At 50.8% G+C, this 60,948-nt stretch overlaps 1 protein-coding gene across 1 annotated transcript; it reads left to right on the top strand.

Moving 5' to 3' along the window:
- The first annotated feature begins 3,173 nt into the window (after window positions 1–3,173).
- On the top strand, window positions 3,174–45,860 carry MAPKAPK2 (MAPK activated protein kinase 2). The gene is given in 11 exon segments (XM_070396046.1): window positions 3,174–3,332; window positions 3,334–3,523; window positions 40,781–40,920; window positions 41,058–41,122; window positions 41,334–41,413; window positions 41,860–41,986; window positions 42,582–42,657; window positions 43,046–43,170; window positions 43,284–43,369; window positions 43,487–43,567; window positions 44,303–45,860. Coding segments are annotated over 11 exon segments (1,191 nt in total). The 5' UTR covers window positions 3,174–3,255; the 3' UTR covers window positions 44,447–45,860.
- The last annotated feature ends 15,088 nt before the right edge of the window (window positions 45,861–60,948 follow it).

The following is a 60,948-nucleotide window of genomic DNA, read 5'->3' as shown; positions in this document are numbered from 1 at the left end:
GGACTTTGGACTTCTGTGTCCTGAGGGAAAATATTTCATTTAATCCTTCCGGTAGCTCTGCGAGGTAGGCAGGACAAATGTTATTATCACTATTTTGCAGATGACAAAGAGGGAACTGAGAGGGCAAGGGGTTTTCGTAAGGTTTCATAGCTAATTAGTCCTGGACTGGAACTTAAGACTCTGCATCTCCTGCCTAGTGCTTCTTTCTTTCGTCCATCTCACTCCCCAGTTATTCATCCATTACACAGTTATTCCGTGTCTGTCACATGTCAGTAACATTGCGCTTATGTATTTGTGTTTATACATGTGTGTGTTTCCTGGGCCTGACGTGCAGTTTATGTCATCTCCATACAAGCCCTTAGAGTCCCTGTATGCCCCAGGCCTGACCAGCCCATGTAACTCCAGGAGAAATCCCCAGCTGGGGTTTCAGCTATCTTGTTATTCCTGTCACTGGGCTTCAGCCGCTGCGAGGTAGGCAGGCAGCTTTGGTATCAGGGACAGATCCCCAGGCAGTGGGCTCAGAACGGAAGAGCAAGCCAGCAATGCCTCCGTAATGATAATGACTGTTTCATGATACTTTATAGTTTATGAAGGGTTCTTATAAACACCATCTCGTTTCATTCTCACTCATCCCTAAAATAGATTTTATTATCTCTCTCTCTCTCTCTCTCTCTCTCTCTCTCTCTCTGCAAAGAGAGGAAAAATGACTCGCTCACGGTTACTCAATTTGAGGACAGACTTGAATTCAGGTCATTTGTCTCTAAATTCTGTTCTCTTTCCATGGTGCCCGGCCGCCTCTGTAAAAGCAAAAAGAGCTTATTGTCTTTCTAGCCCCGTGAAGAGGAGCAGGTGACAGCTCAGTGGCCAGCAGCAGGAAGCCCCCAGTGACCCTCTACAGGGGGAAAAAGACCAATTCAGAGCCCCGAGCGGCCTCCTATCAGCTGAGAAAGACAAAGGAGCAGTTGGAGGTTTCCACCCTCCCCCATCCCTGTGTCCTCCCTTATCTCAGTCCCTGGGCATCTCCCAAGTGTCCTTGGGGAGGTGACAGCAATACACAGAACCAGGCAAAGGTGTCTTCCAATCTCTATGGCCTCTGGCAGTCTCTGTGTCTTTGAAGAGTCGGGGGTTTGGGGAACTGTCTAACCGCATCCATCCTCTTGCACAGGAGGAAGCTCCGGTTCCTGCTGCCTCGACCTGGTCTCCCAGACCTGTGTCTGTGCCCCTCTCCCGATGCTGTCCACTTCTCCCTGTCTGTCTTCTTCCACGCAGATTAACAGCGTCCCCCCCCCCCCCCCCCCCGCCACCAGGCTGAGCGTGGCACCTTGTCCTCTGTCAATGTGTGCACCACATGAACTCTGCCTGAAAAGAGCAAATATCTGTGTCAGGGGAGCTGTTTCTCTCCTTGGCCCATGGAGGGAGTCCTGTTCAGTCCACCCTTCACTACTTACTGCCTTGCCTCAGCCCCGAAGGGCTCCTATTTTCTGGATGTCCCCTTTTCTCTTTCTTCCTAAGCAGGGTCACCCTGGACAAGGGGGCTCGATAGTGTTGGGGGTGGGGACGATGTTAAAGGCCAAGTGTGGTCCTAGGTCATGCCCTGTTCTCTAATTTGGCCTTATCAGTAATTAATATCAGGTTTGGTCGCCACCTGTCTGGTTCCTTTGTCTTATTTCTCAACTGTTATACCGGTCAGAGGAGGGACTAGGTCAGTAGGGTTGTATTTAATGAGCATCTGCAAACCCCACCAGAAATGTGAACAGAGGCCTTCTGGCCGCTTATATTTATGGCCTCCCCAGTCCCTTCCCACACACTATAGGTCCAGCTAGATCCTCAGTTCTCTTCCCCAGAGATACAGGGCTAACCTGGACAGAAACGCCCCTTCTTCAAAAACACCTTCTTCTCCTCAGGGCTGTAGGTTCAGGGTCTAACTTTTTCACATTGGACATTAGAACCTATTCAATACAGCTTCCCATTTGTTACCCTGTCTTCTAATTCTCTCTGCAACCCTATGACAAGGTGTTGCTATATTGCTCAGTTTCACGCAGTCCTGGTAAAGCTCCCTGGATTCAGGCGGTCTGCTTCTCAATTCATCCTCTTCCCACCCTGTCATATATATATTTTTTAATTGATTTCAGAGAGGAAGGGAGAGAGAGAGAGAGAACATTAATGATGAGAACATTAATGATGATTGGCTGCCTCCTGCACGCCCCCTACAGGGTGGTGGTGGTGGTGGGGATCAAGCCGTCAACCAGAGCATGTGCCCTTGGCCGAAATCGAACCTGGGACCCTTCAGTCCGCAGGCCGACGCTCTATCCACTGAGCCAAACCGGCTAGGGCTAAAGCAAATTGCCATGAAACAAATGTTCAAAGGAATAATTACTAAATTGTTCAAAGTTACTTAAATATTTACGGATAAACAATACATGCGTGAGGAAAGAAATGCAAGCAATCAGAGGACATAGCAAAACAAGTACAAAGTTCAGAGTTAAGATTTGCTGCACACCTATTCCTACGAGGAATGGCCTCCAGCTCCAGCCCACCCCTGAGGTCGCATCCAGCCCTTATTTCCTAGTCATCCTTCTCCTTCAAAATACACCCCCGTCTCCCAATTGGCTGCTGCCAAGAGCCAGACAATGGGAGAAAAGTGGGTTTTCTATCTGGACTGTGTAGCTACTTTCGTACGCCTCCCCCTTCCCTTTGCGTGGCCCAGATTAATGAAGAACTAGGATTTCTCGGTCTCCCACTCCCAGGCTCCGGTCCCCCAGCTCCCAGCTCCCAGCTCCCAGCCCCGCCCTCCCCGCTTCGTAGGCCTCCTGTCCTTCCCTTTAAGGCCAGCCCCTCCCCTTCCCCCACGCCCACCAGCCCCGCCCCTCCGCCCCCAGCCCCGCCCCTCCGACCCTCCCCTTTAAGGACCGGCCCCGGACGTAGACAAGCCTGTGACGCGGCCGCGGGCCCCCGGGCAGGGTAGTTTGTCGCGCGGCCGCTTCCCCCCGGCTGGGCCCCCGCCGTCCCGCGTTCCACCGAGCGCCAGGCCCCCGGGGGGAGGGTGGGAGCAGGGCCGGTGGGCGCCAGCGGAGCACGGCGGGACCCACGGAGCCCCGCGACCCGCCGAGCCTGGAGCCGGGCCCGGCCGGGGAAGCCGGCTCCAGCCCGGAGCAAACTTCGTCGCCGGGCGGGGGGTGGCGGGGACCCCGTCCGGAGCCGGAGGAGGGGGCGGCCGGGGGCCCTCCAGCCCCGGCGCCCGCGTCTCCCGGCACCATGCTGTCCAACTCGCAGGGCCAGACCCCGCCGGTGCTGTTCCCCAACCCGCCGCCGCCGCCGCCGCCGCAGCCCCCCCGCCCCGTCCCAGCCGCCGCCGCAGCCCCCGCAGCAGTTCCCCCAGTTCCACGTCAAGTCGAGCCTGCAGATCAAGAAGAACGCCATCATCGACGACTACAAGGTCACCACGCAGGTCCTGGGGCTGGGCATCAACGGGAAAGTTTTGCAGATCTTCAACAAGAGGACGCAGGAGAAATTCGCCCTGAAAGTAGGTTCGGGGGCCGCGGGAGGGGCGGGCGGGCGCGGGGGAGCTCCCCGGGACCCGCCCCGGGGCCGGGAGCGGCCGCGGCGCACGATCGCTCAGCGTTGACCGCGCCGACCCTGTCCCGGGCCGGCGTCCGGGCCTCGCGCGGGGCGGCGGGTCGGGGCGCCGAGGGCGCCGAGCGCGCGGCCGGGGCGCGGGCAGCGGGAAGGTCAGGTCTGATGAGCCGACCGCGCTGTCGGCCCCGCGTTTCCGGTCACTCGGGTTGCGAGCGGCAGGGGGACTCGAGGGGACTCCCGGGGACTCTGCCATTTTGGGGTTGGAGCGGGATCCAGCCGGGGCCGAACGGTTGGCGTCGGGACCACTTCTGCTAAATTCTCACCGCGCCTCGAGGAAGTGATTTCCCGGGGTTGCGGTTCCCCATCCTCTCCTCCCTCCTTCCTTTCTTTCCGCGGGCACAAAAGACCCATTACTCATTGAGCCGGTTGGTCGGTTGGTTTGGAGAAGTCGGAGCTCGGAGGTTTGTTTAGCCTCGCTCCTTATTTGGGAGCCGGAATGTGTGATTTCATTTCCCTGGGCCTCGCGAGCGCGGCCGGGCCTCCTGGGCGCGCGCCGGCCGGGAGGTCGTGCGAGGCTGGGGATTCCGCGGGGCCACCTCCCGCCCCCCTGGCCCGCCCACCCCCGCCCCCCGCGGAAGGAGGGTTTGTTTTGATCGGAGAGCAGGCGCCCTCCTACCCTACCTTCCGCGCCTGGGAGGCTCCAGATGGGAGGCCAGCAGGCTCGGCGCGGCGTCGGCTGTTTCCATAGCGTCATTGATCTTTGCAAACCGGGTTTGGAAACCACGCTTGGCCCCGTACCGATTCCGCACATCGGATCGGAGTCCTGGACATGGGCCATTGGTGGGCAGTGGGAGGGAGCGTTATCCTTGAACTGGGGAAACCCAACCTCTTTTTTTTCTTTTTTGAGGGGGTGTGGTAGGAGGAAAATGGGGATTTCAGAGAGAATACCAACTTCAGAAGTTAACCAGAATGGACTTGGAGGTCTGGGGAGATGGATGAGTCCCCAGTGTCGTCCCAGTGCAGTGGGAACCAGTGTTCAGAGTCATTTAAAAGGTCTGCTCAGAGGGTTTTCATATCAAACCGCATCTCTAAGGTGACACATCACCCCGACTTCCCCTGGGGGGTGTTAATGATTGGAGGAGAAAATTACTTCCTGTGTTATATTTATCTTTTCCTCCTCACCCCCCCCCCCCCCACACTGCTAGCTGCATTTCAGCTATTAATACAAAACTCAGATATGTGTGTGTTAAGGATGGGACTGTTGGAATATATAATTAGATGTAATAGAACCCTGGTATGTACCTCACGATTGGAGAGGGCAAGAATGTCCAATTTCCAGATTTTAGGCCTCTAAAAATTATTTGTTCTTGCTCCTTTCATCCTCCTTTTTGGGGGAGAGCTTTCAACAAGCTCAACACTGTCAAGATTTCTTTGGTTTCTACTTTAAGGTGGTGGTGTGGGCTTCTGATCGTTGTTTAGACTTGGACGGTGTGAGAAGGAATCTATCAGCACCATGGACACTTGAATACTTTTTGTGCCTTAGACCACTCTTTCCATTCTCATAACTGGGGCTGGGAGGGGAGGGGTTGTTTGACCATGGCTCTGACCTTGGGGAGTTGAATTGAGTGAATACTGTTTGACCACATTTAACCTGTACGATTGAGGAAGTGACAGACGGTTCTTTCCAGCAAAGTTTTGTCTCCTCTGAGATGTCATCTGCCTTCCCCCCATCAGCAGTTTGGGGACATTGGCTGCTCATTTTCTTGGAAAGTTGGAATATTGTATGGAGACTTTAGAACAAAAGCTCTCAATTTCTGCTCCTTTTTCTGTTTAATGGGCACACACAACCACCCTCTAAAATGCTTTTGGGTGGCAATTAAGATTTCTGTTGTAATTAATAGGAGAGGGATTTGGACATTGACCCTCTTCGAATAGCTCTGAAAGAAAGGGAAAATCCCGCAGTGTTTTAAATAACACTCGTCGTTTATCCTTCTCGGGTTAGGAAGGGGTGAAGATTGAAGTCAGAGTCTGTTTTGACAGGTAGTCTGCTCCCAGATCTTACAAGTTGAATCAACTGTTAAATTGTAGATTTCCCACACATCTTTGTGAAAAGCTTAATAACAGAGGAAGAAAGCAGGGATGAGGCATTCGGAGACTGACAGCAGTGTCAACAGCACTTCCATATCCAAATATTGGCCAACACATAATTACAGCTGTGGGGGAATTTGGTTCAAAGCATCCTGTGCCAGACATACACCAAAGAGATTTCTAGATCTTGACTCTTGATTAACTCAACCTTAGGTGCTGAGTAGTGAAGTGATTTTCAAAAGCAGGAGTGTTTTGATTATATAGCAAGGGAGGAAGATGGGGGTGGGGCAGGGGCAGGAGGGGTTGCCCCATGGGGATGGTGCCTACAGAAAAAGAGAAAGGCCTGTACCCTGCACAGCGTGTCACACCGTTCCTGGGGACTTGGGGCAGAGAGCAGGGCCTCTGATGAGGGTTCTGACGCCTGAGAATTGATGGGAGGGAGGTGGTGGCTGTCCAGATGCCCTACTCCCTGTCTGTGGTCTGTGACCTCTTAGCCTGATTAAGTGAACTCACTGCTTAAAATGTAAGTCTCAACTTGCCCGCCCTGCTGCTTCTCTCTCCACCCGAGAGATCTAACATGTAAAGGCTTTTGGTGGGTGCTATGACCTCACCTCACCATCTCTCCTGGCTGCTTCTGCTTAGTTCAGAGTCAGAGGGAATTAGAGGTCATCTCATCTGATCCCCTCATTTTGCAGATGAGAAGAGTAAGGCCCAGAGCGAAGATGTGCTTGAGGTAAGGTAGCCATGCACCTGGCAGAGTCAGGGTTAGAACCCAGGACACCTGACTCTGGGTCTCAGGCCTCTTCACACTTTGTAACTGGAGCGCCCTCAGCAGGCCTGTACCTGGGACTGGCTGCTGCCCCATGAGGAGCTACACTGTCACCCAGGACCTCCTGGACTGGGCGAGGGGGTGCTGGGTGGGTATTTCTCAGCAGTCATCCCTGAAGTTGGAGTTTATAAACCAACTCAGCAGCTCCATGAGTTTTGAATCTATGGTGACAAGCACTTTCACCACTCCCTTCCTTTTTTAGGGAGTGTTCGATAAAAATCTTATTTATTATTATTTTTTTTGTACAAGAATATGGGAACCCTATGAACTGTTTCTTTGATAGGGACACCTGGTCTCAAGCCACCTGAGTAGTAATTGGTCGTATTCCCTGTGCAGTTCCTCAGCTGCTTCCTGCTTCACTGTGTCATGGTGACTCTTGGTTATTAGCTGAACAAATTTAATTAAAGCTGGCATTGTTTTCCCTCTCTGCTGTGGCTCAGATTAGGTGAAACATGTTATTGCTTAAAAAAAATATAGGATGCTGTCGTAACTTATCTGTTTACCTTTCCATTGCACGGGTTACAGAGGTTCTCAACCTGTGGGTCGCGACCCCTTTGGCGGTCGAAGGACCCTTTCACAGGGGTCGCCTAAGACCATCCTGCATATCAGATATTTACATTACGATTCATACCAGTAGCAACATTACAGTGATGAAGTAGCAACGAAAATAATTTTATGGTTGGGTCACAACATGAGGAACTGTATTTAAAGGGCCAGAAGGTTGAGAACCACTGGGTTAGAGAAAATGTTGCTTGGTGTGTCTTCTCCTTTCCTTTCTCCAGCGTCCTTTTGCCCCGGATCGCGTAGTGCAGCATCGTGGCTGCCTTTGGTGTTCTGGAGGGGAGCTGATTGAACCTGTCATGGCTGGTCTGGATACTGTCAGAGGGAAGGCCAGAGCTCCCACATCCCCACCGTACAGGGAGCATCTTACCCAGCACACCTCATGCATGCCTGTTGGGGAGCAAGATGGGAGTGTGGCTGGGTGACTGGGCAGAGTCCAGACTGGGGTTTGCAGGATAGGATCAGAAGGTGAGGCAAGTTTCATTGACCAGATCAGCCTCTTACATTCATGATGGTTACAGGTAGTTCATAGTTCACTGAGCATCCTCCTATATGTTGTATGGAGGACACAGATATATAAAGTGGCCTTAAAATTGGGGCGGGGGGGGGGGGGGGGTGGTCGAGAAACCGATTTGGAGAAGGTGAAACTAACAAACGAAGTCTAGGGTGTTACTGTCCAATGTGGTAACCAATCGCCACGCATGGCTATTAAAATTAGAATTAATTAAACTCAATAAAATTAAACAAATCAGTTGCTAGCCACCTTTCCAGTGTTCAGGAGCTACATGTGGCCAGTGGCTACTGAATTGAACAGTTCGGAAGAACATTTTTATCCCTGCAGAAAGTCCCACTGCACTTTGCTGGTCTAGGCGTTAAATCGTGTTCTTGGGAATAGAGGAGCTTTGACACGGGCATCTGTGAGGATCGGGAATCTGTGAGGACCGGAAGAGCTGAGAACAGCTCATTACTGGGTCCCTGGGGAAGGAGCAGACCTCAGGAGGTGATGGTGATGTTGGCTCTGGGTAGTGGAGTTGAGGGGAGAGCAGGAGGTCCAGATGGTAGGGAGCAAGTAGGGCTGGTGTCTCATAATTGAACCTAAGCCATCTTGCTATTAAAAGCAGGTTTTAAAGTGTTTGAGGGTCATGAAGTAAGTGAGCAGGATGTTATAAAGAAAGATTAGGAATTGGAGAGGTTGGGGCTTGGGGCTTTTTTTGAGGGCAGGTTTCAGAGACCCTGTCCCTCTCCTGGGGCTCTGGCCCCTGTAGACTGCAGCAGGGCGCTTGGCATCCGCTGAGCAGGATCAAAGCCGGTTGACTCATGGTCCTTTTTCACTTGTGAATTCTGGGCTTTGATGGAGCTTGAACATAATCTTCAGCTGAGGTCTGGGATCAGGGGCTTACGGAAGGAGGGGGGGTGGAGCAAAGCCCCAGGCCTCGGGACCAGGTGTTGGTGGGTGTCTGGGAAATGTAGGGGCTCCCCTCAGGAGGGTGGAGGGATTGGTATCCGTGATGACCATGTTTTGACTGCTTGGGATCGGAGGAGTTGGGCCATCATCAGGTGATGGTTTCACTTAAGAAGCAGGTGCAGGGGATTCAGGGTGAGGCCTGGAGGAGCCAAGCTTCAGGACTGCAAAGGCAGACTTAATCCCTGGCCCAATCCTGGGTTGGGGGAGGGGCCAAAGCTCTGCTTATTATGAAGTCTGTGCCAGGAGGAATGTCAGCCACAGAGGGGAGGACAGCACGGGCATCTGATTCTGAGCCCTTGCACGATTCCCAGGTGCCCCCCCTCGTGCTCTGACCCAGGATTCTCCCCGTGGCTTCATGTCTGTGGCAGAGCCTTCCTTTCCTGCTCCCTCTCCTCTTCACGCCCTTCCAAGGGCCAAGTGGGCTCTCTTTCCCCTCCTCCCTGGACTGTCTTCACAGATGCCCCAGAGTGGGTGGGCGGGCAGGGCAGAGCAGAATTGTTCTTTGTGTTTGAAGGGGCTGCGGCTGCTCTTGGTAATGACTTAAGGCCCAGTGCTGAAGGGACCCATACCTCGAAGCACCTTAGAGCTGACTCCCCTGTCATCTTTCTTGACTTGTTCCATCTCACGGAGGAAGAGGCTGGGCCAGTCCACAAGGATTGAGTGGTTTGTCCAAGGTCTTACCTGGTGTCAGCGTAAGAGCCAGGTCTTGGGACCTGCTTCCCCTGAGACCTCCGCTTGACCTGCTAAAGGCAGTGTTGCTGGGGTTGTAGACCTGACAGTGCAAAACCGAGCTCCACTGACAGTCACTGGGATCTTTCAACGCAGGTCACCTTATAAATGGGGACACTGGTAAAGAGAAGGGACCACAGCTGTGGCAGCTTGATGCACACCAAATCAGATCTAGTTTTTAGGGGAATACTGATATTTTGTATTTTAAGATATGTATGGATGGAAATACCTAGAGATGAGCCCATTGTGATGGGTTATGTGCTAGCTTAGAAAGGAGGGGGAAAGACCTCGTCTTTGTGTCCTGCTAGCTAGTTATGTGACCTTGAGCAGGTCAGTTAAACTTTCCAGGCCTCAGTGCACATATCAGCGTGTCAGGCAGGCTGTCAGTGGCTCCTTGAGCACTTGGCATTGTGGGACAGTGGACGGCTGCCCTGGAAGAAGAGGCTGAGGGCGGGCAGGGTAGCTTGCTGACATGCCGGACCATCAGCAGTATGTGGGCCAGCATGGATGCCTTTTTGATAGGACAGCCTGTGTCCAGTTAGTTACCCTCACTGAGCAGCTGTTCATACCTGGCAGTGTGAACACTCAGATGTGTTTCAGTTAGAGAGGATGGCTGTGTAACTCCATGGGGTGTGAATCTACTTCCTTGACATCAGAAGAATTGTTGTGCTCTGGTGGAGATGGGGAATTTTTTTCTTCCTGTCTGAAACCCTTTTCCCATTTGAAACATGGCTCTGTGATGGGTGGTGCAGGGGCACCTGCTGAGGGAGGGAGGGAGGCTGTAATCTAGCACAGTGTCCTGTCAGGCTTTGCCTCCGGGTGGCTGTGTCCATCCATATGTGTGTCTCCTTCTATTTCACTCAGAGATACAGCAGGGACTAGGCCTGTTCTGAGGTGAGAGTTGGAGACTGATTCCCAGAGCTGATGGGAAGTTAGGATTTACATTCAGATGCCAGTCCTTCCCGAAGGACTGGGTAAGAGGGACGTCAGGGGTCTGAAGAAGCAAGAGAAGACGGGTGCCTGATGAGTTGTGTTCAAGGCTAAGCAGTAGTTTCAGGCCTGGAGCTCTGGACTGTCGGGTCCTGTGTGCGGGGCCGTCAGATTTGGTGGGAGGAAGAAGAGACACAGTGGAAAGGTGATGAGATTGTGCTCAGCCGGGCAGTACAGAGTTCTGACCCAGAAAACACTTTTGTGTGCCACTGTGCCATCCAGCAGGTAGGAGAGGCTGGGACATGGCCTCAAGGTCAGTCCCTGTCTGTAACTGATCTTCCCTCCCAGACCAGCCAGGCTGTGTGTTTGTTCTACTAGGACAGTGGTTCTCAACCCTCCTAATGCCGTGACCCTTTAATACAGTTCCTCATGTTGTGGTGACCCCCAACCATAAAATTATTTTCGTTGCTACTTCATAACTGTAATTTTGCTACTGTTATGAATCGTAATGTAAATATCTGAATATGCAGGATGTATTTTCATTGTTACAAACTGAACTATATAATTAAAGCATAGTGATTAATCACAAAAACAATATGTAATTATATATGTGTTTTCCGATGGTCTTAGGCGACCCCTGTGAAAGGGTCATTCGACCCCCAAAGGGGTCGTGACCCACAGGTTGAGAACCGCTGCACTAGGAAGCCAAGCTTCCAAAAGAGCTAGAAGAAAGGGTATCTTACTTTTAAGGGGCGTTTCCAGGCATCTCTGGTGCCCTCCAGGACTTGTCTGGAGTGCAGAGTGGTGACCAAAGGCTCAGCTTCATGGCCACCCTTGGAAGCTTTATTTGTCCCAGAAAAGATGAAGGGAACCAAGGGAACCGCTCTGGCCAGGCCTTCTCTCTGTTTAGCTTTTCTCTACAAAGATGCTTCTTTTGAACCTGAAGCAGAGGTGAACTCTTTCTAGTCTCAGATGGGGGAGGGGAGGTCTCCTGCTGGCAATACACCTGCCAGCTCTTCCAGCTTTGTGTTCCTGGCGGCTCCTGCACCCCTCCACTTCCTCAGGCAGGTGACTGAGTTGGTCACTTGGCTGCCATTATGATTATCCATATTGTTCCAAGGCAACCGGGACTCCTGGCCCAGGATACAGCCCCTCTGTCCCAGCAGCTAAAAATAAACCTGCCACTGCTGCAGTCTACCCTCATGCCTGGCCCTGGTGTCTGTCCCAGGTCTTCCTGCCACGCTGAACTTCCCTCTTGTCACTCTCGTCCTCCCCATTTGCCGCTTGGCTCCCAGCCTGAGCTGGGTAGGTAGTTTGGGAGCAGACCAGGGTCTGAGTGCTGGGAGTGAGCCGTGGCTGGTGCTTGTCCAGGTAGCGAGCTGTATGCATGTGCACAGGGCTCTGGGGAGCCGCCTTGCTTGCTCCCCACTAGGGGAAGGGTGAGACACGGAGGCGGGTGGACGAGTTCATCAGAGTTCATCAGACTTTCCGCTGTTTGCCTATAGCTCTGGCTCCCTCCAAGCTCCACCTGCAAACAGCTCCCTGCCAGCAGGTGTGTGGGGATGAGGCGGAGAGGCCTGTCTGTGGCTGTCCCCGGCCCTCACCGCTGCCCTGGGCTGAGCCTGCTACCTGCCCTAGGACTCCTGACCGTTGCTAAGCGATACTCTCCACCTCTGTAGCGCTGGGGCTTCCAGTTACCACATTCACAAGTGTGACCTCATCTCTTTAGCTTCCAAGAATAGAGGCCCTGGCTGGGCCTCCTTCCTGCGTCAGGCCATGGCCTCCTGGCTCTCCCAGCTCAGCCACCTGCAGGGGTTCCAGAGAGCATGGGTCTCATCTTCCTCCTGACGGTGGGGATGGGGATTGGTGATCTGTTCCATTGAGGTCCATCAAGGTGACCTCTTCCCTTGCCGCCCATGGGTCCTGGGGGCCTAGAGCAGGAGGTGAGGAAAGGGGCTCAGGTGGCTGGGACACCTGTTCAACTGATGGATGGATACTGGGCAGAATGTTTGCCTTGGGAATTCTCTTCTTTCTGATTTTTCTAATCCTTGGACAGGTGTTGGTGCTAACCATAGCACAGGAGGGGGAGGGTTCTGTGTCTGTTCTGAGATGAGGGTTTATTTGGGAGAAGGGTGAGTGGGGAGAGTGACAGAAGCCAAGGTAGGACTTTTGCCTTCAGCTAGAGTTACATGCCCAGACCGTGTCTCCATGTCTGCCTCCTCCTGTCTGTCCGCCTTTCCTCCGCAGGGAGAGATCTGTTTGCCAAGGCCCATTGGCCTCTGCAGAGGAGGAGTTGGGTGTAAATTGCTAAGAGTTTATTTTTAACTCTGACAGACAGAGCCCCTGTCCTTGGGTAGCCGTGCTGTTCCTCTCCTCTCTCCTCCCTACCCCAGGCCTGGGCCTCCTTCCCTGGTGGCTGTAATCCTTAGAGGAAGGCTGGTAGGTTCTGAAGGCCGGCCTCCAGGAGCCTGGGAGGGAATCCCCTCTAAGCGAAGAATCTGCAGAGCAGAGCTCTAGGGCTGTGGGGCTGGGCAGGGAGAGGGTAGCCCTGTGCCTTTGAGGCCACGTGTGGAACTTAGAGCATTCCAGGAATGCAGGTGACAGGGGAAGAGACTGTGTGTCTTAGAGCTGGGAGCTCTGTGCTCTGTTGTGCTGGTGAGGGCAGCAAGGGGTCATCTTGTACCTTCCGCCCTCTCTCCTTACAGCACCTCTCTCCTTACAGCACCTAGATCAGAAGGCCACAGGGACTAACTGAGCATGTGTAGTAACCTGCTTTGTAAAGGCTTAGGTTTATACTCTTCCCTCTGGCTGCCAGGCTCACAAGCATCGCATTCTTTTCACAGAGCCTGTGGGATTCTCAGGGACTTCATGCTCTGCGTGTCCCTACCCCAGGCTGTGCTCTTAGGAAAGAAGAAGAGGGGCATGGGTGCCCCTTGCATGTGTCCCCTGATTTCATGCAGTTGTTTTGGTTACCTTGCCTTAGTTGCTTTCAAAAGAGCACAAAACTGGGTTTGAAATGTAATTGGAGAAAGACGGAATAGAGAACAGTGGGGTGGGGGTGGGGATAGGCAGTAGAAACATGGCTGACTCTGAGACCCTCAACCATGGAAGGAAGGTTTTGGCCCTCAATTCCTTGGGGCACATGGAGGATTAGTTTGCCGAAAGCCCAGCTCTGATCATGTAGCTTCCCAGTTTAAACCCTTCAGTGGGTTCCCTTTGCCTGAAGAATACAGGAGATTTCCAAATCCTTCTCTGATCTGACCTCGATTTAAAAAAAAAAAATTAAGGGGCTTACCTATGGTGTTTCCTTAATAGGACTCTCTTCCCTAGCCCCTCCCCTTTGCCATAGTGTGTATCCCATCTGTCCATCTGTAGCTCATTTGCCTCTGCGCCCCAGCCCCATCTGTATCTCTCTATTCTCTCCCTATCTTCGTGATGCTGCTGCTTTCACGAAGCCTTTCACTCCGGAAGCGGGTCCCCCACCCCTCCCTGCCAGACTGACCAGGACACTGGAAACCTTTATTGCGCGTGTTCAGTGTCTTTCTCCATGTGCAAGGGGCTCCGCTAGACACGGGATTCTGCATTCCTTGAAGACCTCCCTCTTCGTTACTTTTGTATCCTTTTATTTCCATGTGGTGACTGAATGCCATTATTAAATTCATAGAGGACTTCGGCCCTGAGCATTATACCTGGCTGCCTAATAAAGGGGTGATAACTGACTAGCAGTGGATGCTCCCTACATAAATATAAGGTACTAGCCCTGATCCTCAGGGTTGAAGAGGAGGTTCTGGGAAAAGGACAACATTGGGCTGGACTCTGTGTGGCTGACTCTGGTGTATATTAAGGTCCCCGGGAGTGTCTGTCCCTGTTATTCCTCCTGTCCACTAAAAAGCCACTCTCAGAAGAGACTTCTGGGCATTTCTTCCCTCCACCCACTCGAATCTGCTGACTCAAGCTGGCACCTTCTGCTTCTGCTTCTGCTAACAGAGTTCTCGTTCTTGTAAGGGCCCTGACCCCATTTTCCCATTGATGCCTCTTCTCCTCTCCTCCTTGTTCCAGAGCCCCTCCTTTTCCTGTTCTGGTGTGGAGATGAACCCTTCTGCCTCTCGGGAAACTTAGACCGAGGGAGGAACAGCTGTGGAGCTTGCCAGCTTTCCCTCAGCTCTTGGCATCTCTTAGCTAGCTTCAGACACAGCAGACACACACAGATGCAGTCCACAGTGATCGGTCTGCTGGCCTTTCTCTGTGTGTTGCAAGAGGACCAGCGTTGCACACCAAGTTGCCGGGACTGAGGTTAGAGGTTTGAACCTCGTGGGGCCACCTCAACTCCATGCCCCAGATTTCCAGGGGAAACAGAACTGAGAGACCTGGCAGCGTGGTCCTCAGCAAGTTCTAGAACCTGTCTGGGCCCATTCCGTTTCCTCATTTGTAAATGAAAGGACTGAGACTTGATTCGGAAGGACCCCAAATTGAAGAGCTTTCTTCACTTATTGTTGCTGCAACCCCACTGCTGGGAAGGCAACCAGATGCTGGGAAAGAGGTGATCAGCCAGGTTCCAGGGAGCCTGGGGCCTGGGAGCCCTCCTCTCTGTGCTGCTGTCTGCAGGCCACTGTTCTTTCACCCTCCCCCTGGCTGTAGTAGTTTTATTCATTCAGCCATTCAAGCAGTGTTTACAAACGTTTCTCCTCCTTGCCTGCCTCCTGTCTTCCCTGCTGACTGGCCATCAGGAGGCTCAGATGGCAGGATTGGCCTAGAATGGGCTCCCTTAATTCTTCTGCTATTTGAGATGAGAGGAATTTTGAATAATGGGGGTTGATTTCTAGCAGCTTAGACTAGACCCCCCACTTTTCTAAGCAGGATTTGCCTTATGTGTCTTCTATCCCTCTGAGAGCCAAAGCAACTTACACTCAAGAAAATCAATTAGCAGAGCCAAGACTGACTTTTACAGCCTCCCTCCCTAAGGATAGATCAGAACAGCAGGTTGACTTGGATACATATAACAGCCTTCTGTCTTCTGCCTCATTAGATCACTGTTGAAAGTTTAGCAACACTGTAAAGGGCTTCCCAGATGAATAACAAGGCTTTATTGAGCAGATACTACATATCAGGTGTTGTGGTAGGTGTTTTACTTACACTCTGTTGCTCATCCTTAAAAATAATACTACAAAGTAAAAGTTTTGAGGAAACATATCCAGAATAATTCACTCATTAGCAATTATTTATTGAGCACCTACTAAGAATTATTTTAGGCTCTGGGCATATATCACTGTACCACACAGGCCAGAAAAACAAAACAGAATACAAATCCTACCTGCATGGAGCTTACTTATCCTCTAGCAGAGAGAGACAGACAAAACAGTCAGTTAAGTGATACAGCTTATTGGATGGTGATAGGTATGAAGGAGAAGATAAAGCAAGAGGAGGAGTCCCTGGAATGCTGGGAGTGTGTGTGTGTGTGTGTGTGTGTGTGTGTCTGTCGTGCTGACATTTTAAATAGGGGCTCAGGCCGGGCTTTACTACAAAAGTGACATTTGAGTGAGCCTTGGAAATATTTGGAGGGGGAGGGTCTGCAGGCAGACACAATAGCCGGTCCAGAGCCCTGAGGCTGCTATTGATGGAAGTATCTAACTCTGAAAGGGGCTCCTTACAGCTTGTGGAACTGCCTCTAATAGTTCCTCCGTGGCTGCGTTATAAGTCAGTACTTAGTTGACCTAGCAATTTATGTTTTACCATCAAATATTTATGGATGCTTCTTTTGTGCAAATTGCTACAGTGATAAATGTAGGCCCTGCCTTTGGGAAGTTAGAGTTTAGAGGAGGAGAGAACACCTTTGTGTGTGTATAAGGAACGAGAGGAGTGAAGAAGACTGCCTCCTAAATCGGGGCTGTGCCCTTCACACAGGCTCCCACTTGACACGCTGACAGGAGTACAGCAGGTCCTCGAATAATCACGTCGTTCCATCATGACATTGATAAGATGCTGCTGTGGAACTGAACTCTTGTTTGTATCTTCAGCCTACGCTAAAATTGGTTTCATTATCCATTGTTTCACTTAAAGTCGCAGAACCTACCACCGACAGCATTGAGGACTGACTTACCTCTGGCTGGTAGGCAGGTGGTCAGTTCCAGCTTTTACACACGAAGAAAGACGTTCAGGGAGGTGGTGTTGGGAAGTGATGAGGCAGGCAACAGACTGGCCACGAAGGATACAGAGGCACGGGATGGCTCCCTGAGGCTGGAGGGGTTAGAGGTGGGGTCACTTTAGCCTGGCACTGACAGGGACACTTCGTGGACTCACCCCTGTGACACCCAGGAGATCGTGCAGACAAAAGTTAGGCCAACAGAGGCACAGAGGCGCGTCACTGGGAGCTCTAACCTTCTGTGTGGCCAAGGGGGAAAGAGGCTTGTTTTCCCATGGGGCTTCCGCTGATAGGACATGCTGGGATGGGGTGTTGCCTGCCATCGCTCAGAGCCAGGGTGGGAGGGGGCAATGACAGGAAATGGCCAGGCTGACCCAGTGGCGGGTAAACTTTTACTCCCATTTGGGCCCTCGCAGGGCTTCTCTCTTGCTCTGAAGAGTTACATCCTTTTTGTGTTCACCTCCCACATGGAGGAGTGGCAGGCAGCAGGCAGGTGCCAGGAGGCTCTCGGCTCCTGTCTCTCAGGAGCTGGGCGAGCAGAAGTGGGGGCTCAGGATGGGGCGATTGACCGTTAGTGCAGATGGGAAAGTGAAGCAATGGGTCGGGCCTGTTTTTTCCTGAGCATGTGCGGTGACAAAGGAAGTTGCAACATGTTTTTTTTTTCTTCTTCTTTCTTTCTTTTTATAGAGCAAGAAAGAGGGGAAAACTTCCAGTAAACTTCAGCAAAAGTACCTAGTCTTTGATGGATGGTTATGGCCCTCCCCCACAGCGCTTTCTGTCCCTCGCCTTTCTTCCAGCCCTCCTCCCCCTGCGTGCTTTCCCGTGTCCCTCTCCTCCGAGGACGGTCTCTGCAGCAGGCCACCTGCCTCCCCAAAGAGAAAGCGTCCATGACCTGGGCCCAGGGAGCCTGGAGACGCATCTTGTCCGCTGTCCTCCAGGTGAGACAGGCTGCATCTCCTGGACAGTGACAGCCGTTTAACTATGACGCCCACCTGGCCGCACTTGCTGCCGCATCGGTCTGTGTTCATTTGGCATCGCAGAAGGTTGAGGCAGTCCTTGTTTCTCAGCTCAGAGAACCTCCCTCTTTGGTAGACACTTCAGAGCACGTGTCTTGGCAGATGCTGGGGAAAGGGGCCTGAGAAGTGGGAGGCAGGAGTCCAGGCTGGAGACCACACATGTGAATCTGGAGTCCTCGGTCAGGTTTGAATCTGGCCTTTGTGCTGTACCTGGGCAGGGAGCCAGTTGTGTTTGGAAGTGTTTAGACGATATAGTTCCCTGATGAGAACTTTTGAGGTCTGGAACTTTCTCTGTGAGATTCCTTTCCTCTCTCTTGGATTTCTATGCCCCAGTACAGCCAAAAAGGGCCAGTGCAAACCTGCTTTGAGACCCCAGCTTTTGTGCCCTGGGGGACGAGGCGGTCCCCGAGGATGAGGTCTGGTCTGCTTGCTCCAGGGAAGCTGCGGTGATGGCTGCGGGGGCTCCTGGTGTTACTGCTTCATTGGCAGAGCAGGACCAAGCCTGCGGGGCTGAGCTTCTGTTCAGGCCCTTTGTTCTCTTACCTGCTTCCTCTGGCACAGCCGACACAGAGCTCCCCCTTCCTGCTGTTCTCTTTGCATTGCATCTCCTTGTCATCAATCAGGTGGGTCTCCTCGGGCTGAGATGAGCTCCAGGCCGCGGTGGTGGAGGGAATGGAGTCAGGATGTGCGCATTTGCCTGGACCCCACAGTGAATGTGGACGGGCGTTCACAGAAGCTGCACTGGCCAATATGGTAACTATAGCCACATGTGGCTATTTAAAGTGAAATAAAATGAAATTAGTACCTCTGTGGCACTAGCCACCTTTCAGATGCTCAGTCATCACCGTTTTGGGCAGCGCAGGCAGAGAACATTCCATCGTCATAGAAGGAAGGCTCCTAGTGCTGACTCTGAAGGAGGTCGTTCTGCATCTGGGAAAGGCTTCCCTGAGCTGGAGCAGGATTTGTAGAAGAGCCTGAGGGAGGTTTTGAGGTTCAGGCCAGAGGATCAAGAGAAAGGGACCTTCGATAGTATTTAGTTTGTCTTGTGTATGGCCGATGGCCATCTAGCCCAGTGGCTCCCAAACCAGGAAGATTGTCAGCATCACCTTGGCAAACACTTGAAAATACAGATTCTGGGCTCCACTCTTGGTATGTTAATTGAGTTCAAGACTCTACAGGGTGGTATTCAGGAAGGTGTATTTTTACCGGACAATGATCAGGGTTTGGCCACCTCTGAGCTATGGAACCTCTGCTTAAATCCCTTCAGTGATGGGGAGCTTCCTTCTTTTTAGAAACTTACCATCACAAAAAATTCCTCTTGTTAAAGAGCAGTGTTTATTAAGTTCCAGATTTAGTTTCCAGCACTTGTAATATCGCTCATCGCTCACTGTTCCCGAGCCTCACAGATGTCGGGCACAGCCGTGTGCGCTCCCTGCCACCCGGTGTCACGGCACATTTTCAGAGTGCACAGTCTGCCACGCGCCCTCAAGAGATGCAGAGCTGGGACCCCACCCCCAGGCTCCTCCTGACGGTCAGGCCTGGCCGAGAGATGGGGAAAGGTGCACCTCTCGTGGACCCTGACAGTGGAGCCCCAAGGAGTGTCCGTCTGCTGGGGAGCACGTGGACCTTCCACCTCTCCGAGCTGTTCCCTGGGAGAGAGGCCCCGATTCTCTTCCCGGCACTTGCTTTTCAAGGGCACTGGTCTGGTTTTCTTCAGAGACTCCACCATCCTTCCCAGTCAGATAGGACCATAAACTCCACTTCTGTTTAAAGACCTTAGTAGCCTCCCCTCCCCTCCAGCGAAGGGCTCCGACTTCTAAACATGGTATTCAAGTAAGCTGGCGTTGGCCTTCCTTTCCACCTCTACCTCATCGCGCACCAACGCTCGCCCTGCCAGGAGATGCCTGCTGCCCACTCTGCAGTGTGTTCTAGGCTCCCATCGCGTCTCCTGGGCCTTCCACTTGTGCATCCTTCTATGTCCTCGTAGCACTGAGCTGTCCTTCAAGGCTTAGATTTCACCCTCCACTCTAGGCAGGATACCCAACTACCTTTCTTATCCTAGTGGTGTTGATACTCGCTGTATGACTGCCATGCATGTGACTTCAGTCACTCCCATGTCCTCTCCTGCTGGACTGAGCTCCTGAGGCCAAGGCCTGGCTTGCTGGGACCTCCCGGTGCTGGTGCTGGTGCAGGGCTGGGTGCTCAGCTGGGGTGCAGCGCCTGCCTACAGGAGTGGGTCGGTGTACTTCCTGTTTGCTGCTTTGGGACTCTGATGAGACTGCCACAGGGCCCGTTTCCAGCACGAGCATTGTATCCCCAGTGGCCTCCGCCTCATCAGCTCTGATGAGAAAGTGACGAGAAAATTTAGCAGCTGATAATTAACAAGCAGGCATGGGGCCTTGGCTGCCTCAGAGGCAAACTGGTGTTTAAACAATAAAGTTTTTAACATCAAGAATTAAAGTGTCAGCTGCAGAAGCAGCTACATCCAAACACAACCTGCCCTTCCCCCAGCTAGAGGAGGCGAGTGGGATAATGAGTGAAAGCAAAGGGTTCTCTGGCCTTGAGGCGTCCAGGGGAAGAGGCTGGGTGGTGGGAGCCGGGCGGGGAAAGAGACTTGTGCTTCTGTCTCTGGGGTGGGGCCTGGGGCTGCATGGGGACTGGGGAGGGGCTTCCCTGGACAGGACAGGACTGTCCATGTTCCCTTTCACTCCCGGTTCCTATAGGGTGACTAATTTTTGCCAGGTGGACAAGAAGAGAAATTCAGTAGGAATCAACGTGGCTGTTTCCCAAGGTGGGAAAGCACACAGTTGGTGTGCGGCGAGGAATAGAGGTAGTTGGTTGCTGCCTGGTGGAATGCCATCTTGTTTTCTTCCGATGCTGCTGGGTGGGAGGAGAGCTGACATCAGGCCTCCTCCCCTCCTAGGTCAGAACCAGAGCAGGAGGAATTCCCCGGCCTCTTGGTGGTGCCCGGACGCTAACCACAGCCTCCCTCTCTGCTGAAGGTGTTCTAAGAAATCTCACTGTGTGCCAGGAACAGGCCACGGCTGCAGAGCAAGGGCAGCTGCTCGAGAGGCAGAGACTTCCTGTGGGGGCCCTGCCTCTCTCACTGCAGAGGTCAGCGCGGGACACCCTTCCAGAGTCTCCTTCATTCCCAAAGACTAGGGAGCCCGTGGTAGGAAAACAGGCTGCCGAAGGGTCTTCCCCAAGTACACCCCGGGCACACGCCTGTTTCCGACCCAAAAAGTTGAGAAACAACTTTTTTTGGAGGTGGGGGCCTACCATCAGATCTAAGAGATGCCCGAGAGAGGTAGCTTGAGTATGCAAAGCCCGGACCCTGGGAAATGTTGACCGTCGATGCCGTGCCTGCGTGTCATTGTTACCTGCCCACTGGTGTCTGGCCCTGATGGGAGGAGGGCTGAGTGAGAATCTTCGCTGGTCAAGCTCGGTCAGCCTGTACTCCTTCTAGGTTTCTCTGTTGGAATTAGTGGTATTGGTGCCTGAGCTCACTCAGACCTTGTGTGGCATTTATGGCGGTGACCTCTCCCCGACCACAGGTGTGTACATCGACTGCGGTCACCCAGTTACCCTTCTGGCCAAATGCAAAACAGTGGGGAAGTCTAGGGGGAGACTTGGTGAGGGAATGAAGCCAGCTGGCTCCTCTGGGACCTAGCACAGGTGATTCACAGCCGAGGTTGGCTAGAGTGTGAGCAGAGGTTGAGTATCTTGTATGAAGTTGCGATGGTCCTGGCAGAAACTTCACTCCGGTTGATTTGAACGATGAGGATACCACCAGTGTGTGTGTGTGCTCATGAACCTGTTCATTCATCTGTTCACCAGAAGCTCATTGAGGGGAAAAGTATTTATTTGCTCCAAACGGTAGAAGAGCAATGTACCGAGAGTTGGTGAACATGGAGGAAAGACACTAAGTCTTGGACTGTGTTGGTGGAATGCCAGTTCTGAGGTGTTCTGTGATCAGGTAAATCTGGGAAACATTCTGCAGTGCACTTTAACATTTTAAAGGCTCTGAGAAGTCCTGTAGTAAAAGAATCTATTTGACTTTGTATAACCTAGTGCTTGTGGCATATACAGGACCCCCTTTTCTGACTTATCAGTTGTTAACATCCTACAGAAAAGGTCTGAGAAATGGCAGTACAATCCCCCTGCTCTGGAAGAACTGTCCAGTGGTTCAGAGAATTCACCTGACTGCAGGTCAACACAGGTTTGAGAGGCTTAAAAGAGGGGTGTGTGTGTGTGTGTGTGTGTGTGTGTGTGTGAATGCTGGGGGTGTGGCAGAGAAGGGCCCCTGGCAGGTGGCTTCTATTGAAGTTGGCCCTGGCTGCATCCCTGCTGGCTTTGTGCTTCTGCAGGAGGCTTTTGTCCTGACTTGAACATACTGAATAATACTGAATAGCAGCTACATCTGTCATGCCTGGGAAGCGGCAGTTTGCAGCGTGGGGGGTGAACAAGCAGTAAGCAGCACCCCTGCTTGAGGCCCAGGCTACTGAGAGCTTCCCCGTGTCAGAAGGGAGGGGCTGGTGATCCCAAGGGCAGCTGCTTGCTAATCCTGGCCGTGGAGGGGAGCAAGATTTAGCTCCCCTATCTCTGCATTCCCCAGTCCAGTGGGGGAGATTGTGTTGAACCTGGAGGTGGCAGCCAGGGAGAAACAGGTGGGCTGGGTGTTTTCTCCCTTCTTCCCCAGCCAAAGGGCCTCTGGAGGAAGGTGGGCCAGGGTGGAAGGGCACTTGGCTCTCCATCACTCAGGGAATGGGGATGGAGGTATTTGGGTTTAAGTTTAAGAGTTCAAGTTTTGATGTGGGTTTACTAAGGTTTGTGGAGTTTTAAAATTTGAGAGTCCTGGGTAGAATTGTTGTCAGGCCATTGGAGACGGGAGGTGGGTATGGACGATTGGTTCCCCAGATGGCCAGCCTCCTGAGAAAGGCCTGGGGGGGCCCACTGGGTCCTTTGCTTGGAGCAAGCTCAGGCCCAGGGAATCCCCGAGCCTGTTGCAGGCCTCAAGCCCTCCCGGCACAGCTGTGCCAGGAGGTCACGGTGATTTCTAAGGAAATTGGCCACTGGGGAACACATGGAATGTGGGTGGGAATCAGCCACTCTTGCTGGGGAGCACATGCTTCCAGGGTGAGCAGACATTAGTGTCATTAAAACACGCCCAGGATTTCCTATCTTTGTACGTGTGCGTGTATGTATGTTTTGTTACGCTGCCTTTTCTCTTTTGACCTTCCCAAAGGGAGGGGTATTAGTCTGTCCTCAGGAACTAGGGTGAGCTGTCTGTCACCTCCCAGCTCCTCTGGCTTCTCTCTGCCTTTCCTCAGCCTCAGCCACAGCCACGGCCTCAGCCACAGCCACGGCCTCAGCCTCAGCCACCGCAGCCGGGGCCGCTCAGATGGGAGGGGAGCACACCCAACCCCTCCGATCGTTGCCTGGGTCAGTAGAAAGGGCAGATCCCTGCCTTCAGTCCTCCAGTCCCCCTTGAGCAGGAAGTCTGGGTGGACCAGGGTTTGGTTTGGGAAGCACGAGTATTATTAGCTGCTGCTGCCAACTGGAGCTGTGTTTGCAGACTCCCAGGCTCCAGCGTCCCAGGAGGGACCAGCAGCTCTGACCCCTGAGGACTTGCTGTGGCCCCCAGGCCGGGGAGCCCTTGCCAGGAAGCTCTGAGCTCACTGAGGTGGGTGTTGGGTAAGGGTGGAGGGGGACCTGGAGTCGGGGAGGAGCAGGGATGACTCCCTCCTTCCCCATCAGCCAGGGATGCATCACCACTGCCGGGAGTGCATTCAGGGCACTTGTAGACAAGTCAGCCATTCTGGGAATTCTTTTTTACCCAAAGGTGGCCCCCCCCCCCCCCCGCCCCCTTCCCAGAGAATGCTGGGAAGGAAGTTCTGCCAGAAGTTGCTTTTGGCTTGTGAGGCAATGGTCTTTGGTTTGAGAGACACACATATTCCTCTCCCCTTTAAGATCTGAGGACAGGAGCCCTAGACTCTTGAGTGGGTGAGTCAGAGAAAGAGGGGATGGTTACAGGTACTGAAATATAGGAGGGGCTCCCTACGGCTCCCAGGGTCCCCAGGACTTTTCCAAGGAATCTGCGTGGTCTCCTCAGGGGCCTGGGTTTTGGCCCTCACGGTGCCACTGACCAGCTGTGGACCCTTGGCAAGCATCCTACACTTCCTGAATCTTGGTTCCCATGCGCCTAAAATGAGGGTCATGTTGGACCCATCTAGATTGCAAGTTTAAAGGTGATCTTACACACAGAAGGGCTATCTATAATAATAAAAGTGTAATATGCTAATTAGACCAGACGTCCTTTCAGATAAGCCAGGGCTGTGAGGGAAGCCCGGGTCCCAGGTGCCAGAGGGAAGCCTGGGTCCCGGGTGCCAGGGGAAGCCGGTGCCGCCCAGGGGAAGGAAGGCTGACTCTTGCACGAATTTTGTGCATTGGGCCTCTAGTAGAATATACAAAAGCTAAACAAATTTTAAAATTAAATTTATTGAAGTAACATTGGTTAATAACATTATACATTTCAGGGATACAACATTATAATTCCATATAACAATTCCATATTGGGTAAAGGGATTTACCCTCCCTTCACCCCTTCTTCTCTGGTAACCACCATTCTGTTGTCTGTATCTATGAATTTGTTTTTTTGAAAACTAGACAAATTTCATGGTTATATTACTTACCCAGGGGAGAGAATGATGTCGAAGAATTTAGAGTTGGAAGAAACCTTAGACCTCAGGTGGGCTAGGCATATGTTAGATTTTCCAGAGGAGTGAGCAGCACAAGTGGCTTGTCTGCAGGTACTCGGCGAGTTAACTGCAGAATGGGCATTAGAACCGGGTCGGCCCGCTTTCTGGCATAGCCTTCTATCACTTGGTATACTCTAGGATGCGTGTCCCTTGGGGTAGAGAACTACAGAGTAGATAGATCAGAGCACAGAAAGACCAACAGTTTGCATGCAATTCAGTTTAAATTATCCATGCAATTGGGGGTGGGGGAGGGAGAGATAGTGGAGTAGATAATATAAAAATTATTAAAATTGGGTTTTTCAAAATATCAGTGCATTTTTTTTATCTCCTTAATTTTCTTGGGCTTCCATAATGTTCTGTGTCCCAGAAACCTGCTGTATGTTAGGGGGAGGGTACTTCTGCTCATTGATGCAGTGTTTGCTGCTCTATAGAGTGGATAATCCACATGCGGATACTTGAGAGCTGGCTGCACCCAGTCCCTTTCTTTGAAGACATACTGACGCAACAGCAAGCTCCGTGCCGTTGTGTGTAGGACACTGGCTAGAGCTCGCTGAAGCTGTAACTGCATCTCTGCATCCTTTGGCTCTTGTCTGGAAATGTGGTTTGCACAGAGGCAGTGAGCGTAGACTGTCAGAGCTGGAAAGCTCTTTAAGGATCCTCTAAACTGGTCCCTTCAGTCCAGGGGAAGGTACCAAGGCCAGAGAGGGGCGGAGACTTGTCCTGGGCACAGTAGGATAGTGATGGAGCAGGTCCCATGGGAACAAGAGCTACAACCACAAAGGTCTGAGCACCAACCTGACATGTGCTCCATCCTGGCTAAAATCGCCTGTTGCCAGGTCACCCAGGACTCACGCAGCTTGCAGTTCTGCCCTGGAGAGGCTGCTGTATTGGCTGAGACGGTCCCCCTTCTTCCCTTTGCCCTCCTCCCGTGACCTCCCAGCCACCTCTCTTTTCCTTGTGCTCCCTACTGGTTGTTACTCCTCTCGTACTTCCCCCTCTTTATTATAAAACACGTCAGATATGCAGCAAACTTGAAAGCCTTGTGTGGTGAACACTCATATACCAACCACCAGATTCTGCCATGAACATTTTACTCACCTTGCTTTGTTACATCTTGCTCCATCTTCCCATCTCCCTATTCAGCTATCAGCATATCTCATTTTTGGGGTGTAAGTTGCAGACATCAGTACACTTCGCCCTAAACATTTCATTGTGCATAGATTTTAATTAAAATTCAATATTTGTTCATGCATTTTTTTGTGTGTGTGCTAAGATTTATATAAAGTGAAATGCTCAAGTTTTAAGTGTATCATTTTATGAGTTCTGATAAATGCTTCCATCTGTGCAACCCAAATCTCTGCCAAGATATAGAATATACATTTTTATTACTCTTGTAAGCTCCGCCATGCTCATTCCCAGGCAATCACAGTTCTGGTGTTTTTGCACCATTAGTTTGACCTGTTCTGGAATGTCATATAATGGATCAATCAGTATTATCTCTTCCATGTAAGGGCCATCCACATGGTTCCCTGTATAGGTCGTTTGCTTCTTTTCATACTGAGTAGTATTCTGTTGTTGGATGTGATATAATTTGTTTGTCCATTTTCCTCTTGATGGACAGTTGGAGTATTTCCAGCTTTCTGCTATGATGAATAAAGCTCCTATGAACATTCTTGCACAAGTCTTTGTGGACATAATTTTTTATTTCTCTTGGGTCAATACCTAGAAGTGGGATTGGTGGGTCAAAGGAGACTGTTACTTCTTGTTCCCGACTCTCTGCCCTGCTACCCTCTCAAATTCTGGACCCAAGATGGTGTTAGAAAGTGCCTACTTTCTAGACCAGTGGTCGGCAAACTTATTAGAGCCAAACGTCAACAGTACAACGATTGAAATTTCTTTTGAGAGCCCAATTTTTTAAACTTAAGCTATATAGGTAGGTACATTGTTATTAACTTAATTTGGGTACTCCTAAGCTGGCCTTTGCTAAAAACATCCTCAATCTGATTGAGGTACGTTTGCTAAGGTTGACCCCTTCCAACTCTCCCATCCACACTCGTCTTGTATACTTGTTTCAGATAGACGAGTATGGATGGGAGAGTTGGAAGGGGTCAACCTCAGTGAAGGTACCTCAAAACAATATTCCTTCCCCCGCACTGCGTATCCCGGGGCCCACCTGCGCCTCGTCTCCCGTTGACCGACCGACCGACCGACACCCCCCACTTCTTCTAACGCCACTTCTTCAAAATAGACTCACCCAGGCCGAAAACCCAGTTCTGCACATGGGCCACGAAGTTTCAATTGCACTGTACGTGCGTGCCTGCACGTGGTTTTTGTGGAAGAGCCACACTCAAGGGGCCAAAGAACCGCATGTGGCTCAAGAGCTGCGGTTTGCCGACCACTGACGTAAACTGTTCTCTTACTCAGTGTAGAAGTTCTTGGCGAGCCCACCTGACAGCCTCTGCTGGAATGTTCCCAGGAGTAGAGAGCTCTCCCTTCCAGGCCCCTGCTCTTGGGGTCAGCTCCTTGTCATCTGTACCGTGGGGAACCAGTAGGACAAGTCTAAGTTAGCTCTCTTCTCTCTGACAGTCCCGTAGAATTTCAGGACTGTTATTACATCTCGGTCCGGAATTACTCCTTCAGGGTTTCTCTTCTTCAAGCTAATTGTCCCAGTTTATCAAACCCTTCCTCGTGTGACATGAGTCTCAGACCATCTGCATCCTGGTCACGATCCTTTGGAATTTTTCAGGGGTGTTGCCTGGAAGTGAGCACTGGATTCTAGATGTGGTCTGAGAGCGTGGTTGGGTCTGGACTCCTGTCTTGATCCAGGTACTTGGTCTGTGAGGGAGTTGAAGGTGATGTGAACTTTTTGGCAGCCATATCCTGGCGTTAGTGAGTTAACGTTTGTAAAAAAAATACCACAAGTCTGAGGTGGTAAGATACTTATTCAGCTTGAAGTCATCTAGACCCTCTAATATTAATGGCATTTATTGCATTAATTAATAAATAATAGCAATATTATTTACTTATACTTGCCATATAGACAGGAAAGTGTGCAGTTGTGCTGCCTCCTTGTCTCCCAGTGGTAAACTCGTGTGACATTTTATAAAATTAGATAATCAGAAGAGGGACTTGGCCAAAAAGATGAAGTGTCAGCCAAGAAATGGAAAGTGGTAATGCTGGAAGTGAAATTTGAACTGAGCATAAATGGAATTATAGAATAAATAACTGATTGTAGGAATGTTGACATTGCCACCATTCAAGACTATATATGCAGCCCTGGCCAGTGTAACTTCGTTGGTTAAGCATCTTCTATGTACTGAAAGGTCACTGGTTTGATTTCCGGTCAGGGCACATACTCAGGTTTCGGACTCGATCCCCAGTCGGGGTATGTGCAGGAGGCAGCTGATCGATGTCTGTCTGTCTCTCCCCCTTCCCCCTCTCTCCCTCCCCCTTTCTCTAAAATCAATAATAATAAAAAATATTTTAAAAAGAGAAAGACTACGTATGCAGCCAGAGGAACTCAGTGAAGGCAAACTCATTGACTTGAGTGGTTGTGACGGGAAAGATGAAGTAATCCCAGAGGAAGTGACACTGGGAACAAACTTCATGTTGAGGACACTCTTGGAGGTTATTTTGCAACATTAAAAGTGCAAAGGAGGAAATGTTGGAAACTGATCCAAACTGAGAAAGGAGTGTGAAAGTCTGCAGACACAGAAATGATGCTCCATCTGCATCGCAGGTGGCAAGGCAAGCGCTCTTCACACTGGATAACGTTTTTACAAAGAAATAAAACTCATTCTTAGTGTCTCTAATATTTTTTTATTACAGTGTACTAGATAAATATTAGTTTGACTATTTTTTCATTTCTCTTCATTTAGAACTGACAGTAAGAGAGTTTTTAATGTTTTGGCAATAATTTTTCAAGGTCATGGAACAATGTTATTTTTCCTTATTGATGATTAGATCGCCAGGGCAATAAAAACATTAAAAAAAAAGAATATAGTTTTTTGGAGAAATTTTGATCTCAGTATATATAGATCTACCTCATTCTTTTTTATAATTGCATATTATTTTATGCACCATTATGGATATACCATAATTTACTTAACCCTTTTCTAGTAATGGATATTTAGTTTATCTCCACTTTTCCCCCCATTTGAAAGACTGCTGTAGTGAATCTCTCTGACAGATACTATCATTAGCTCCATTTAATGTATGAAGACAGTGACGAGAAAGTGAAATACCTGCCTAAGGTCAGGCAGTTACTAAGCTCAGAGCTGGCATTTGAACTTGAGACGGTCTAATTCCACGCCCTTGCTTTTAACCACAATGATTTACAGCTCATCGTTTCTTAGAAGTATCTTTTAACAACAAAACAACAGCAGCGAAAAATAGTAGAGTTTATTGAGCTAGGCACAATTCTAATGGCAAATCCATTATTATTATTATTTTTATTGGCTAAACAGCAACCCTGTGAAGTAGGTACTGTTATCTCTGTGTTATCTTGGAGGAAACTGGAGGTCTAAGAAGGTTAAGGCACTTCAGGTTCCCACGGTGAGCTCATTGGAGGAACTGGGACTCAACAGGCGGCTGGCTGCAGGACCTTTGCTCTCACCCTCTGTGTGACCTGGATCTGACTTGAGAAAGGTCTTTCATCACAAGCTGTTGTAGATTATCTTTTTGAACCTAACACATGACCTTGTTTTGGGTTAGTTATAGCCCACATTTTTACTCGCTGGAGTTTTTTTTTTTTTTTTGTCACTTGCAAGTTTGATTAGCTTGCTGTCCACTCTGCCTTCAACCAACTTGTTGGTTAACTATTAGGCAAAGCCAAGGATGGCATTTCTTGGTTTGTCACTGGAGGTTTTCTCTGGGTTTAGCCAACAAGCGAATATTGAGTATGTCCTGATGCCATGTTCGGGCCTGAGATTGGGAATCAAAAAGTGAATAAGACCAGTTCCAGCCTCCCAGGGGCATAGTCTGTCCAGCAGGGGAGGAACAGTCTTGTAAATATACTCGTGAGTGCCAGAGTAGGAGTTTAACAAGAGTCCTGTGTGAGGCGAGAGGACAGAGGGGCTGACTGCCTGGAAGTCACTGTCAGGGAGGCTTCACAGAGGAGGTGACAGTGCACTGGTTCTTGAAGGATGCAAAGACTTGGCTTGTTTGAGGACCCCGAAGTCCAGTGTAGCTTAAGTAGGGGGGTGTGTTAGGAGGTGAAGGCACAGATATTATGGGTGGGAGCTAAGGAAAACCACATGAAGGAATTTGGGTTTTATCCTGTTAGCCGGTGGACATGTTTAAGGAAGAAAATGTCCTACTCAGATTTTCCTTTCGGTAGTTGACCCAGGATGTGTTGGAACAGATTACGTACCATCTAGAAACCAGTTAGAAAACCCGCAAGAGCAAAGGGAACCAAGCAAGTGGCAGAAAAGGGGAGATGGGCATGGGAGATCTTTCCAAGATTGCTTCAGCGGGTGTGGGAGGGAGAGAGGCTGAGGATGAATGATTCAAGATTTATATCTGACAGCCTGGCTAGATGGTGATGTCATTGTCATTGACCGAGACTGGGGAGCAAGTGAGAGGGAGCAGTGAGTTCACTTTGGTGCATGTTCAGCCTGTCCTAGATCCATTAAGAAACACATTGTTATTGGTCATTTATAACAATTGCAAGTATTATCGAAATGCTTTGTCATCACACCCCCTTTTTCTTTGTCATCCCAAAGGTCTGGCTGGAGACTTTATTTACTTTTATAGACGTCAAAGCCCTAAATGGATCCGACCTTTGGCCTACAACTTAGTAACCCTGCTAAAAATGGTAGTCAGACTTTTGCATGGCTTCGCAGGGAACCCAGGCTAGGTCATGATGGTCCAGTTGGTGATGGTCCAATTCATGATCTGTTCCAGAGCTTCGCCAGAGGCAGATGTGAAGTTGAGCAGTCCTTCTTATCAGCAATTCTTTTTACATATTGTTCGTGTTTCCTTGACTAAGCCGTGACCTCCTGGAATGCTCAAGTGTTTAGTCTGGTGCCTGGAGCACAGTGAATGCTGAGGAAACACATACTGCCCAAAAGCAGGGCATTGCCCATCTCAGAACCAACTGTGGTTCTGGAACCTCCTGCAGATTCTTTCTGTGATTCTTCTAAGATTGGCCTCTTTTAACTCAGTCGTCCTCAGGTGATTATAAGTTGGTCTCGCTTGGATTTGAGGTTTCCCTTGAATGTGTGTGCACATGTGGAGCCTGTTCCAGTCTGAAGAGCCTTCTCCTTCAGAGTTAAAAAGAATGGGACATATTGGAGGTGAACATTCCCCCAAATCTGTCTCTGTGAGGGGCCCACTTCCTCCTCGGTTCTTTCAGCTTTGCATGTAGGTTTAAGGCACTCTTCCTGTAGTTCTTGCATGTTTACAAGCTCTGCTCATTCTGTTTCATGAGCCACTCTCTTGGGTCTGTCTTGGCTACAGGCAGTTTGCTCATGTCTTTGGATGCATCCCTTAATCTCGGAGCTCATCAGAGCTGCCCGTGCTTGGCCTTGCCATCTGGGGTGTCTGCTTCTGGTTTCTTTTCTTTCTTTCTTTTTCTGCTTCTGGTTTCTTTTTCGGGATTATGTGCTTTAGATGATCATAGTCCACGTGTTAAAAGATCAGGGCATATTTCAAAATGCAGTCCCTTTTGGGATTTCCCTGTTCATCTGTTCCTTTGTGTCAACATCTGGAAGTCTAGGCTAACCAATTGTTTTTGTCCTCAGGTTTTTTCTTCCCTCCTTCCAACTCTAATATAACAAGGTTACTTCCTATTGTGGTATTCTTATTATTGTTTTTGCGAACTAAAGTTATTTTATTTTTGTGGGTTTTTTGTTGGTGGTGTTTTTTTTTGTTGTTGTTTTGTTTTTTTTTACACAGTTGACTAGACTTTGCTCCCTGGTCAGAATTGGGTTTAGGGTTGTAGTTCCCTTCCTTGCATCGTTGGCTGTGTGAGAGGTAAACTCTTAGTAAAGCAAGGCAAGAATTTATCCGGTGTCCTGCTCTTAGCAAGACATCTCTTTCTCAGATGTCCTTGTGTCCACGCTAGGCAGCTCTTTCTTATGTCTGGGCCTTTTTTGCTAACTGTGTTGGAAAGATTGGTTTATATCTTTTGCCTGACCATGTATTATTCTTCCATATGTTACCACTTATGGTTCTTTTTCCTTCTGTCCTCACTCGGCTAGCCTTCACTCTTAGGTGAGTGGAACTGTGGAATTATTTTCAGGGGTGGTGGGTATGCATATGTGAGTGTGTGTCTGTGTGTGCGTGTATATACCGCCCTCTTGATTTATACGACCCTTCTCTTCTTTCACTTTCTCACCTCCCATTAGATCTGTTGATTAGATATACCAGTACTTGTCAGGAATCTTATTCCTTAAGTTGGGGTGATGAAGATGAGATGGAATTTGTCATTCCCAATTAAAAATTTAAATTTGCTTTTAGCGGTTGTACGGGGTCAAATTGATGGAGGCTACGTAGGCCAGAGCAATGTTCCTGATCCCCTTCTGACTTAATTTCTCTTGGTAGTTTCTCCATCTCTGGATTTTCAAAAGTCATACCTAGATACTACAAACAATGTGGCATTTTTCTTCCTGCCACTCAGGTTTTAGCATAAAACCAACTGGAGAGTTCAGTGTGCTTCCTTCTTCCCCCATCTTCCCTGTGTCCTAGGGAGCCATGCCTCGGACGCTGTTGCAGGCCTCACCCGTAACTTTGTTCTGAGGTGCAGTCTGCCCTTTTCGTCTTCTGCACCGAGCTCTGTGCGGGGCTGACAGATTCACAGGTAACTGGGGAGAGGCCAGTGGACACAGCAGGCAGGGGAGACATTTAGGAGCATGGGACAGGGCAACAGTAAACTGATGTTAGCAGCTCAGGGTTTGGCAAAGCCTCCTTTGTAATGAAAACAAAAGAAAAGAACTGGGAGGTTAGAGGCTGAACTGGGTATGAGTCTGGCCTGTCACTTTCCAGCAGGGGGCCTTGGGCAGGTAACTTCACTGGGCTTGGTGGTCACACCTGTAAGTGGAGCCAGCAGTCGACTGTTTCAGAGTCCTTAGGAGGCTGGCATATCACTTACTTTCTATATATAAAGTGCACCTGACACATGCGGTGCAGAATACATGGAAATTCCTCTTTCTCTTTCGAAGTCATAATCATCTGCGAGAAGAAGCAGAACTATCTGTGCGCTCCAGTCTTTCAGTTTCCCACCCCAGACTCGGGAGAGCCCGCGCCCTCTGTGTTCGGTGCTCACGACCGTGTAAGTCAGGAGTGGTGGTTTGGACCTTCGGCCAGCTTTTCATCATATTTTGGTTGAATTCTCCAGGAGGATGGCCAGGCCTTTACATCAACTGAGTTACCCTCATACTTAGAGTTCACCAGGCCCTTCTTCTGGTGGCCAGCGTGGGATTCCCGTCCCCGCTCACCTCCTTCTCCACAGGAAGGTTGGCTTGCATTGGGGCACATGTAACTGTGTCACTGTCAGGTCAGGGGTCAAATTAAGGCCTGAGGCAAACTGCATGTTAGAATGTAAACCCTTGACTTAATTAAAAATGCATGCAGATGGTAAATATTTAAACAATAGAAAGATATAAAATGGAAAGAAAAAGGGAAAAAAGATACAGTCTTCTCTCTAGTATCTACTGTACCCTAGTGGTTAACACTGTTAACATATTTTTTGGGGGTAAATTCCTCTGGAAAAATTTTAAGCATCCACAAGTCCATATATCTTTCCTCCCTCTGCCTTAAAAAACGAGCAAAACAACGATGACAACAAAACACCCAAATGGGATTGTATTTTATATTCTGTTTGGTATTTTATTTTTAGAAATTAAAAGAAAAACACCAAAGAGGAAATTGTCAGCTATCTTACCACCATTTATAATTAATCACTGATTAACCTTTTGGTGACTTTCTGATTATACCTTAAAAGTCAACTACATAATGTGTATGCAGTTCCATTAAAAAAATTAGAACATTGGCATGAAGTTAACGTGTGCCCTGTTCTCTGTCTGCTTGCCCTTCGTTAACACCCCTTCTCCCCAGGCTGGGCGGCCTCCCTCCCACAGGCCTGCAGCCGCGACGCATGCATCTCCACCATCCATCCCACTGGCTCCTTAGTGGCAGGTGGGTTGTTACCAGTTCCCCTTTTGCCATTAAAATCACTTAGGAACACATCTGTAGGGTGATTTCCTAGCTGGGTAGGTGTAAATGTCCAAGGTTTGAACATTTACAGTTTTGATATATATGACCAAACGCCTCTAAAAATCCACTAGTTTATTTCCCTACTGATAATATGAGAGAGTGCCTTTTCCTTCCCAAATCTTTGCTTAAACTCGGGAGTTTTATTTTGTATGTTTTTGGTCAAACATTTTGAAATCTTGCCATTCTGGTGAAATTGTGATCATTGTCTTTATAAACATTCTCTTGTAATGAGTTGCATCGAGTATCTTCCGTTTGGCCATCTGTGTTTCTTTGTCTTTGAAATAAGAATTCTTTGCTCATTTTTATTTTGGATCCTTAATCTTTTACAATTGATTTGCCGGAGTTAAGTTAGCCTCTTACCCATCATGTGTTGCAAACATTTAAAAAGTATTGTCATTGACAGTGTGAGTTTTAAGGCTCTGGCCTGTTCGTTGAACCTCGGTCCTGTGTGGCCGCCCCGGGAAGTCCTGGAGGTTGCGGGCGGGGACCCCAGGAAAGGTTTGCTCGTTTTCTGGGCAGTGTGGCGTGGCTGTTTACGGCTTTTGGAACTGGATTCCCCGTTGTGAGTTTTAGCTTTGTTTTGGGTGGGGATTCCCCCCTCCACATCACATGAATGAAAGCCAGTAGCAAGTAGAGGCTTTTACCTTCCAATCAAGTGTTTGGGGGTGTGTGCAATCTGAGGGACCCCAATGGTGTACTTCTGTGTATCTTTTATTATGGTGACCTTCTGAGGTTAAACAAACCTGCGAGATGTATGTGTAGACCAGTTTCTAGGGGAGGACCATCCGTTGCTCCTCACTGAGCTCTGCAAGGTTCCGGAATGGGGAACACACACACACACACACACACACACACACACACACACTCCCACCCCCAGTAGGTGTGGAGGGAAATCGTCATTTCAACCAAGACGTAGCTGTTTGTCATCTCCTGTGTGCCTGAGCTGGGCTGGATGAAAAGGGACCTGCGACACGCTCCCAGCCTTCGGGCAGCTCTGTAATTTGGGGAATGAGACTCCCCACCACCAGTGCTGACTTGGTGGCAGCTCCCTATTTCCTTTGCAGCACAAAGCACGATGTGCAATTTAAAAAAGACACACAAAACACACCCACTGGTTTGTTGTGTACCTCGCGCACTAAAGTGTCAGTCCCATGAGGGCACAGGCCTTCCTGTCATGCTCTCCGTTACATCCCAGCACCTCCCACACCAGCGTGTGGCACATCCTGCATGCCCCAGGTTTTGCTGAGGAATGGCATTCTGGGAAGGTGAGATCGAGTGCTGCGTGTGCTGTGTCTCCTCCCCATGTCCCTCCCTGGCTCCAGGTCCAGGGATGGAGGCAGAGTTGATAAGCGATGTAAGGACATTGTGTCCTGGTCCTGCGGCCTCGTGAGCTCACAGCTCCCTTTCCACTAGTACAGGGCTGTGGGGGACCCAGCTTCCCAGGGTGTAGGCGGAAAGATCTTTGAGATTGAACAGCTGCACTCAGTTCTCCTTACCACCTCCCCCGGTCCTGAGCTGCTTTCTTGCTCAGGACTCCGAGATTCTAGGTCCATAGACTTGGTGAGGCCGAGTAGCGTGGCAGAGCGGCCTGGAAGCCCCGAGCTGCTCCCTGGCCATATAGGGGTGTGGATGATAGCCTCTGATTGAAATTTGGAGAGCTAAGCTTCTTTGCCTCTTTAAAAAGTACATATGTACTAATTATAAATCATGATTAAATAAAGATATAATTACCATCAACATGTTATAGAGTATGAATGCTCTTCCTGTTATAGATATACACACATACTATGTATATCTATGTGCATATATGTGCACAGATATAAATAAATATACAGCGAGGACTGTACCGTACATAAGGCTTTGTAACTTGCTCTTCCACTTACTATCAGATACTTTTTGATAAATAAATTTAAGGAAATTACAGATTGGAACTTGTGCTGCAGAAGAAAAAAATAGACAATGACAACGATGGTGACTGAGAAGCTAACAGAGACTCAGTAATCCATTTCTAGTAAATATTATTCTGAAGCCTCATCTGAAAGATTATAGATTGATAGATAAATCTCTTGCTATTGCTGGGCACAGAACTTGTTAGCCGTTTCTAGATGAGGTAAACAACTATTGGGACACACACACACACACACACACACACACACACACACATCCTTAAAGCTCCATTAGTACCTTTAGTACCTGAGGATAAAATTCTAACAGTAATTTCAAGCTCCAAGGTTTGCACTTTAAGGCATATGTCCATTTCAGCCCCCACTTTCGGCTCTTGTACCACAGTCCTGGACAGGTCTGTGCCCTTTGCCTTGCCATGGGTGGTGGGCAGGAGGCTCTGGGAGCAGTGAGAATGGAGTTCATATTCCAGCCCTGCCACGGACCACTGGCTGAAAGGCCTTGAACTATCCCTCAGTGCCTCTGAGCCTGAGTTTTGCTATTTATAAAATAGGATGCTTCCTCCTGGGGTGGGTGTGAGCATGGCTGTGAGGGTTCCCCATTCCAACTACTGACACCCCAGTAACATGGAGCACTCCCGGGAGCAGGCTCCCTGCTCCTCTGGCTCTGTGGCTGCTAATGTCCGGCTTCTCTGTGCTGAGGTTGCGCCATCGCCCGTGCAGCAAGCCTCCTTCTCAAGTCCTCCTTTCTCCGACCTGGAGAAGCATCCAGGTCAGCCTCAGCCCTTCCATGTGGGGCAGGTTGGGGGGTGGTGCCTGCTAACCTACTTGGGAATGCAGAGGCTGTCTGATACTAGGAGCACTGCACACCTACCACACAGCGCCTGATGGAATTTTAAAAAATATATATATTTTATTGATTTTTTACAGAGAGGAAGGGAGAGGGATAGAGAGCCAGAAACATCGACGAGAGAGAAACATCGATCAGCTGCCTCCTGCACACCCCCTACTGGGGATGTGCCCGCAACCAAGGTACATGCCCTTGACTGGAATCGAACCTGGGACCCTTGAGTCCACAGGCCGACGCTCTATCCACTGAGCCAAACCGGTTAGGGCCTGATTGACTTTTGCATCACTCTTGGCACCGGGTCAGTCTTGGGAAGGGATGGCTTCCTCCCTCATTACATTGCAGCCCGCCCCAGCTGTCCAGTTTAGGTGGTGTAGGGAGGGAGCAGGAGAGCTCAGGGCTAGGATGCCAAAGCCTGCTTTCCTCCCTGTGTTCTGGGTCCCCCGCTCTGCCCAGTGCTAACAACCCTAAATGAGGTGGGCAGGAGTGGGATTGCAGCTCCCCACCCCAATGGGACTGTAAGAGTGGGGGAGGCAGGGAGGCGGGAATGGGCAGAATAACAATCGCAAACCCTAGTGCAGTGCTTACCATGTGCCAGGAAGCATTCTTGGTCACTCACATAACACGTGTGTGTTTATTGGTTTAATGTGGACAGGTAGTTACTGTCCTGTTGAACAGATAGGAAACTGAGGCACAAAGGGATGAAGTGGTGGTGGAGCTTGTGCACGGGATGCTCCCGTGGGGCCTGGCTTCTTCCTCCCATCCTCATGTCTGCCTCGCTGGTGAGCAGGCCTCAGGCCCGGCCTGTTGCTTCCCTTTGCCCTGGCTCTGCTTGGCTTGGGATGCTGACCACGCTCCAGTCTTCCCGTGTGGATGCTTGCGGGGAAATTGGTGGGGAGATAAGTGGGACCGTCCTGCCTCCCTCCAGGTTCTGGCAAAGACAGAAAGGCGGGGAACCATATTTTGGGAGAGGTCCCATATCTCCGTTATTGCCACCCTCACCCTAGAGGTCCCCCCAGGTCATGGACCCTGTGGCCTGCTCCCTGGCCCTGCCACACTGGTAGGTGGGCTTGCAGCCGGGCCCATGCAGCCAGCGCAAGGCAGCAATCTCGCCTGCAGTGCAAAAGAATCTCAGACGCAAACGTGGAGGGAGGAGGGAAGTCACAGTATCTGTTCCAGGTTTAGCATGCGCTTAAAATACTTCACAGGCTTCCAGGCATTCCTTGCCTAAGAGCCTGTATGGCTTTTTACTGGGAAGACACTTTCTCCCTTCAGATTCAGGCCCGCAGGGCTGTAGGGGCCGCCTGTGTCCTTATTCACGCCCAGGGGTGGAACCTTCCCCAGGTCCCCTCTTGGCTTCTGGTTGAACCTGCCACCGCATCTCTGCTGGTTGCCCTGTTGGCACCTCGGGAATCCTGTTTTCTCTCCTTGTCCCTTCTCTCTGGCTGAGCTCAGGCGCCTCCCCGCTGTTCTTTACTTAGCCCTGTACTCCAGATTAGCACATTCTTGATTTCCTCTCTGCAGGCGCTCTGCACGCCACAGCTGTCCACCAAGCCTCTTTGGCTCTTCCCAGCTCTGCCCTGACGTCAGCCAGCCTGCCCTCTTGACTGAGCTGAAGGTCTTGCTTTCATTGCTTGCGTTGGTTTTCATATCCATTCAGGGACTTACGATAAGCATGCGCCTGGATGTCAGTTACCAGTCTTCATGGGAAAATTTGATTATGTTTTTCTTAGAATTGAAAAGTGCTACCCTTTCCACCATGTACTTATTTTGTTAAATTGAATCCAGTTGGACAGATGAGGACACCCTTTTCAGAAACGTAGTTGGCTTCCCTGACACAAGCTGGGCCGTGCAGACCTGGGACACCCATTGTGTGTGATTCCAAGGCCAAGTGTGTTATAGACTAGGTCCATCAGCTCCTCTGCAGCTGGAGAAATGGTGTGTGAGCCTGGAGATGGAATGTGCCTGGTGCCACATACGCTAACATGTCTAAGGCAGAAGGAAAGGAACTTGGAGTTGTGTGCTCCGATTTCAGGAGGGGCTGGGGGGCGTGCTCTTGGGTTTGACCTTGTTGCTTCTTCACTTAGCACAGCTCTGGTTGGTTAGAGCTTGGAGCTGGTTCCCAGGGGGTGGTCACCAGGCTACAGACAGAAACCCAGCCTACAGTCCTGCTGATGACTTGTGCTGGCTAACCCACGTGCTCCAGCCTCGGCACAGATGTGATGGAGAGGCCCCTGTGCGGTGGCAGCTATGCTGTGGGCTCAGGGATGAGTGCGCGATAACAAAACACTCTCAGAGGCAGTATTGCATTAGTTGCTTACAATGGCTCTAGGAGGGAGGAGGTCAGGTGGGGATTAGCCCCCCTAACTTACAGCTGCGAAACAGTCATAGAAAGGTAAGGACCCCTGCAAGGCTATGATGCAACCAGAAATTGATCCATGACCTCATATTGCCTCTGAGTAATTTGACAACTTTGTTTCTTCTTCTTTGAGTCTTAACTCCTATGTGCCTGTAGGGGGCGATAGAGGTCTTTCCCGGTTGGCTGCTCTGAAAACAATTGCTCCTGAAGCCTTTGAACTTTTCAGTCTTACAGCACATTATGTCAGTGGGTTATAAGTATTTTCTGTTGACCTTCCTAGTGCACCCCCCACCCCCAGCCCGAGTTCTTTCAGATCAGGAGCCTTCTATTTGGTCTTGACATCCAGCACAATGTGCGGCCCATAGTAGGAGCTCACTGAACGCTTGTGGAATTGTTACATGCACATAAAGTCAGCCAGTGCCGTCTCCTACTCCGCATAGAGCTCGGGAAAGGAAAATACACTTTTTTCCTGGTCCATCCAAATGAATGAAGTTGAGGGTGGCAGAACCCAGGACCTGTGCAGTGTCCTCATATGGCCACTAGGTGACAGTGTGACCCCATGGGGACCTTGCCTCTTGCCTGCTCAAGACTGAACTAACTGGGCACCTGTTGCCTCTGCAGTCCGTCTGCAGTTGGCGGTCTGAGACTGACAAGTCTCGGCCTCCATCTCTTCTCTAAAAGTCGTGTAGTGTCCGACAGCACAAAAGGCGTGGGCTTTGCAACCCACCAGCCCTGGATTCCAACCCTGGCTCTGCCTTTCCCCGAGTCTGAGCCTGGGACCCACTGTTTCTCTGAGCCTCGGTTTCCTCACCCTGTAACATGGCGATTACTGTAAAATTAGAAAAGGCCGAGCATATCATGGACCCCAGCATAGAGGAGTGCTAGTTTATTACTGGAAATCCCCGCGTTTGCCTTTCAGCGCCCCCTCTCATCCGCTCCATCTTGGCCGTCTGATCCTACTCACCAAGCCTCACCCACTTTCCAGCAGGTGCCTTAGCTTGCCCCCCAGCCCAGCTCCACTCCCTCTTGGTCAGCCCTGATTCCCGCTGTTTTCCTCTGCTGTCAGCCTTCCCTTCTGCCTGTCCAGTTCCTGCTTAGCCCGACTGCCTCCTCCCACCCCAGCCCTCTAAATGCCCAAAGAACTTGGGTATGTACTGTAGTGCTAATCTTGACTTCCCACAGTTGGTCAGTCTGCGAGGGTCCTTATCTTAATTATTTTGGCATGTGCACTGTGCACTTGGCAGACATTCTGTAACGAGAATGACGACTACTGTTACTGAGCACTGCCAGGCACTCTGCGAGGCATTGTGCAGGATTTTTTCACTTAATCCTCACAACAGGTTTATCCCCATTTATAAAGGGATGTGTCAGGATGTCCCTTACCACAAAGAAGCCATGAGGGACGTGTGGTGGTATCAGCAAGGATCCAGGCAGGTGCCACCTCTCCTGGTTGTCTTCCTCAGTGTGTTGGCTCATCCTCTTAGGCTGTTCCCCTATGGCACCAAGGTGACTGCCTCGGTCCCAGGTGCCATATGTGGGAGAGGTGATGTATGATCCCTGCGCTCCCTTTAAGAGGCCTCTCAGCAGATTTCCTACAAAGTTCTTGGCCGACATTGGTCTTAGGCTTATTCCCAAGCCAGTCACTAGTGAAGGGCCTGGACATAAGGAGACTGGCTTGGACTAGTCAAGGTTCAACCTCTGAGACTCATGAGATGCATGTGGGATCCAGGCTCCTTTAATGCCCCCGGCCACCTGGCCCATGAAAGAAGGGGGGATGTGAATGGGGCTTGGTGCTGTAAATAACTCGCTCAAGGTTGCAGACCTCCTAGGAACCTGGATTCTAAATACATTGCGCTGACCCCGAGGCCACCTGCTGGTTGAATGAAGTATCACAGGTAGAAAGGACTTGCTCAGGATTTGGGGTGCTGGGTTTGAGGGGTCGTGGAGGTACCTTTGCTTATAAATTCTTGAGTTTCTCCCTATTGGATTGCGTTTCCTCAGTCTGTCTTGCTCCCAGACCTTCTTTATCCCCATCTTTCAGTGCCTCGCTGCTGCCTGCCTCCTACAATAGACTCTATGCCTTTAGTTGGGTAGACTGTCAAGGCCCCAAGGGGTCATTTGGGGTTTCTTTTAGAGCAGGCAAGGGAGCTAAAAAGCTCCAAGTCGGCATTTAGAAGAAAGAGCTGCCAGGGAAAATGCCAAGGAGATTGGCTTGGTAGGGGGTCAGTGGTAGTGGGGAGTTTATGGCGCATTGGTGGGATGCCAGCAGGCATGTGGCAGGGCCTTGGAATAGGCCCATGTGGGGCAGCAGCCAGCTGCCCCCTCCTGAGACAGCGCAGTGATTTGGGCGGCTGTTTGCCTTGTAGATGCTGCAGGACTGCCCCAAGGCCCGGCGCGAGGTGGAGCTGCACTGGCGGGCCTCCCAGTGCCCACACATCGTGCGCATCGTGGACGTCTATGAGAACCTGTACGCGGGGAGGAAGTGCCTGCTCATCGTCATGGAGTGGTAAGCAGCCTGCGGATCTGTTCCTGGCCCCGCCTCCCACTCCCTGCCCAGGCCCCTCACGGATTTTTCGGGGGTGGGGGGCGGTGATGGAGAGTGGTGGGGTGTTTTCTCTAGATCCGACCATGGCTTTGTTTCAGCTTGGATGGTGGAGAACTCTTCAGCCGAATCCAGGACCGAGGAGACCAGGCGTTCACAGAAAGAGGTAGAAAGGGTCTGTTGCGCGACAGGCCTCGGGCAGGCAGGGCAGCGGGTGACTGAAGGGGACCTTCTGCAGTGCCTGCCCTCGGTGAGGCCTGCTGAGGCTCCCGCCTCCTCCAGCTCGCTGCCAGGGCTGCCGTCCTCCGCTGAGCCCGGGTGGCTGAGTCTGCAACCCTAATGACACACCGTGTGACTTTCTTTCCTCTCCTCCACAGAAGCTTCAGAAATCATGAAGAGCATCGGTGAGGCCATTCAGTATTTGCACTCAATCAACATTGCTCATCGGGATGTTAAGGTACCAACTGTTCATCACCCCGCCCCCTCCCAACTCAGGTGCTGCTGAGGGCCCATGGAAGGGGTGCCAGAGTCGTCCGCTCGCCCCCTTGCTGCCTGGTTCCTGACGGCAGGATGGGGTAGGGTGGGGCAGGGTGCTATTCTCTGCTCCACAGAGCCTGCCCTCTCTGGGCAAACCCCCAAACCCAGTCGGAAGCCCTGTGGTCCTCAGGCGGCACTGCACAGCCACACCTGTGGTTTCTCTGCCCTGTGGATTCACTGCTGGTTCTGTCATTAGCCTCTTATCTCCAAGCTCCGGGAAGGCAGGGAGCTGGCCATGGCTGATGGTGTGCAGATCCCTGGGGCCCGACAGATGGCTGTGGGCAAGGAAGGAGGGAAGTCATCTTTACCCTTTTGATCTCTGATAGCCCTCATGCAGGACTGCTGTTTCTCTGCCTCTCTCTGTAGCCCGAGAACCTCTTATACACCTCCAAAAGGCCCAACGCCATCCTGAAACTCACAGATTTTGGCTTTGCCAAGGAAACCACCAGCCACAACTCGTTGACCACTCCTTGTTATACGCCTTACTATGTGGGTAAGTCCAGGGAAGCCAGGCTCGTCCTCCCCCTGAGCTTCTGTCGAACCCTCCTCTTCCGGCCTTGGAGCCACAGGCCCCAGGAGAGGCGTGGCCTCTGACCCTGTGTGGCGCTGGTTCCGTGTGACCTGAATGGAGTAGGGCTCGTCAGAGATGGGCTGGGGTTGGGGTGTCCTAGGACACTACTGAGGTCGCGGCAGGGTTTTGTGCACATGGGCACTTTCCCAAGAGGAGCTGTCACCTCCATCAGATGCCCAGTGGTCTGGTGCCCAGATTTGGCTCTGGCGCCCAGCTCACTGGCACAGGATAAACTCTCAAATGTGTTTGTCAAAGTCAATGGACATTGTGCATCCGAAAGGCTCTTGCCAAGAATGACCTTATCTTAAGATTCTAGTCCTAAGTTCCACTGCGAGGAGGGTCTTTGCTCTCCTCCTTCAGCTCTGGGGCTGGGTTATGGCTGTTCCCCTCCCTCCCGCAGCTACAGTCCCATCATGACGGGCTGATGGGCTGGGCTGGGAGCATCATTTACAGAGAAACTGGGGTAGATCTGCGTGTCCAAGGGCCAGGCCCATCCACACTGACCTTTGGTTTGCAGCTCCAGAAGTGCTGGGCCCAGAGAAGTACGACAAGTCCTGTGATATGTGGTCCTTGGGTGTCATCATGTACATCCTGTGAGTGTGCCGGGAGGGACCCCAGGTCGGGCGGGGCTGAGGTGGGAGGAAGTCTGCTCCTCTCTGGGTTGAGAGGAAGAGATGAGGGTTAGGGTTAGCATTCCCCTTCTGGCTGGGGATTCCCTGGGAATCTCCTGCACGCCCCCCTCCCTCAGTGCTAGTGGATCTGAGAGCTAAGTGATGGTTGTACACTAGCCGGTGGGCGGGGAAATGTGTGGTATGTAGGAATCAGGGCCCTGTCCTGAATTTCTGTACCGTGCCTGAATCAACCAGTCCTCGTTTGCCCGTGACCTTTACAAGAAGTCTGCTTCTCATCCTGGTGCTGTTCCTGGTGCAGGGCCCCTAAATAACACCAGCTCTGTCCCTCTCTCTGCTTCCCTCGGCTCAGGCTGTGTGGGTACCCACCCTTCTATTCCAACCATGGCCTTGCCATCTCTCCGGGCATGAAGACGCGCATCCGAATGGGCCAGTATGAGTTTCCCAACCCAGAGTGGTCAGAAGTATCAGAGGAAGGTAAAGAGCCGCGTGTGTGTGTGTGTGTGTGTGTGTGTGTGCGCGTGTGTGCGGGAAGGAGCAGGAGAGGGAGTGGGGCCCTGACTGTCTGTGTCCCTGTGTCCCCCCCACAGTGAAGATGCTCATCCGGAACCTGCTGAAAACAGAGCCCACTCAGAGAATGACCATCACGGAGTTCATGAACCACCCCTGGATCATGGTGAGCCCGGCCGGCGGCCAGAGAGACCTGGGTCTTGGGGGACTGTCCCTGGGGGCAGGGCTTAGCCAGGGCTCTGCCCAGCCCAGGTTTCACTTGGACCCTGTTCTCTCCCCTCAGCAATCAACAAAGGTCCCTCAAACCCCGCTGCACACCAGCCGGGTCCTGAAGGAGGACAAGGAGCGGTGGGAGGATGTCAAGGTGAGGAACCGCGGGCCGAGAGGGCGCGGGGTGCCTGGTGGTGCTGGCCAGGGAGGATTTGGTTCTGCATTCTCTCACCCAGAGGTTTCTGTTACAACAAGAACAGCGAGTCTGAGCCACTTACCGACCAGGTTGGGGCGGAGGAGTCTGTGTTCCGGCCTAAACTCGGGGGGCTGTTTCCTACAAGCTTTCTATTCCCTGGGTCTCTAAAAGGGCCTCAGAGGTACTATCTTCTCATTTTGCAGATGAGGAAACAGGCCCAGAGAGGGGAATGACCTGTTCAAGGTCACACAGCTGATGACTGGCCAGGGCAGACCAGGCCCAGGTCTCCTGACTCCTTGGCCAGTGCTCTTCCTGCAGCGGTGGCGACTCAGCTGACCCAGCCCAGGGCTGAGGCCGCTTTTGGTCCTGGACCTTCTGGCCAGCCTGCCGCTTCTCTCTCTGCTCTGGTTGCCCTCATCCTGCCTTTATTTGTTTTTTAAAATAGATATTTTTATTGATTTCAGAGAGGAAGGGAGAGGGAGAGAGATAGAAACATTAATGATGAGAGAGAATCATCAATCAGCTGCCTCCTACACGCCCCCCACTGGGGATCGAGCCTCAGCACCTGCCCGGGATTTGAACTGTGACCTCCTGGTTCGTAGGTTGATGCCCAACCATTGAACCACCCCTGCCAGGCTCACTCTGCCTTTGCTTATGTCCCTCACATCTCTGTTGGTGGAACCCTTCCCCCAGGAGGAGATGACCAGTGCCTTGGCCACAATGCGTGTCGACTACGAGCAGATCAAGATAAAAAAGATAGAAGATGCCTCCAACCCTCTGCTTCTGAAGAGGCGGAAGAAGGCTCGGGCCCTGGAGGCTGCGGCCCTCGCTCACTGACCGCTCAGCCCGTCCTTCTCCGCTGGAGGACAAGCAATAACTCTCGACCTGAATCTGTTTTTTAAATGAAGACACAGGCTGCCCACTGCTGCCTCCCTCCTCCTCGGCTCGCGGAGCAGGAGCCTCGTGAGAGGCTGACTCCTGCCTTCGGCTCTGGCCGCCCAGAGGGAGGGCCGGGGTCTGGAGGGCGTGCAGAGGAGGGAGCAGATGCTCTTGAACCTGTGCTCAGTCTGCAGTTTTATCATGATTTGACTTAGGATTTTTATGAAACTTCTTTTATTGTCCTTTCCTCATCCCCCCTCCCCCCAAACCCCTTCCTCTTGTTAAAGGGTATTTGTCGAAACTGTTGTAGGGAGTGTCCCTGTGTCGTCCCATCTGCCCCGTTTCCCCACTACAGCCTCAGCTCCCCGCTGGCCGAGGCGCCTGGCGCTCAAGGCCATGGAGGTCTGGGGCCAGGATGCCACCACCTCCTACTGGATCCCTCGACATCACCAGTGTGCCAGACGGATAGGAGTGAGTGACTGTGTGTGTGTGTGTGCGTGTGCACGCCTGTGCATGTGTGCCTAGGACTGCGCATTTGTGGGGCCAGGGGCAGGCCGGGCTGCATAAGGAGGGCCCTGCTGTGGCTCAGGAACCTTCTCCGTCCTTGGCCTGTCCCGCCCCGCCTGTGGTGAGCCTGCCATGCTGCCTGGAAGCCTGTCCAGACTCGGAGCCTGGCCTGCGTGCCTGTCTCTGTTAACTGGTCCGGGAGGTGGAGAGGAGTGACTTAGCACTGGCCGAAATCAGGAAGACTGGACCCCCCCCCCTCCCCACTTAGTGCTGGTCCTAGTCTCTGAGGCGCTCATCTACCGAGTAACCTCTGCTTCCCCTTCCTGCCTTTGTTCTCCCATTGCTTATTTTTCTTACATTTTTAGCCATTTCTCCGCAGGCCTCCTCTCAGCTCACCGGGGTGAACCTGGGCACTTTATATGGGACACAGCTTCTGCGCTTTGCCCTGGGCCCTGGCGTTGGGCAAAGGCAGCACCACCCTGTGGCCTCCCACACATTTCCATTGTGTGGCCTAGTGGGTGGGGGGTCTTCACACCAAAGATGCCCCGACTCTGCCCCGACCCATTAGCCACTCCCCTCCACCCCAAACAGCTTGGCTGCATGTGTCCAGGCCAGTGAGGAGCGAGGAGCAGCGTGGGGAGGGGTCCTCGGTGCCATGGTCCCTTGGGGTGGGGTGGGGTGGCAGTAATACTTCAGTTTTCATCTCCTTCAGGGCAGGGGGGGCACCCAGGTCTTCTCTGCCCTGGGGAGGGCTCCAGTGCCTGCAGCGCCTCCGTGTCTGATGGTGTGTCAGCACTTAGATTGTTGTAAATTGTTGTTTTGTATGAGCAAAACTGTCTTTACTAAACAGATTTAATAGTTGAAAGGTTTTCTTTCTCTTTTTTCATGGGCCTTAGCCCTTGACCCCCCACCTCTCCTCTTCCCACATGTGGAGAGTGGTTCTATGGGCTGGGAGTCCTGGGAGAGGAGGGGAGGGGAGGGGAAGGAATAGGAAGGGAGGGGAGAAGACTGGACTGGAGGGGACAGGAGGGGACGAGGGGACAAGGAGAGGAGGGCCTTCTGGGCGAGCAGCAGCCAGCGCCTGCCCTGTCGATGCCTGGCCAGGTGGGTCTGGTACAGGGGTATAATGCTGTTCTCCTTTGGAGCAGGGTGGAGGTGCCAATAAGGGCTGAGGAGCCCATGCCCTTTTGCCAAATACCAAATCAGGAGTCAAGTTGCTTCTTGGCACACGATTCTTTCACCTCTTTAGCCGCAGCCAGACATTGGCACCCTCAGCATAGCCAGGCCCACTGGTGGGGGTCAAGGGCGAAAAGGGTGAGTGATAGTAATTTGGTTCAAATCCTCAGAAAGAGACTAGGGGAGCAGATGGGTGTAGTTCCTGAAGGTTCCAGCAGTGGGAGGTAGGGGTCAGGCAGAAATAGGTCAGAGCTGGAAGGGGCCTCGGTTCACGTGACCCATTCCTCCCAGTTCACAGATAAAAAGCTTGAGGCCCAGAGTGAGACTTGAGATCACATGATGACTTGGGGTGTGGCAGGGCCACACTGCTCCCTCCCAGGCGGACAGTAAGATTGCATCCTGGACAGTGTCACGTGTTCTCATGATCCTCGGAGCTGGGGAGGGGGGCGGGCGGGGAGCGGGTGGAGGAAAGGTGAGGCTATCCCTGCTTTGTGAGTGAGGGGGATGGAGAGGGTGAAGGGACCTGCTGGAGGTCGGGCGTACGGGCTTGGACTGGAACTTAGGATCCCAAGGCCTGGAGAGCCTCTAGCCGCAGACCATGTCTCCTGCCCAGAGGGGAGGCCTCCTTACCCTCGGTCATGGGTGGATCACGTCTCGTCCATTCAGACCCACGGGCACAGGCGGTGGTCCCTGCACGACTCCTGGAAGGACAGCCGGGATTGGGTCCCATCTCAAAACTACTCGTCCCTCTGGAAACCACTGCTCACACGAACCAGCGTCAGCTTTAGCTTCCTGAGAAATTGTCTGAGCTTGTGAAGGTGTCAGCAGTGACAGGAATGGGGGGAGGGGGAACAGGGTGGCAGAAGGGACTTGGGGGGAGAGGGGGAAGGGCATTGTTAGCCGGTTGCTGACTGGGAGGCTGCATTAGTGTTCTGTTGCTGTCATCATACATTTCATGACTTAAAACAGCACACAGGTGATAGCTACAGCTCTGTGGGTCGGAGGTCTGATAGGATCTCACTGGCTAAGGTCCAGTCTCCGCAGAGCCGCATTCCTTCAGAGGCTGCAGGAGATTCTGTAGCCTTATCTTTTCCAGCTTCCAGAGGCTCCCTCATTCCCTGGCCCATGGCGGCCTCCTCCATCCTCGAAGCCAGCACAGCACATCTCTGACCCTCTGTTACCACTCTTCTCTGACCTAACCAGGGAGGAGTCTCCACTCCCAAGGACCCGAGTGATGGGATTGGGCCTCCCCAGATAGCCCAGGAGGCCCTCACCTTGAATCCTACCTGCAGAGCACTCTGTCCATGGAAGGCGACTCAGGTCCAAGGATTGGGATGTGGGCGCCCAGGGACCACTGCTCCACCACGCCCGTCTCAGCCCTCTCAGCCTCTTGCCCCACACGCTGACGCTGAGTTTTGCTTCCTCCTCTGGGTGAGCCCAGCTCAGGACACTTTTGTGGCCAGTGAGGATGGGCCTGAAGTTGGCATTCGGGGAAGATGGCTGGGCGAGCGGGTCTTGCCTTTCCACTCTCCCCCATGCACGCTGGCCTGGCCTGCTGATGCCCTCCCTGTCTCTAGGGGAAACTTAACCTCTTTCTGCTAAACCCCCAGATGGGATGAGCGTGGAATGTTTGTGGCCTGATGGGTGCAGGGGTACAGGGCGTGGTTCTTGAACACCCTTAAGTGGTGTGAGATGCAAGAGGGCTTAGGGACACCCGTAGGCACCTACTGAGCACCAGTTCAGGTTGCCCAGTACCCTGATCTTCGCAGTCATGAAAGCTCTCTGAGGTAGTCTAGCCTCCAATTGGCCTGTGAGCAAACACCCTCAGAGAAGAAAACGGCTCTGCCAAGCCTCACAGCTAAGCAGAGGGGAATCAAATCGGAAAAAATATCTGATGTCCTCTCGCTAAGGACGGGGTGGGGGAAGGGCAGACACTGACTGGATTCCTCTCCACTGAGTAGAGCAGGGGTCCTCAAACTTTTTAAACAGGGGGCCAGTTCACTGTCCCTCAGACCATTGGAGGGCCGGACTATAGTTTAAAAAAAAACTATGAACAAATTCCTATGCACACTGCACATATCTTATTTTGAAGTAAAAAAACAAAACGGGAACAAATACAATATTTGTATTTGCATGTGGCCCGCAGGCCGTAGTTTGAGGACCCCTGGAGTAGTTTCCTTTTCAGTGAAACCGGGGTGACATTCCTATGCCCTGTGGCCATTGTGAGAAATTCAAGGAGATAATTTCTTTGTAAGGTGCTAGGTGTCAGGTGGCCTTTATCACAGTTAGGGTCCCATCCTCAGCTGGGCTGCCATGCCCAGAGGGCACAGGGAAAGCCAGGTTTGGACGGGGCCAGTGGTCTAGGCGGGCTCTCTGCTCCTGCCCTTATGTTGAGGGCCTGTCTCTGAGTCTTGGGCGAGACTGTTGGGTTGGCAAACAATAACAGTAAATTTGGGGTTTTCCTTTGACTGGGTTAGAGGCAGGAAATGCGGAGGGCTGTGGATGACGAGTGGGTAGGTCTGTCTGCTCAAGGTGTGAAGGAAATTCAGTTATTCAAGGGTGGCAGTCCCATCTACTGGCGGATGTAAACAAACCTGCTGGGCACCCCCCGCCTTCTCCCCTGGTGGCTGGAGTTGGCATGTAGGAGCACTGGGGGCAGCCTCTGTGCCCTCAGCCCTGGAATCCAGCCCCCCCCCCCCCCCCACAGCTCTTTCTCTTGAAGCCCAAGTTTGGGGGCCTCAGCCATCAAAAGGGGAGTCTGGCCGAGTGTGGGAGTAGCCAGTCACTCGGCAGGGACACCGGGCTCCAGCTCTGGGGGGTCCTTTTGGTCACTACACACCCAGGCACTTACATATACACTATGCATACGTGTGAGGCCTGGTTCCTGCTTGGTTCCTAGTCAGCGAGACACAACACACGTGTGCAGCAGCGCGAGGCCTCGTCCTTTCTCTGCATCAATGGCACGGGCACACTTTGTGGTCTGAATCGACCCGTTTGAAACTGCTCCACACAGTGAGGGGTGCGCCATCCAAGCCCAGGGGGCCCAGGGCAGCCTCCTGGGGCCCTAGAGGCTTTGAGATGGGAGAGGTGAGTGAGGTTAGAAGGAGTGGGCCCCGTGTCCTCGTTTTACGGATGAAGCCCTCATGTCCGTGCCTTGTTGGGGATAATATCTGTCCTCCCCGCACCCAAGCACCTGAGGATAAACAGCCACCTAGGACTTGGAGAGGCAGGAAGCACTACGGCTGTGTGACAACAACAGGGCTGTGCCCTGAGCCCTTCGAGGCCACGCTTCTAGCAGGTCAGCGCTTTGGCCTTGGCCCGAGCTGCTCTTTGAGAAGACTTGCCTCACTCTCCAAGAGTAAAGATGCTAGCGTCTCATTCAGCTCATCTTGAGCACCTACTATGTGCAACACCCAGCTTCCAGGACATTGGGGTGACATGGATGAGCACGAAGTGGGTCTAACCCTTAGGTGGCTCTGTCCAGAGAGAAGGCAGGGAGAACCAAGCTCAGAACAGCAGGTGTGTGGTGCCGAAGGAGGAGCTACTCCGGCAGAGAGCCAGGCACGATGGTTTTGATGGTAGAAAATGAGGGAAGTAGGGCCGTTGGCTTCCTTCTCCGAGTCTTGGTTCACCCCATCTGTCTTCTGCTATCTGCTTGTCTCTCCAGCCTGACCTTTCACCCATCGGCTCTGTCTGTGGGAAATCTGACTTAAGCCCTGGGGGTGCTCTCGGTGTTTTCTGCCCATTTTCTCTTTCCTGCCTCTCCAATCTGGATTCCCCTCTTTCAGCAGGCTTGCTCCCCCAAAACCAAACCTTGGGAACACAGGGATTCCGCCCCCCGCCCCCGCCCGCTCTTCAGTTCATTAAGTTTTCAAGAAGCCTTACGAAATGACACCTTAGATCACATTTAGTGATACATTTTACAAATCACTGTAGAAAAGGACATCACATGAAATTGGAGGGGGGTCCTTGGGAAAATCGGGATGAATGGTTGTCAAGGGCTTCTTTGCTCCTGTCCCCTCTGAGTATCACCCCGGTTCACGGTCCTTACACCACTCAGTGTCTTAAACACAGGCCCTTGGGAGCTTCCCGGTTACAAATACACATTGTACTGTGCCCCAGCTTCCACACTTTTTTATTTTCTGCACACCAGCGTTTCCAACCTGGGGTTACCTTGGAACGCCCATCCATCCACTGGAGAGAATAGTTCTTGCTCCGAAGGGAAGTTCCTGCCCAAAGCCTCTGGCCGAGGAAAGTCGAGGCTGTCAGGCCTGTAGGATTCCTGGTGGGGCTGCAGGGGGCGCGGTGCTGCTGGGAGGCTCTGGAACCTGTGGCACAGAACTGCCATGCAAATGCCCTTGTTTGCATAATTTTCTTGCTCTAAGGGACAGTGAACTTTCCTACCCCATCCGATACCCCTGCCAGGATTTGCAAGTGAAATGCTAGGACTGGCTTTCCCCCTTTGCTCTGTCCCCTCCCTAGTCCTCTCCCTCAGGCTCTGTCCCTCAGGCGCTGTGTGACAGCTGGTGCTCTGATCCTAGGGGAGCAGTGCTCCTGAGGCCCTGTGAAGCCAAGTATCAGCAGATGTTATGCAAATGGGCCCCTAGGTGGGGTTTCTGGCCAGGCTAAGCCCAGGCCAGTCGCTAGCTCATGCCACTGCCGTTTGAGACCATGTGAAACGTGATCTTGGGCCTTCCTCAATCCCCACAGCTGTGGGACTCTGGTTCATCAAATAGTTAGAGCTTCCTCCCTCGGGTTAGGAGGCCTCTAGTTTCAAAATGAACTGAATTCTCCCAGCCCTTCTTCTCTGATTTGGAGACCTGTGGTTCTGAACTCACCAGTTGGAGGTTTGCTTTTCAAAGAAACCACGACTTCATCTGAGTCTGACCCAGACCTTGGTTAGCTGTGACTGGAGCCTGCGGTACATGGCGAGCTGGTGTTCATAGTAAGACCTGGAGGGGACATGGGTTTCTGGAACTCAGCTGTCTCCTTTTCTGGTCAGAAACCTGTTCTAAGGAAAAGGCCCTCATAGTGAGACTGTAGCCTTACCTCTCACCCACTCACCCACTCACAGGGGGACTAGGGTAGGCCATTCTCTGAGCTGGTCTGCAAGAAAGAGAAAGAATAGAGAGAGATCCAGACTGGTCTCATCTGATTTCACGTTCTAAAAATGACAGCTGGTGCTCAGTATCTGTTGGACGGTGAATGCATCTAAAGAACCATTAACACAAGCAATTTCATGAACTCAAACATCAAAGTGATTATATACACACAATTATATATGCACACAGTGTGAAATGTGGAAGTTCTTCATAACCTCACCCAACTATGCCAACTCCCAAAATAACTCCTTTAGCAGTTTGATTTGATTTTATCCAACTTCACAAAAATTTTCTATTAATTTATCTACATACATATATGTTAGGGTTTGGCCCATGATGTGGGTTCTCAAAGAATTCACAACTAAAAGAAGAGATTAGAGGCAGTTTATTTTTACTTTCCAAGGGAGGAAAGGGCTGGTGCCTTGCTAATCAATACAGGGCAAGTAACAAAGGGTGGCTTTCCCTTTTAAAGAGTAATGGCTGCTGTTGCTAGGTGACAAGGAAGGAAGGAGGATTTAGGGCTGAAGTTGAGCAGACATCAGGGGGGTTGTCTTGAAAAGTTATAGCTTGTTTCCTTTCCAGGAGATAGTCCAGCAGATGTCCTAGGGAGGTGTCTTATCAGTATTTTCCCCAAGCCTATGAAACATGCTTAGAGCAAAAGTTATGAAGAGTTCAAAAGAGGTTTGTTTAAAGGGGAAGGGGGAGGGAACTTTCTACTAACTAGAGCAGTGATGGCGAACCTATGACACGCATGTCAGAGGTGACACGCGAACTCATTTTTTTGGTTGATTTTTCTTTGTTAAATAGCATTTAAATATATAAAATAAATATCAAAAATATAAATCTTTGTTTCACTATGGTTGCAAATATCAAAAAATTTCTATATGTGACACGGCGCCAGAGTTAAGTTAGGGTTTTTCAAAACGCTGACGTGCCGAGCTCAAAAGGTTCGCCATCACTGATAGAGACTCCTTGGTGTGAATTATCCCTAAGTTCTCAAAACAGCAGGGAGGAGGGGGATGCAAGAATGTAGCCTTGAGAGTAGCATGTCTTGTCTTGCAGTTTGAACAGAGGGGCGGTTTGAACCAGAGGATCTAGCAATCATGGGGTTTAACTACCAGGTGCTTCTCATAAATTGCGGAAGGCCACAAAGAAAAAGAATCCGGCAGGCCTGTCCATAAAATATATGCTTGTAAACACAGGTGAGACATTTCTTATAACAAGTATAAATGGAATCATTAGGCCTATTATTCTGCAACTTTTTAAAAAAGTTGTAGTGAAATAGACTTAACATTTACCATCTTAATTATTTTAAGTGTACCCTTCAGCAATGTTAAGTATATTCGCATTGTTTTGTAATCAGTCTCTAGAAATTTTTCATACCAGTTAACATGCTACTTGCTTTTTTAACTTAGCTTATCTTAGTGAGTGTTCATGACAGGATGCGGGACCATCCTATCTCTTTTAATAACAGGTGCAGAGTATTCCACAGTATGGATGCACTATCATTTATTTAACTATCTGCTAAGAACATGTTTCATTTATTTACATTGTTTTACTATAAGAATTAATGTTGTAAACATCTTGTACAATATCTTTGTGCACATGTGTAAGAATTTCTGTATGATAGATCCCAAGAAAAAGATAGTTAGATCAAGGGGTATATACAATTTAGGTTTTGGCAGGTACTGCCAAAAAGACAGTATCAATTTATGAATGAATGCACTTTGCATATTGCTTTCTGGATGAGAGTCCGTGAAAGAATTTTCTGTCAGCAGTGGGGCAATCTGGGGCTAGAATAAGAGGACATTTGAAGCACTTCCCTAAACTGACAAGTGCATACCCTTGGTAGCATTGTGGGCGACTGGAAAAATCAGATCTGGAGCGGGCAAGGGGATTCCTTCAGCCTCTCCCCATGTCAGCTGCTCTGCTCGCCAAATTATGGTTATTTGCATATATTTTGAATGTGTAGGCAGAATGGCTCGGAGACAAATCTGAGATTCAGTCTTGTTCAGCCTCCGTCTGGTTTCTGATCTTCAGCAGGTTACCTGACCCACTTCTCTGACAAGGAAGTGAGTGCCCCTGGTGGGAGCACCAAGGAGATGACAGTGTGCAAATGACTTGGACAGGAGGCAGACTGGTGGGTGCTGTAGGAGAGGCCCAGAGTGAGTGGGGGTTTCCTGGGGAGGGGTCCCCTCTGATTAGGGAGGTCGGGGAAAGAAAGGCACATGGCAGAGGCGGGGCTGCTGATTCAGGGACCTAGGTGTTGTGGAGGACACAGGAGACATACAAGGATTTTTTCCTACTAGACAGAAGCTCAACCACATTCCCCTCCAAAACCCTTTATGGGATGCTGATGGTGTGCCAACCCTCTGCTGGCTACTGAGTAAGAGGAATAGGGTGCGTGGTCAGTAGCTCAGATGCACCCTGCACAGGAGAAAGCCTTGGAGTTGTATTGAACTTGGGTCTAAACCAGGGGTGGGCAAACTTTTTGACTCGAGGGCCACAATGGATTCTTAAACTGGACCGGAGGGCCGGAACAAAAGCATGGATGGAATGTTTGTGTGAACTAATATAAATTCAAAGTAAACATCGTTACATAAAAGGGTACAGTCTTTTTTTTTTTAGTTTTATTCATTTCAAACGGGCCGGATCCGGCCTGCGGGCCGTAGTTTGCCCACGGCTGGTCTAAACTATGGGCAGGCGACTTGACCTCTCTGAGCCAGAGCTTATCAACCAGTGCAATTGGGGTAATAATCGTGGAATCCCACAATTATTAATTATAATTCAGTTATTTATTATAGTATCTATGCATTAATTACATTAGAATTTGTCTTATATGATTCATTATAAATCAATAATTATTAATACTATTATGATGCTAATTAATTACTGGTTATGAGAAGGTGTCTCCAATTCCAGCATAATCACCCAGGGCCCCAGCTGCTGGGCCCCGAAGCCCGTTGCTGCATCTGCACTGAGGCCACGCTTCTCGCCTGCTCTCCACCAGCGATGGCACAGCAGGGACGCCAAAGCACTTTGGTTCTGGGGAAACCAGGACTCTAGTGATGGCTGGCTTTGGCTGGAGGATTCCCTGGCAATTCTGCGAACCTTCCAGAGATTGCTCAGTAGTCCAGCACACTTACACTCCCGTCCTCGTTCCTCTCAGCGGGGGCTGGGCATGGTCTGGTGGCTCCCCACCCCCTCCCTCTTCCTCCCAGCCCGGCCTGGCTCCCCTCCCATTTTCTCTCATAAAGACATTTCTCCTAACAAGACCTTTGCCTGTCATTTTGGCATCTGTTTCTCAGAGGACCCAGACTAACATAACACCTGCCTCTTAGGTTGTGGTGAAGATCAAATGAAAAGCATCAAAGCTTGAGCACAATGCCAGGCACATATGCCCTCACTATCACACACCAGAGTAATTGGTCCCATTACTGTACCAGCGCGTGCAGGTGGATTTAACTAAAAAGGGGAGTTTGGGTTTTGGAATTAGAAATGTGTCTTTCTGCCCTTCCCTGATTCATTTCCTCCTGTGTTCTCTACTCCCCCCACCACTCACTTCCCCACACGTGTCCTTTTATAACAGTGGCAGCTGTGGTGGCCTGGGTGGGCAACCAGGTGATTACCGTTATGTGGCTTTGCCTGCGAAAGGGGGCCACTAATGTTCTGCTGCAGGAATATTCAGACCCACTTGTGGTGGCTCATTAGCCCAGCAGAGAGGACCCCACCCATGCTGGGACCCACCCATGCTGGCACGTGGACTTGCTGGGAGGAAGTGGGAGTAGCTGGGTGGGTCACTAGGTGGGTGTTAACAGCTAGGCAGAGTTGGGGGCCAAGGGAGGATGGTGGGAAGCCAGTGTGCCTTCTAGTAAAACAGGGGTCATGAGAAGGGAGGGTGAGTCACAGGGTTTCTCTCAAAACCCGGGTGCCCCTGATATTTAGAATGAGCTGAGAGAGGAGCCCGCCAGCCCCAGTTCTAAGAATGCGTCCCCCTTCCTCCCCTCCCACAGCTGCCAAAATTAATCAGGCTCCTGACTTTGGGGGTATTGCTCTCTTCTCTTAGAATAATTTGGCAAAGAAAACCGCTGGGTTATATCCCAGCAAAGGAGGCCGCAGAGATTAGGGCTGATTGGAAGGAAATGTGAGAGCAGTTGTGTCTAGTTTGGGTTTTAGCTAATCAGTGTCAACTCTCAGGCCAGTTCCAGGACATGTGAATGAAAGCCCAGTGAAGGAACCGCCCAGCCCGATTCAGAAGCCCCTGGTCCCCTTTGTGACAGTCTCTTCTATTTTGGATTCGGACCTCCAGAAACCCTATGAGGCAGTGGTGTTACTACCCCATTTTACAGATTTGTACACTGAGGCTCGGCTTGATAAGTATCTATTAAACAAGCCGTTGCAGGACCCTGATGTTCAACAGAAGTTTACAGCCCATTGGAACACCTCCCAAAGGCACAGAGGAGGCAGCCAAAGCCTCAGGCTCAGAGAAGCTGTTTAGGGAACTACAGCATTCATGCACTTGAAGGGCTGGAAGGGCTCAGCATTGGCCATTTTGTGCCCCTCCCCCAAGATGGAACAGTACTTTTTGAGATAAATGCACAACTCATTTCCTTAGGTTTTGTTCATGGGCCACTTTTTCAATGATGCCTCCCCTATTGCTCTATTTAAAACTGCAATCTTCTCTCCCATCCCTGCCTCCCCACTCTGGGCACTCTGTTACCCTCCATGGCTTTATTTTTTAAAATTGTTTGTTTTTATTGAAACATAATGTCCATAAAAAAGTTACCCTATGTCCTAGCCGGTTTGGCTCAGTGGATAGAGCGTCAGCCTGGAAACTGAAGGGTCCCAGGTTCAATTCCAGTCAAGGGCTCATGCCTGGGTTGTGGGCTCGGTCCCCAGTGGGGTACTAGCAGGAGGCAGCCGATCCATGATTCTCTCTCATCATGGATGTTTCTATCTCTCTCTCCCTCTTCCTTCCTCTCTGAAATCAATAAAAATATATTTTAAAAAAAGTTACCCTACTTAATTCTCCCACCCCTACTCTCCAATATAACTGATCACCTTCTAATAATCTATATAATTTACTTATTTATAACGACTGGAATGGATGGTCAACAGGGCAGGAATTTGTGTCTGCTTTATTTATTGCTATATTCCCCAGGGTCTGGCACATAGTAGGCCCTCAAATATTTGCTGAACATTGGCGGGAACTTTGTAGTGTCAGGTACTCTTTGTAGAGAATGCACTTGACAGTTTCATCGAGAGCAACATCAGGTGATGTCTGAGTAAGTGCCAAAGGGTGTGGTGGAGACAGCCACAGGCCTGGCGGGAGCAGGCCCCACAGCTCTGTGACACACCCAGGAAGGCCTCCTGCAGGAGGTTAGCTGGCACCCTGGTACTTTGAGCTCTCCTGTCACCAGAGATAGCACCTCCTTCCCTCCCTTGGCCCCAGGACCTCCACTACTGTTTCAGCCCATTTCCTCTTGTTCTGCCCTTAGTGGGTCCTGTGGCAGAGACCGCACAAACCATTCCCACACAGTTCATTCCTCAACCCCATGGCCCAGCAGGCGAGCTGAGGTGGCCAAAGACAAATTGCCCACAGGCTTGTGCAGCCTGGGAAGGGGGGGAAGGGGGGCAAGCTGAAAACTCTCGCTCTCAGAGTCGGTGGACTCATGGAGTCACTCTCCTGACACCCCGTGGCCTGCTGTCGGCTGAGTGGATGGGTGAAGCTGAGGATTAACAAATGCTCTGAGAAGTCCTAATTACCTAGCTTTTATCTAGACTGAATTTTGATTGTTATTTCACTTCCCTATTTATTTGCTTTAGTATTTGATTTTTATGCCACGTTTTTCCAAAGTGACAGTTCAAAACTTGTATTCAATGTGGTACAATTTAGCTGGGCACAAAAAAGAAAAAAAAGAAATCAAGGGGGGGAAATGGGACAGGGCGGAGAGGAGTGTGCCCTGAAAGCTCTTACTAAGAAGCTGAGACCCAGACATGTAAACCCAGCTGGTGTCAGGCACTTGTCTGACTGTCTGCAATGAGCCACTCTGAGGGCAGCGTTGGGCCACAGCCCTGCCCTGGTGTAGGGGCATGTCCCTTGTTCGTGGGTCTACAGAGAAAGTGGATGTCACAGTTCTCATGGGGTCCAGCTCCTCATTGGCTTATATCATCACACGCCCTGCCAGGTGCACTCGAGAGCCAGTGAGTGCTGCACATGCCGGGGGTCCCCCTGAATCCAGAATCTCAGGGCTGGAGGCCTGCGAAGGGACACTGATGTTTCTCAAACTTTCCAGAATCATAAGACACCCAATAACATTTCATATGCTTCACTCCTATACACCTTTTACTTAAAGAGCATCCCTGCCCCAAACCACTGAATAGCTACATATAGAGAAAAACCCAAGGAGATGTAATTTCCTTAGGTATTGTGGTCCAAGAGTAGCATTTGATCTGTTTATCTATTTTTACCAACAGAAAATAATAAAACAATATTCTTTTTCCCAACAGCACATTTGCCATTGTTTTTTTTAAAAAAAATATATTTCTTTATTGATTTCAGAGAGGAAGGGAGAAGAAGAGAGAGACAGAAACATCAATGATGAGAGAGAACCATTGATCGGCTGCCTCCTGCACACCCTCCACCGGGGATCGAGCCCACAACCCAGGCATGTGCCCTTGGCCAGAATCGAACCCGGGACCCATCGGTCCGCAGGCCGACGCTCTATCCACTGAGCCAAGCCGGCCAGGGCTGCCATTGTTTTTATAGGATCTAGAGTTCCATGAATCTTACGGCTGAATTCACCAATCCCAGAGTTTACCCCCTCCCAGGAAGGAGTTCTGTAGCCTCGTTGGAACCCACACCCTTTTCCTCTTGGTTTGTCCCTGGCGATTCTGAAAAGTGGCGCGCGGTGGCCTCTGGGGAATCACCCTGGGCTGACTAATGACCTTTCAGCTGCAGAGCCCTGGCATGTACGGACCCTTTTCTAATTTGGAATCTACAACTTCCTATTTTTTCTCAAAGACAGCCTACACGGTGTTCAAGCCTCACTCACTAGATCCGAGGCTTCTTTCCACTGTGGCAGGAAAGGCTGGCTGTTTGCTAAAGATCCCGCTCCCCCTGGCCTTGTTGCCGGGCAGGTGCCGCTCAGTAACTTGGTTCTAATCATGGAATGGGGGCCAAGTTTCAGCCCACCACTCCCGGGCCTGGCTTGTTAAAACCTCCCCTACCACCCTCCCTTTCCCTTCTTGCCTGATCCCCAGGCTGGGTATTGACATCCAGGCCAACCACGGAGGCCGTTTGTCTATGACAACAACGTGTGATTAAGAGTTTGCTTTCTGGCAGTGAACGTGGAGTTACAGCTGGTCCATCTCCTACTCTACAAACGTCAGCTTCTGACATATGTTATTCCTGGTATGTGTGCATCTCTCCTTTCTCACTCTCCCCCTCACTCCAGTTTCTATATGAAAGGCTCCCCACTGCTTCTCTCTACCTCAGAGCGGGGTGGGATGACAGCTTGTGACTCCAATGCTGTGCGAGCAAGTCCAGGAAGAAGGCAACAGTCACGAGGATCCAGCAAGCCTTCACTGGTCAGGTTCCACCTTTAAGCTGCAAAAGCCACTTGTCAGGACTGTGGTTCAGGAGAGATAGGAGTCAGGAAGAGTCAGTAGGTATGGGTGCTGAGTCGGATTTTAGAGGACATTCAGGGTCATGCCTGGGAGACCAAGTACTTCAGATCTGAAGGCTGATCCAAGAACAGAACAAGCAGCACATCAGTGAGATTGCCTGGGGTAGAGAAATTCAGGTTCACTCAGAAAAATGAAATGGTGCTTTTGCATGGTGCCAATCTTGAGGGGGAGAGGGCAGGTTCAAGGTTACTCTGGTGTGACCTTTTGGACTTCCAGTAGACTTGGTATATCTGGATTGCATCAAGGCATCTGAGAAAGTCTTATATGATCAATCTGTGGATAAGATATAGCTGCCTATTATTTGTAGCTGGGAGAAGGACCTTGATTGCTATCTGATGTGCTATGGCCTTGACTCACCATATTTAGTATTCTGTCAATCTAGGCAAAAGTATAGAAGCCAGATTTATCGAAAGTTCGATCAATAGCCTTAAATATCTAAGAACAAAGCAAAGATGGATGAGCATACCGTAAGTCATACATTTAATTTAAAAAAACTTCAGTGAACAACAGACTGAGAATGAGGTAACTTTGTCATAGTTCAAATACAAAAGACTTGGGATTTTCGTTGACCTCAGGGTATCACGTTCCTAGGGCTACGGTGAAAAACTACCACAAAGTAGATGCCTTGAGGCAGTAGAAATGTATTCTCTCCCAAGTCTAGAGTCTATAAGTCCAAACTCAAAGTGTCAGCAGGGCCATGCTCGCCCTGAAAGTCTAGGTGAGAACACTCCTGCCTCTTCTGGTGTCTGGTGGTTGCCAGCAATCTTTGATGTTCCGTGGTTTGTGGCAGCATAGCTTTAATTCTGCCTCCGTCTTCACATGGCCTTCTTCCCTGTGTGTCTGTGTCTCTGTAGCCACGCTTTCCTTTTGTTGTAAGGACACCAGTCAATGGATTCGGGCCCACCCCAACGACCTCATCTTAACTTGATTACACGTGCAAAGACTACTTCCAAATAAGGTCACATTCACAGATACTAGGGGGTGAGGACTGGAGCACATCTTTTTTTCTTTTCCTTTTTTGCTCTTGTTTATTTTCATTTTTGTTATCATGAAACCATATCCGTACGTGAAACCTATCTGGTATGGTTTAGAAGCAATAATAAAGTCAATGCCTGTGAACTCATAATCCAGGGTAGGAGATGTTTGTGATCATTTGTGGCGGCAGCCATGGGGGACTCACACAAGCTCCAAGGCTTTGAACAAACCTTTTGGGGAGACACCAGTCAACTCTCCACACCCAGGATGGCCAGCAATGCCGTGTGGCTGCCGCTCAAGGTTCTGTGGGACAGTGGTGAGGCCGCCTCCTGACAGGTGATCCTGCGGAAGGCGGGAGAGAGTTGGAACCTGCCTGGCCAGGCGCATGCAGCGCACTTCCGCAGTCCTGGGCTCCTCCCGCTCCCGTTGGTTTCCATGATCGCACTCCACTTTCCCTCTGGCCTTTGTTTCTCCTTGGTCTCCGCTGCTGATACCTCTTCCTCAGCTCACGCGTTCAATGATGGTATTCCTCCGTGTTTTAAACCGTTTCATCTCATTCTACACATATTTTTCTGCATTGACATCCTCTCCCGTGACCCAGCTACCACACAATTATGTCTATGTAAGTTCTTTTTATTTCCACTGCTGCTACTTTGGTTCAGGCCACTGTTGATTTTTTTTGGCTTGGATTACTGCACAGATTTTGAATTCATCTCCCCGTCTCTGGTCTTATTCTCTATCAATTCACTCTCCATGCAGCAGCCAGAATGCAAATATGATGATGTTACTTCCTTGCTTAAAACCCTTCGATATGAGTCTTTAGGATATGAGTCAACCCTTTAACATGGCCTAATAGAAACTGTATGGCCTGATCCTGGTTTACATCTCAAGCTTCATAATCTCTCTATTCCCTCTTCTTTTTTTAAAAAAATCTTTATTGTTCAGATTATTACAGTTGTTCCTCTTTTTCCCCCCCATAGCTTCCCTCTACCCAGTTCCCACCCCACCCTC

This window comes from Myotis yumanensis, unplaced genomic scaffold (assembly GCF_028538775.1).
Source record: "Myotis yumanensis isolate MYYU_CA2020_CCGP unplaced genomic scaffold, mMyoYum1.0.hap1 SCAF_17, whole genome shotgun sequence".
Taxonomy (NCBI): domain Eukaryota; kingdom Metazoa; phylum Chordata; class Mammalia; order Chiroptera; family Vespertilionidae; genus Myotis; species Myotis yumanensis.
The sequence above is the reverse complement of the archived record's forward strand: the minus strand, read 5'-3'. Positions and strand labels throughout refer to the sequence as shown.